At 31.8% G+C, this 58,330-nt stretch overlaps 2 protein-coding genes across 2 annotated transcripts; one reads left to right on the plus strand and one right to left on the minus strand.

Moving 5' to 3' along the window:
* Positions 1–14,743: 14,743 nt before the first annotated feature.
* On the plus strand, positions 14,744–33,796 carry LOC127703835 (epidermal differentiation-specific protein-like). The gene is made up of 9 exons (XM_052207927.1): positions 14,744–14,839; positions 18,189–18,211; positions 19,802–19,923; positions 22,136–22,262; positions 23,231–23,370; positions 26,113–26,251; positions 30,333–30,540; positions 32,320–32,479; positions 33,183–33,796. Exons 2-9 carry the CDS (start codon positions 18,200–18,202, stop codon positions 33,346–33,348), a joined length of 1,074 nt encoding a protein of 357 aa, XP_052063887.1. The 5' UTR covers positions 14,744–14,839; positions 18,189–18,199; the 3' UTR covers positions 33,349–33,796.
* A 10,449-nt stretch (positions 33,797–44,245) lies between these two features.
* Positions 44,246–54,190, minus strand: LOC127703833 (epidermal differentiation-specific protein-like). The gene is made up of 9 exons (XM_052207925.1): positions 54,114–54,190; positions 53,343–53,364; positions 52,243–52,361; positions 51,760–51,892; positions 50,998–51,140; positions 49,111–49,249; positions 46,797–47,004; positions 46,277–46,436; positions 44,246–44,733 (listed from the first exon to the last, which is right to left on the minus strand). The coding sequence occupies exons 2-9, from the start codon at positions 53,352–53,354 to the stop codon at positions 44,553–44,555; spliced, it is 1,095 nt and encodes a 364-aa protein (XP_052063885.1). The 5' UTR covers positions 53,355–53,364; positions 54,114–54,190; the 3' UTR covers positions 44,246–44,552.
* Positions 54,191–58,330: the final 4,140 nt, after the last annotated feature.

The following is a 58,330-nucleotide window of genomic DNA, read 5'->3' on the forward strand; positions in this document are numbered from 1 at the left end:
TTGACTTTATCTAAATTATTTTTAGTGTGTTTTAAAGCTTTTAAGGTTGACCTTGACCTTCGACCTTACAACATTTTATTGATTAGCTCAAAAACGATTATACTTACAGAAATAGTAAATAGTGAAAAATGTTTAGGTGACTAAGGCACATCTTTTTTACATTATGACCAAAGAGATTTGACATATCATTAAGGGGCATAACCCCCGTTAACGCTTTCTGAAAAAAACTAAATTAGTTTTAACTCTTGAACTAAAGGTCCTAGACCCATGGGGTCTTTTATAATGTTGTGGATCAATGACCTTCACAAAGGTCACAAGGTCAAAAGTCAAGGTTATGTCCTAAATGGCGAATTTGTTGTTTTTTTGTCATATTTTAACGGTTTTATGTGTGTTTGAGAGCTTTTAAATGCATTTTACGTCTATTGGGACATGTATTTTACATTACGAAAAGGAAAGACCTCTCAATTGTTCAAGAACAATTGACATTTTAATTATTATTATTATTATTATTATTATTATTATTATTATTATTATTATTATTTGGTCTTTCCACTTTTCCGTGGAAAGACCTATTGGTTTTCTTCTGATTATTAGGTCTTTCCACTTTTCCGTGGAAAGACCTATTGATTTTCTTCTGATTATTTTTTTTTTTTTTCTTCCGCCTAATTGTTTTCCTTCGCTGTTTTTTTTTTGTTTTGCAAGATGTCGCTTAGACATTTGGAATATGATATCAAACAGTTTATACGCTTTTGAAACTGACACCGCTTAACCGAATACTTTCCCATACAAGGGTTATCTCCCCGATCACTGTTTTTCTTGTTATTTCTAAGGCTTCGCAACCGTATAAGAAACCGACAAATTTATTTTTCCAAATTGCTCGTGATATCCTCAGGATGTTCTGTTTTATTTTGACCGAAGCCGTATAGTGATTCCATATGAGAGTTATTTCCCCTTTTGTATTTGATATAAGTGGAATGTATTTTTAACTGGAAAACCATAAGTGATAAAGGCCTAGGGTCTTTTGATATGAGGTCCTTGGTCCAAAAAAATGAAAATGAGGTCAAGGTTAAAGGTTAAGGTCATGTTCAAAATTTAGATTTTGGCTTGTTATCTCTTATTTTTAGAAATCATATAAGATATCGACAAAATATTTTCACACTATTGTAAGTTGCGACATGTCGTAACACGTAAATTTTAGTTGAAAGGGTACGTAGACATTTGATGCAAGTTTTCCCCCCTTTTATATCTAATATTAGTCGTATGGTAATATAACTCATTAACAATTTAAAGTAGAGGCCTAGAGTCTTTTGATTTGAGGTCCTTGGTTTATGACCTTGAAATTGAGCTCAAGGTCATAGGTAAAATTAACGTTCTACATTTTGATCTTTGCTTTTACCTCATATGTATACATGATAAAGTCATGGGATTTTTTGCATAAGGTTGCAAGCAATGTGACCTTGAAAAAACAACCGTAAGTGACCTTTTGTAAACCGGAAGTAGCTATTTTTTGTACTAAATTACTGTAAAAGTATATAGAACCATATCTTTTTGGAATCAGTTTCAAGTAAACTATCATACAATACCGGAGGAAACATTTTATTGAACCGGAAGTAAAAAATTATCTCCCTTATTTATTTATTTTTGTATAGAAACCATATATTTTTGAAATCAGCGTACAATAAGCTGTCATTTGACGCTGAAATTGACATTTAAAACCAAATTTTAATATTTTCATATCAAAATAGATCCTTACTGGTGGAAAGACCTTATATTGTTCTCTGAACAATTGGCTTTTAATTATTATTTTTTGTTTTCTTTTTCTCTTCGCTGTTTTTATTGTTTGCAAGATGTCGCTTAGATATTTGAAATATGATATCGAACAGTTTATACGCTTTTGAAACTGACACCGCTTAACCGAATACTTTCCCAAATAAGAGTTATCTCCCCGATCACTGTTTTTCTTGTTATTTCTAAGGCTTCGCAACCGTATAAGAAACCGACAAATTTATTTTCCCAAATTGCTCGTGATATCCTCAGGATGTTCTGTTTTATTTTGACCGAAGCCGTATAGAGATTCCATATGAGAGTTATTTCCCCTTTTGTATTTGATATAAGTGAAATGTATTTTTAACTGGAAAACCATAAGTGATAGAGGCTTAGGGTCTTTTGATATGAGGTCCTTGGTCCAAAAAAATGAAAATGAGGTCAAGGTTAAAGGTCAAGGTCATGTTCAAAATTTTCACACTTTGTATCGGTGTCATGAATATCTATCCGGAACTGACCCTGTGAGTCGAAAAATTTTGTCGGTTCGGAGTAATCCCTCCGAAACCTAAAAAACCTTGTTATCATTTAAACACCGTAACAGTAATAGGTAGAAAAAAACCGAAGGGTGAAATTTGTTCAGGACCAGACCCCGGTTCTTCGTTACATTTGGATCGAAAAGATTCAACGACTCATTGGTAGGGTTATGCCCTATGAAAACTAACCGGTGTCGGTTGACCATCAAAACTCAAAAACCGTGAGTCGTAGACATCTAGGATCTTCACCAATGATCATCAATTCATGTAACTTAAAAAATGCCTCAAGGTCAAATTTGTATGTTGACCTTGACCTTTGACCTTACACCTTGTTATGGGATAATCTCAGAAACCATTATACTTACAGAAATTTTGGATAGTGGAAAATGTTTGGGTCATTAATGCGCAACTTTGTTACAGTTTGACCGAAGAGATTTGACCTTTCTGTAAGGGGCATAACCACTGTTTTAGGTTTCTGAAAAGACAAAATCAGCTTATGGGGTCTTCAGCAATGACATTTGAGACCAACGACCTTGACAAAGGTGACAAGGTCAAAGGTCAAGGTCATGTCCCAGATAACGAATTATGTGTTTTTGACCTTATTTAATGGATTTTCAGTGTGTTTTAAAGGTTTTTAAGGTTGACCTTGACCTTTGACCTTACAACTTTTTATTGGATATCTTAGAAACGGTTAATCTTACAGAAATAGTAAATAGTGAAAAATGTTTAAGTGACTGAGGCGCAACTTTTTTACATTTTGACCGAAGAGATTTGACATATTCTTAAGGGGCATAACCCCCGTTAACTGTTTCTGAAAAGACAAAATTAGCTTTAACTTTTTAACCAAAGGTCCTAGACCAATGGGGTCTTTTGGTATGACATCGTGGACCAATGACCTTGATAAAGGTCAAAAGTCAAGGTCATTGTGCATATAGCGGATTATGTGTTTTTTGTCATATTTTAAGGTTTTTATTGTGTTTTTGAGATTTTCAATGCATTCTACGTCTATTGAAACATATATTTTACATTACGAAAAAGAAAGACCTCTCAATTGTTCAAGAACAATTGATATTATATTTATTAGGTCTTTCCTTTTCCAAAAATACATAGATTTGACACATACTTAAGGGGCATAACCCCCGTTAACGGTTTCTGAAAAGGCAAAATTAGCTTTAACTCTTGAACCAAAGGTCCAAGAGCCATGGGGTCTTTTAAAATGACATCGTGGACCAATGACCTTCACAAAGGTCACAAGGTCAAAAGTCAAGGTCATGTCCTAAATAGCGAATTTTATTGTTTTTTGTCATATTTTAACGATTTTATGTGTGTTTGAGAGGTTTTCAATGCATTCTACGCCTATTGGAACATGTATTTTACGTTTCGAAAAGGAAAGACCTCTCAATTGTTCAAGAACAATTGACATTTTAATTATTATTATTAAGCTCTTTCCTTTTTCAAAAGGGAAAGACCTTACTGTATTTCTTCTGTTTATTATTATTATTATTATTATTATTATTATTATTCTTTTTCGGCCAAACTTTGACGAAGTTAGCAGCCTTAACCGTAAGACGTGTCGCTTTAATGTTCACACTTTGTATCGGTGTCATGAATACCTATCCGGAACTCACCCTTTGAGTCGAAAAATTTGTCGGTTCGGAGTAATCCCTCTGAAACCAAAAAACCTTGTTATCGTTCCAACACCGTAACCGTAATAGGTAGAAAAAAACCAATGGTGAAATTTGTTCAGGACCAGACCCCGGTTCTTCGTTACATTTGGATCAAAAAGATTCAACGACTCATTGGTAGGGTTATGCCCCTATGAAAATTAACCGGTGTCGGTTGGCCACCAAAATTCAGAAACCGTAAGTCGTAGATACCTAGGATCTTCACCAATCATCATAAATTCATGTGACTTTGAAAAATTCCTCAAGGTCAAATTGGTATGTTGACCTTGACCTATGACCTAACACCTTGTTATGGGATAATCTCAGAAACCTTAATACTTACAGTAGTGATGAATAGTGGAAAACGTTTGGGTCATGAATGCGCAACTTCGTTTCTTTTGACCAAAGACATTTGACCTTTCTGTAAGGGGCATAACCCCTGTTTGAGGTTTCTGAAAAGACAAAATCAGCTTTTACTATATAACCAAAGGTCCTAGACCCATGGGGTCTTCAGCAATGACATTGGTGAATAATGACCTTGACAAATGTCACAAGGTAAAAGGTCAAGGTCATGTCCAAGATTGCGAATTATATGTTTTTGACCTTATTTAAAGGATTTTTAGTGTGTTTTAAAGGTTTTAAGGTTGACCTTGACCTTTGACCTTTCAACTCTTTAGTCGATATCTCAACAACGATTAATCTTACAGAAATAGTAAATAGTGAAAAATGTTAAGGTGACAGAGGCACATCTTTTTTACATTTTGACCGAAGATATTTGACATATTCTTAAGGGGCATAACCCCCGTTAAAGGTTTCTAAAAAGGTAAAATTAACTTTAACTCTTGAACAAAAGTTCCTAGACCCATGGGGTCTTTTACAATGACATTGTGGACAGATGACCTTCACAAAGGTCACAAGGTCAAAAGTCAAGGTCATCTCCTAAAAAGCAAATTTGTTGATTTTTATCATATCTTAACAGTTTTTTGTGTGTTTTAGAACTTTTCAATACATTCCACGTCTATTGTAACATTTTATTTACATTACAAAAGGAAAGACCTCTCAATTGTTCAAGAACAATTGACATTTTAATTATTACTTGTATTCTTTTTCCGCCAAACTTTGACGAGTTAGCAGCCTTAACCGTAAGACGTGTCGCTTTCATGTTCACACTTTGTATTGGTGTCATGAATACCTATCCGGAACTCACCCTGTGAGTCAAAAAATTTTGTCGGTTCGGAGTAATCCCTCCGAAACCAAAAAACCTTGTTATCATTCAAACACCGTAACCATAATAGGTAGAAAAAAAAGCGAAGGGTGAAATTTATTCAGAACTAGACCCCTGTTCTTCGTTACATTTGGATCGAAAAGATTCAACGACTCATTGGTAGGGTTATGCCCATTTAAAAATTAACCGCAGTCGGTTGGCCCCCAAAACTCAGAAACCGTAAGTCGCAGCCACTTAGGATCTTCACCAATGATCATCAATTAATGTGACTTTGAAAATGCCTCAAGGTCAAATTTGTATGTTGACTTTGACCTTTGACCTTACACCTTGTTATGGGATCATCTCAGAAACCATTATACTCACAGAAGGTTTGAATAGTGGAAAATGTTTGGGTCAAAAAGGCGCAACTTTATTACATTTGACGGAAGAAATTTGACCTTTCTGTAAGGGGCATAACCACTGTTTTAGGTTTCTGAAAAGACAAAATCAGCTTTTACTATATAACCAAAGGTCCTAGACCCATGGGGTCTTCAGCAATGACATTTGAGACCAATGACCTTGACAAAGGTGACAAGGTCAAAGGTCAAGGTCATGTCCCAGATAACGAATTATGTGTTTTTGACCTTATTTAATGGATTTTCAGTGTGTTTTAAAGGTTTTTAAGGTTGACCTTGACCTTTGACCTTACAACTTTATATTGGATATCTCAAAAACGGTTAATCTTACAGAAATAGTTAATAGTGAAACAAATTTAAGTGACTGAGGCGCAACTTTTTTACATTTTGACCGAAGAGATTTGACATATTCTTTAGGGCATAACTCCCGTTAACTGTTTCTGAAAAGACAAAATTAGCTTTAACTTTTTAACCAAAGGTCCTAGACCAATGGGGTCTTTTGGTTTGACATCGTGGACCAATGACCTTGACAAAGATCAAAAGTCAAGGTCATTTTGCATATAGCGGATTATGTGCTTTTTGTCATATTTTAAGGGTTTTATTGTGTTTTTGAGCTTTTCAATGCATTCTACGTCTATTGAAAGGTATATTTTACATTACGAAAAGGAAAGACCTCTCAATTGTTCAAGAACAATTGATATTTTAATTATTAAGGTCTTTCCTTTTCCAAAAATACATAGATTTTACATATACTTAAGGGGCATAACCCCCGTTAACGGTTTCTGAAAAGACAAAATTAGCTTTAACTCTTGAACCAAAGGTCCAAGACCCATGGGATCTTTTAAAATGACATCGTGGACCAATGACCTTCACAAAGGTTACAAGGTCAAAAGTCAAGGTCATGTCCTAAATAGCGAATTTTGTTGTTTTTTGTCATATTTTAACGGTTTTATGTGTGTTTGAGAGGTTTTCAATGCATTCTACGCCTATTGGAACATGTATTTTACATTTCGAAAAGGAAAGACCTCTCAATTGTTCAAGAACAATTGACATTTTAATTATTATTATTATTATTATTATTATTATTCTTTTTCCGCCAAACTCTGACGAAGTTAGCAGCCTTAACCGTAAGACGTGTCGCTTTCATGTTCACACTTTGTATCGGTGTCATGAATACCTATCCGGAACTCACCCTGTGAGTCAAAAAATTTTGTCGGTTCGGAGTAATCCCTCCGAAACCAAAAAACCTTGTTATCATTCAAACACCGTAACCATAATAGGTAGAAAAAAAACCGAAGGGGGAAATTTGTTCAGAACCAGACCCCGGTTCTTCGTTACATTTGGATCAAAAAGATTCAACGACTCATTAATAGGGTTATGCCCCTATGAAAATTAACCGGTGTCGGTTGGCCACCAAAACTCAGAAACCGTAGGTCTTAGACACCTAGGATCTTCACCAATAATCATCAATTCATGTAACTTTGAAAAATGCCTCAAGGTCAAATTTGTATGTTGACCTTGACCTATGACCTAACACCTTGTTATGGGATCATCTCAGAAACCATTATAATTACAGAAGTTTTAAATAGTGGAAAATGTTTGGGTCATTACGGCGCAACTTTGTTACATTTTGACCAAAGATTTTGACCTTTTTGTAAAGGCATAACTCCTGTTTTAGGTTTCTGAAGATAAAATCAGCTTTTACTGTGAATCCAAAGGTCCTAGACCCATGGGGTCTTCAGCAATGACATTGGGGACTAATGACCTTGACAAAGGTCAAAAGGTCAAAGGTCAAAGTCATGTCCCAGATAGCGAATTATGCGTTTTTGAACCTATTTAAAGGATTTTTAGTGTGTTTTAAAGCTTTTTGAGGTTGACCTTGACCTTTCACCTTAAAACTTATTTATTGGATATCTCAAAAACGATAATACTTACAGAAATAGTAAACGGTTAAAAATGCTTGGGACATAAAGGCGCCACTTTTTTACATTTGACCGAAGAGATTTGACCTATCCATAAGGGGCATAACCTCTATTTATTGTTTTAGAAAAGACAAAATAAGCTTTAACTCATGAACCAATCCTAGACCCATGGGATCTTTTGCTATGACATCGTGGACCAATGACCTTGACAAAAGTCATTAGGTCATAAATCAAAGTCATGTCCCAAATTCCGAATTATGTGTTTTGAGTGTGTTTTAGAGCTTTTCAATGCATTACACGCTTATTTAAACTTATATTTTACATAATGAAAAGGAAAGACCTCTCAATTGTTCAAGAACAATTGACATTTTAATTATTATTCTTTCCGCCAAAGTTTAACGACATTTACCAAGCAGGCTGAACTATTTCTGTGGTATCCTTTATTTCAAGTCCGGTAGGGTGGACGCTTTCAACATAGTCACCAAACTTTGGATTCTGTAATGAGAGGACATCATCTACATATGACATATGGAATTTGAAGTTTAACGATAATGCGAGCTTCTTTTCATTCATTTCGAGATATCCCTGTATGAAGGCTGTCTCATATGAATAACGGAAAAAGTCAGCACATTTAGGTCCCATTTGAATGCTAATTGTTTGTGGAAATACACGTCCACCAAACTTTACACATATGTTGTCAATTAAAAAATCAAGTATCTTGATATTGTCAATTTCAGATGATTTGCTGTTTGTTTGAATCGGAGAGGTTTTACTACAAAGTATGATGTATTCCTTCCCAAAACAACATATCTGTATCTACATTTACCATTCATTTCTATAAAACAAAGCTATTTCTTTAAATCTGTTTTTTTTTTAAGTTTTAAACGAGGTTTACTAGTGTAAAGGGTAGAGAAGTGAAAGCTTTTAATACTATTGCAAGAGGATACACCCTTGGATTATATTTCCTCTAACAAATCTTCCGAATTTTTCGATGTCTCGTCTTATTCACCCCGCTCCTAGAGTAGAAAGTTTCACAGTAACTTTTAAGCCCGACTATAGTGATGTTAAATGTAATAACTAGTTTGGGAAGATGTTTCGTGGAGCACTTAGCGAACCCAGCTTGAATACGTTGTTTGTAGGGATATATGTCGTTTTTTAGGTGAATTGTTAATGCACTATGTCGTTATCAAACAGTTTAATTATGTTATATGATTTGCACAAAAACACGATGTTATTTTCAGCTTTGTTCGTGGGGACAATAACGTACATTTCATGGAGATAAATCTTGTGTTTAGCAATATAAGAAGGTAGATGAAGCATGTATCAATTTTCTTGTTTTAATCTTTTGCCGTAAAAAAATCACAGATCTCAATTCAGAAGAAAACAATTTTTAGTGGTGCGTAATGTATAAACAAAAATATTACGTCTAGTAGTAAAACAATTGAGGTTCATACATGTCCTGTTAAACAAAATCCGCAGTGGTATTTACGAATAAGCACAGTATTGTAAAGATAAAAATAAAAGTCGGACGAAAATAATATACTTTAATAAGAAACAATAATCATCAATTATAACAGTTTTTTTTCAGCAAAGTCAGTTTATGAGTCCCCTACCGACGAAGCCGAGGAGAACTTTAGGTTTGCACTGCGTCCGTCTGTCTGTCTGCCTGTCTGTCCATCCGCCAGTCCGGCAAATCAGTTGTCCACACTTTTTTGCGTCATGCTTGAAGATATTGATTTGATAATTGGTATATTGTTTTATCTTGACAAGTTACAGATCAAGTACGAATTGTGTTCCGATCTGATGATTTGTGCAGAGTTATGGTCCTTTGACTTAGAAAATTAACTCAAATAATCAGTTTTCCTCACTTTTTTTCGTCATGCTTTAAGATATTGATTTGATAATTGGTATATTGTTTTATCATGACAATTTACATATCAGGTTCGAATTTTGTTCTGGTTTCATTATTTTCTGCAGAGTTATGGTCCTTGGACTTAGAAAATTCACTTAAATAATCAGTCTTCCACACTTTTTTTCGTCATGCTTAAAGATATTGACTTGATATTTGTTATATAGTTTACATCATGACAAGTTATAGATCAAGTTAGCATTTTGTTCCGGTACAATGAATTTTTAACCGGTAGAGGATTATGTATTGCGATGCAATACTCTCAGAATGCTTGTTATCATAAACACACAGTTTAGGTTTTCATTTGAGGTATGACGAAAATACTGTTCCTCACTTTATGATGTCTTTAAAGTAAACAAAAAAAAATGTCATTGTAAATACAATTAGTAACTTACACTGTGGGGAAATTTTCTGTCTTATATAAAATAACCTTACAAAGAGGAAGAAAGACAAGAATCGCCGTGCTGTTTTCCCGTCTTGTTGCAATTACACTTAGGTTTTTAATGTTTAGACATACATTTCTTTTATCTTGCAATGATATACATTCACGCTGAAATTTTCAATTGTGTTACTTCCGTCCGTTGTGCATTGTTATGCCACCCTTCTCCGTTTTAGCTATATTAACCCTATCAATAAATAATTTGAATGAATAGTTTTGTAATTCCGTAATTGGGTGAAATTTCTTGATTGTTGGTAGTGTTACTGTTATCTAAGACACAATACAGCTTACAGAATAAGTTTACCAATATATTCCAAATAATTTTGTCCTGAAATAGTGAAATCCATGGTGTACGGGAGACAGTTCTTGATATTCACCTCATTATAGACATACGAAAAACGTCTATAGGTTTGAAAGAATAACACTTTTGTACAAGAATGCACAAAAACAAACTTAATTATCAAACATTGATAAAGCAACTAGTTCTGATAACGCATACCAATCCGGATTTTTTCCGTCACAGCTGATATCCAAAAAGTTCTTAAATATAAGTATTTCCCTTTTGCCGCCAAACAAAAGCCGTAAAAGCTAGGCCTATGCATTTGTTCATTTTTGAGATTATTGATAACAAAGAGCAGATGTTAATGAGATGGATGTAATGATAAGAATTTCGAGAACTGTAATTTGTTGTTTGAACTGTTGTTTGAAAATGGTTTTACTAGAGATTTTAGATTTGTGTATGTCATGATGTTTAGTTAATCGACCAAGTTTGTCTTTTTCTATTTATTATCACGGCAGAATCTAGCCATATATGATCAACGGAGGAAGTGATGGCAGATGCTTGGGCAATAATGAAGCTCCTGCACGTACACACGTTTTAAATAACTTTCGAACTTAAGTATAGGATGGCGAATTCCAAATCTAGCAAAAAGTCTGGAACACTTTATCAGAAATGGCTGGAAAGATGTAAAAACCAGTCCTTTTCTGTATACTCGACAGCCATAATCTTAAGTTTCTTGTAAATAAAACCACAAATACATGACCAGGATGACGTCTCGGTTGATTTTTTCCGAAGAAAATGGTGGATTAGACCTGGTTTGATACATTGTGGAGCTAGTTAAATCTCCATTTGTATGACAGTTGTTTATAGTTTCGTTATATTGATAAATTTGGGTGAGCAACTTAAACAAGCCTAATTGGTTAATGTGATAATAATTGGGATCGGGCAGCCAAAAATGTGAAAGCATGCATCACATACATACAAAACAACCGAATCAAAAATTCAAACAAACAGTAATTGATTGATCTTTGACATGACTCAACCAGTTGTTTTATGAAATTATACTATGCTAACATTTGGAATAACATAGGTTTAGCCGTTCTTATAAGTGTTGTAGATAGGGGCATGTAAATAAACTCATCATAAATACAAGTATTAAGATTTTGTACGCCAGACGCGCGTTTCGTAAACCACCATAGTTTTTGTTTAATTGTTTAGATAAAATAACGTATCAAAATATTGCACACGATGTTCTTAGGTATAATAACTGTATGCAATGCATATTGTGCTTATATTCATCGATATCGTCAGTTGATTTATTGATTCATCTTACTGATCTGGTGACAACAGCAACATATATATATATATATATGTATTATCAGACCATTATGCAAGGTCTTGGTCTTATGTTTAAGAGTTACACTGGGAGTACTCGACATTAACATTTACTTGTCCTTCGTGAAATTTATAAGGGTTTGATAAGTTGTACTAGTATTGTAGTACACATAGTGTAATGTATTAGTTTTTATCCACAAACAGATGGAAAGTATAGGTTTGGCATGATACTTGAAATCAGTTATTACCGATAAAAGCATTGAATTATTTTCATGTTTAATTTTCATTTGCTATATGTTAATGGTAACTAGCTATTTTAGGTATGACCAAAGAAAGACAAAAAAGAAAATATATCTTCTACCTAATACATATATTCAGAAATATATAACCTTACATTAAGTTAAGTTTTAGATAGTGGTATGTTGCACTTACAGGTAAAAGGTATTTACTTCAAATCACACATCACGAACTATTCCAAACACAATCAGGTGTCGGAAAATTCAGCTTCACTAACAACGCCTATAGTGTTACTCATGATACAGTCTGTCGATAAAATAATAGGGCATTAATGATAATTGTTTGGCAAATTAGAAAATTAAAATTAATTTGCAACTTAATATCAAATTGATAAAAAATTCAAAGAAAAACTTTTAGCAGAATAACCAAAAACTTAAGTAAATTTGTACTTTTCACACAATAGTTAAAGCTTTTCTTGCAATATTTTTTTATTTTCTTATTTAATCGAATGAAAGCTGCATATGTTATATCAAAATCGATAAGTTATCAATGGTTAGCATTGAAAATAATACCAAGCGTCTCACTAATTTAGCAATTGTCTGTGAGAGTCACTTAGAAAAAAAACTTGGAATTGAATGACAGTCATTGTTAAATGTTTCATTAATGACCAGGTGCTTATCAGTTGCAGATGACAGTGACTTGAATTAATCTGCACTTCTCACAAATATCAATCTGGATAATACATTCTTTTGAAAAGAGATTCTCCGATTCTGGCCAGAACATTTGTAACGAAAAAGGTAAGACAAAGCATAAACGATTTTAGTACCTCACCTTGACTTTGTGACAAGTAAACATCATAAAATATATTTTTCTCTCATTTCCATAGGATTTTTGAATAAATAAAAAATTGTTAAATATTTTAATTGAAACTTTGTTGCGTAATAGTTGCATATTCAAATTAATTTTTCCGCAAATCATCCGACACAAGAATACTTAATGAGAAGTACAACATGTATATATGACTGCCATTGAAACAACTATCCACCAAAGTTCAAATGAAGTTGATCTAAGTTGTTATAGGCAACTGTACGGCCTTCAACAATGAGAAAAAAAACCATACCGCATAGTCGGACATGAAAAATATAAAACAATTCAATTGAGAAAACTAGCGGCCCTATTTATAACAAAACAATGCCTCCATTTCTTTGATGTTCACAGTTTTTAAGGTTGATTGCTTTATTGTCGTTTACTTCACATCTTTTTTATGGAACGTTGCATGTCATTTCAAGTTAATGCGGTCTGTATATCTTATCAAATATTTTATTAAAATAAAGAATTTGGGAAAAAAAAAAGAAATGAACTGATAAAGGTGGAACAAAAACATGGATCAATTATAGACTTTTACTTTTATAAATTGTTACTTGAATGGAGAGTTGTCTCATTGGCACTCATACCACATCTTCCTATATCTTTTTACAGAAGTAAGGAAACAAAAACAAATGTACAATGTCTTCAAAGGTAAGCAAATCCTTCGGTTGCTTAGCCTTTATAAATGAATGAACTCAAAAATAATCCCACATTTTTATGCACCTGTCCTAAGTCATGAACCTGTTGTTTAGTGGTAGTCGTTTGTTGGTGTGGTTCATAGGTGTTTCTCGTTTCTCGTTTTTTATTAAGATAAGACAGTTGGTTTTTCTGTTTTAACTGTTTTACACTAGTCATTTCGGGCCCCTTTATAGCTTGCTGTTCGGTGTGAGTCAAAGTTCCGTGTTGAAGGCCGTACTTTGAACTATAATTGTTAACTATTTATACATTGTGACTTGGATGGAGAGTTAGTTGTCTCATTGGCACTCATACCACATCTTATAATTATAAAATCTTCACTAACATATTCCTAAACAAGAGGCAAAACAGCCAAAGGTCAAATTGTCCGAATAAAAGGTTACCTCAATCAATTAGATATTCTAATTATGAGTTGAATTTTGCATCCATTTAATAAAGTAGTGATTACTACTAGATTACTGAAGACGCAATATGTTTTCTTCTCTTACCTAAGTAGGAATACTATTTTGTTTTTACCAATGCCCTATTTGATGTTGATGTGAGTTCATGTTTTGCGCAAGTATGCTCCTTTTTGTCGTATGACACTTGATATGACTCGGTATTTGCGATCCAGCTGACGGTTTGTAAAATATGGGCGTACCTACTGAGTCCTGTAGTAGCTGTTAACAGTATTGCGTATGTCGTGTTTACTCTTGTATTTTTTTTATTTTGCTGTATTTGTACTTTATCAAGAAAAATGTATACTAGTAATGCACTACATTTTGATTTACTATTCTACTATCAACTGCAAAAACATTTGTTTGCGTTTTTGTCATATTTATGTTTATGTATTTTTTGTTTTTCTGTTGTTTTTTTTTTTTTTTTTTCTTTTTTTTTTTTTAGTCAGTTGTGTAGTATTTCTGTGATGTATCGTAACCTTGTTTTGCTGCTAGGTTCTAGTTGTTGTTACATAAACCAATTATGTCTTTTGGAGTTGCTCATCGAATTTTGTCAACAAGACGGAACTATGACCACATGTCATATAAGTGGAAGGTTAACTGGCTTCATGCATAAAACCAGGTTTTACCTGCCTTCGAAAAATGCCTTTACCAAATCGGGAATATGACAGTTGTTTTCCATTCGTTTCGATGACTTTTTTGATTTTCCATTTATTTTTGTCAGGTTTTATTGACTTACTTGTTTTTGAATTTACCTTTGAGTTTTCTTAATATTTTTCATGGTTAATATCTTTAATGTACCACAAGCCAAAGTTGAATTTTACCAAAATCACTTCTTATATAATCGCATAATATGTATCACTTATTATTAGTGTCTAAGTATAACAACAGAATTCCTATTATACATATGCAAAATAAGGTATATGAATGTTGCTGCTGAAAAAGGAATAATTATATTGACGTCTGAGGTACAAAGAAGATTTTAAAAAATAAGAACATTTAAAGATATCGTTATCATGGTAATGCTAAATAGGATTTAACATTTTTATAAAGAAAAACAGACAAAACAAAAAAGCAAGCAAAGAGAAGATACAGTCTACCTATTTAGCAGAGAAACGCTGTATAGTTTTAAGACTGTAAGTTGCTTTATAGATGCACTTAGTTTTTTTGTTCGACTTTTGTTCGGTATCATATCGGTAAGTTACTCATCTCCTGTTATCTATAATAATTTACGATGCATGTTTACCTTAATGGAACTTCAATAGTGTATGACCCTTTACAAATTTGCTATATATGATTAATTTTGGTAAAGAATGAACACTATGTCGGAATTAATTTAGATTAGGTTTCAATGTATACAGATTTATTTACACGTGTAATTTTAATTAAACATTCCGAACGTAAGATAAAAATAAGGCGCTGTGGTCTGATTTCCAATGAGACATTTATCACGCAGAGTCAAAATGACGTAGTTGTTAGCAACTATACGTCAACATGATCAAGTACAGCATTCAACTATTAGCCAAACATATAGCTTATCGTCAGCTGCGTTCGTAACAACTTTCAAAATCAGTTATTCAAAATTAAACATCTGTGCTGATGGCAAATAAATTGTAGGATTTTCTGTTTCCTAATTGGGAAGAATGTAGCGAAATTATTACCTTAGTTTGATTGTACTTAAGAGTTCGAAACGAAGAATGTTAATCAATACGTTATTACTGTCCGAACGTACATTTAGCAGCTTGACAAGATTTTTGATTGAAATCGTTTAACTGTTGAGCTTAACAGGAAATTATCTAAATATATATTGAAGTTATAGTGATTGTAATTAGCTCCAAGACTCGGCTAATTTGATAATGACTCAACATAACAAAGAAAAACAAATATATCATTAATAAAATATGACCTAAACAAATATAAGACTTAAAATACTGGCGCAACAAATGTTATGACTGGTAGCCTTGGGGACTTTTTTCCTCAAAACAATGACAATAGACATTTTTTTTAATTCTTTATGAAAGGCAATTTATTCCTTTTATTCGAACTCTAATATTTCTGTTTTAATTGGTTACCTTACACAAAACAGTGGTATTTAATGTTAAAATTAGGCATTTGGTTGGAATTCAATCAAGATTTAACTTGTTTCCAAATTTATCTATTTAAACTTAAAATAAACAACACAATATATTCAATTAGATCATTGCATGATTAAAATTCATATTGATAATAAGGAAATATACAAGTCCTACCTTTTTAGTATTATTGTGTCATTTAACGTCTAAAACGTTAAGTACTTCATTATTTAATTCATTATTTTCATTTTTGTAATCAAGCACGAAATCAGTGAATGATAAAAAGCAACCAGGATGTTATTTGCACCTGCCTTTTTCACTATTCTCAGTTTGTTAAAGAATGATGGTTTCTGTCTTCCTGACAAGTACTCGTTAACGCTTATATTTATCATGACGAGAGGTATTATCATAAAAGAGCCTTATAAAATCTATTATTATTGCACTATCATATATAATTTGATCGAAGAAGTGCCCTCAATCCAAAGGTCGTTAAATAACGATCGTTGCTTCGTTTTCGGTGGGTATAATTAGTATGTCATTTGCATATGTAACTGCCTCCGGGTTAAGTTATACAACATGGAAATCAATAATAAATGTTTGTATATAAAACTAGGAAAACAAAAACATAAAAATATATAGATGTACGAACATGATATAGAAGATCTAAACTGTTTTTCGTAAGTAGCACATTGAACATTTGAATGTTTGATTTTAAACTATGAATAGAGTGTTTAGACATCATGCACAATTTTATTTGAATCCTTAAAACATACATTTTGGCTAATATATATTGAGCTGCGATGCATATGTTTTGATATAGTTCAAATGCAACAATTTTTTGTTGTTTTTTTTTTTTGCGATATGCATCATATTTTATGTAGCGCTCAGTTTGCAAAAGTTTTCATCGTAAAACAAAGGAAATGTTAATTATTTGCCCGTAAGGATCCTGAGAGCTTTTGTAACCACTGTGTGTCTGACGTCGTTAACCTGGAAACTATTATAAACCTGATATTTAATTCTTTATTTGGCCTTTTATTTCTTTTTATTCGAGCGTCACTGATGAGTCATTTGTAGACGAAACGCGCGTCTGGCGTACAAAATTTTAATCCTGGTATATATGATGAGTCTATAGATAAGAAAAACTGTGAAGAATAAATGAACATTACACTTTGTAAATTTCGTGAGTCCAAAACGTTTTTCTAAATTGCACTTCATCAGGCTTATGAAACAGTAACAAATTACACGATGATAAGAATTTTTTATCGACTCTTCACACATTTAAAATGAATAATTGCCCTTTAACGAATATTTTCACCATTATTTGCTGTTGTTTGTTGCTGTTGCTATTTTATTTACAAATTTATTGAATAAAGATATTGCTAACAAAAATATGATTTGCACATCAATATCTACAAAATGCCAGGTTGACAGAAATTGATTATTGACTGTTTGTAGGAATAACTGACGATTTTTACCATCATTTGCTTTTCTTTTTTCAAATACAGATCTGTTTGATCTGTATCAAACCTGGCCACAAATATTTTCAAACATATTCAAGACTAATCATTATTAAGATTTGCAGGTACAAAATTTTGGAAATTATTTTAAATTCAGAAAAATATCTCCATCATGCAATGCTCTGATTACTTTTGTTATATTTATTGTCCTTTTCGGTATATACACTCTTTTCAAATAAGTTATTGATTTTCAAATATTTTGTCTTAAGCATCACTGAAGAGACATTCATTGTCCTCTGCTGCAGATGATATGGTACATTTGTTATATTGCTAATGATAATCATTGTATATCTAGATAATGACAGATGAATATATGAAAAAAAACAAGGCTGTCGCTGGTTCTGATTGACAATAAATCTTTATATAATCGTAAAAATTCATAAAAGATAATATCAATTCATAATGTATACCAAGTAATGCTACAAATCTCTAATTAAAAACAATAACTAATTTAATTTCGTGAACAGGAAAGCATTAGCACTGTTTAACTTATATAAATAGCAACAATAAAGTTAACGCATTGCGTAACCAAAAACTACTGTTAATGTATCGTCAATGTATTAAGTAAAGCCATGGATCTTTTATTCTCCTTGGTTATTTGATTTTGATTGACAGAATATTTTTCTTTTAATGCATTATAAATCAATTTTGTACATTTAAGTTGTGCATCCGTGGCTTCGGCGTTAAATGTTTGCGTGATCAAACTATCTAAGCTGTCACTTTAAAGTTCAATCGATGATATCATACTAATTTGTAGACTTTGACACTCATGTTACAAAGACCATTTATATTAGTGTTTGACAAATTTGTTTATATATATTTTGTCAGCACATGAATATCAGTTCTCACTTTTCGTATTGCCCCATTACGTCAATGGTTTGTTATTTTTATTTCAGGAGCTGTAAGAATGGAACCTAAGGTAAACATTTCTTTTCTAAGTGTGAAATGCAGATTTCCCCTTATGTAGGGTATGTTTTACACAACTGGGCTGATATGCATAAAACCACTTAAGTTAAGATATCCAATCGTAGTACTTATCTATCATAGGACATGTTGAAAAATTCGTCCGTTCGGAACAAATCTTAACTAACGTAGTTGTATGCATATCAGCCCAGGTGTTCTCAATTTTAAAGAGCATAGCATGAATAAATGAGTATTAAATTCTGCATGATGTTAATCGATATTTGATAGTTTATAATCATAATTATATTCATTTTGAAGACAGACTTCTGGAAGATATTCGATATCAAAAGTGTATTAATATTAAAAGTTCATGTGTTGTCGGCCTGACTAAAAGACATAATGTTTATAAATGGTCATCAGTCTTATCTTACTTAATTGCAAGAGTATATCAAGAAATCTGTAATAGAAAGAGATTTTCTGTATATGAATATAGGAAGATGAATGTATGTCTATACAACTGCAGGCTAACAAAACAGTAAAACAAAACAATATTTTATTGGCAAAAGTAATATCATGGTCAATGAAAAAACTAGCACAGCAGACGTTAAGCTGTACATAAATATCAGCTCTTGGCTAGTACATAAATATCATTATTTTTTAACAAACAATATAACCTTGAATGTCAATTATGCTTTTGTTTTTTCCCCATTTTTCTTAGACTTTGTCGGGTAATAACTGGTAGTCTTTGTCAGATTTCCGTGTACGACATAGTGTATAATTTGTTGAAATCATCTACAGTGGGGTTAGTGAATGCTTTATTGTAGCAAAAGAGCAAAGAGTCCCACTCCATTCGGTGCTAGAGGCCGTCCTGAATTTGCAATAAGATGTGAACTGTTGCTCTATATTGAAAGCCTCACTGTTACGTTGAGATGTAGAACAACACAGAAAGCACTTTTACTTTGCTAACGGCTTGTCAAGCGCATCCATTAAATGGGTTTTGAATTGATACACGATATCTTTTCATCTCAATTTTAAGATAGTGTAATGGATACAACTTGTTAATTAAACAATGGCGCTAATTCTTATTTGATCGATTACTATGCACTCCAACTTTGGTATTTTATAATGAGGATTGATTCTTTTCTTAATTGATTAAGTTTTCGTGTACTAAATGTTCGGAAATGTTGACAACTTTATTACTTAAATTTCATAATAAAATGTTCAGCCAAAGTGCTTTAGCACATACAATATCAAAATGTCTTAAGTTAGCGCTACATTCAAATACTTACACTTGTAAAAAGATATAAAAGTTGTTTATCGTAATTTGCACCACCTTGTAATGATCAATGAAATCCAGAGAAATTTAATTCGTTTAGACGATTATCAAATATATGTTTATTTTTTTCATTTACATAAAATATCAAAATATCATCGATGACTTAATGCTAAATCAGGTTTTGATAAGGTCACTTGTTATGCTTACTCAACAAACTGTTTCTCCATATTGCATATATGGAAAAAATAACACGTTTATACTATTCAGAGATCCAAGATGACTGTACCCTGTTTGCGCTGAATTTGTTTAATTGTTTTGTCGTCGTTGTAGATAACATTGTACGAAAACAAGAATTTCAGAGGAAGAAGCCAAGAAATAACAGATTCATGTCCAAATTTACTTGATTTTGGCTTCAACAACATAACATCGAGTGTAAAATGCGACAGAGGAGTGTATGTATAGTCCTGTCATTTTTATTTTTAATATTTTTGGTCCCTTTTATGTTATTAATACCACTAGATCGATACCTCTGCTGATGGACTGTTAGTGACCGAGTGTAACACCAGGCCAGTAACCAGTACTTTGGCATGAAAATATGGATATTGTTTGACAAAAATTTGCTGTTATAACATTTTTGAAATTATTTTAAATTAAGGAATATATCTCCCTCATACAAACCTCTGATTCCTTGTCCTGATGTGGCTATACTTTGGGTCATTTTTTGGTTTGATCCGCTCTTTAACAGTTGTAGTCGATTTTCGATATACAAATATTTTGGCCTTAAGCATCACTGAAGAGTCTCATCTGGTGCATTCAAATTGATCCGGTTTATGTTATTTCAAGTTGTCAGTTAAAGAAAAGATGTTAATAAAGAAAATACTTCTATTGAATATTATTTGAAGAATATAAATGTAGGGAAGATGAAAATTCACGTTTACATTCCATTATTATGCTCTTGAAATATATAACAATGAAAACACGATCTGTTTCTTTGAATGTGAAGAAAGTAAGATATTAGCAAAACAGAAAAACACTAAGTCGTGTAAACTTGGTCATGGTAAAATATCATATTTGTCCATGTGCATTTACAGATTTTAACAGGACAGGCTGAAGTATAAATTGTATCATATGATAATGTCTTTATGCTATTTAATAGATTTACACGCACTTTCGAAAAAAGAATGATTCCTCCCAAAAGGTCTTCAGTTTTGTAAAATGGCGGAAAACATATCACAAAGAGTTGGTAATGTATTAAAAAAATGCATAAGCATACGACTTATTGAATTGAACTAATGCCTTAACGTAGGTAAATATCAAAATAAAATTAAAATGTATGATTGAGAATTTTGAATTTAAAAAAATTTTGTGACGGTTGTCTTTATTTTAAAGATGATATAATATCCGATGTCAATCATGTCATATTGGTGACATAAAAGATCAATCTTGTTTCATATTTTCCCTTAAACACTAATTTAACGGACTTTTGACATTCATGTTGATAATCTGCGTATATAATAACGAGATACTAAAGGCACATTTAAAACACACGTGGTATCCGTCGTTTTGCGCATTATAAATAAAACATGTAAAGATTCTGTGATAAGTTTAATACGGTGAAGTCACTATTTTTGAAAAGAAGATGAAATTCCAGTTACGGCAATAGGAACAAATACATGGTCCTTTGTGACACTTATATTTCATAACGGTCGACCTAATCGTGATAACGTCCAACAAATCTCGAAAAGATGACTTCAATTTTCCACTTGAAATCCTTGGTTTAACAGCTCCATTGAAACCAATAACCCTCCATAGGGAACTCTTGGTAGGAAAGTCAAGTTCATGAATATAGTTTCAACTGGGAGATATATCATAAATATGCAGGCACTGTTGGAATGTTGCTGAAAAATAAATTGAACATTCACAATTGAAACGCTTAAATCATATCTTTTGTCTTTGAGTTGTGTAATCAATCGACCCTCTGTATCTATTTCAAGATCTTAATTAAGAATTATTAATGTATCTGTTGTATTGTAAAAGATGCAACTTACTAAGAAAATAATAATTTTTTGTAAAGATTTATGAATAACGGCTTTATTCAGTTCAAAATGTGTATTGTTATTGCCATATTCTTCATTATTAAGACATTCTTATTATTTTTGAACAAATAATATCTCGTGTATGGTACGTTTGGTACCATTAGAACGTTTAAACCCGCTGCATTTGTTTGCACCTGTCCTAAGTCAGGAATCTGATGTTCAGTAGTTGTCGTTTGTTGATGTGGTTCATAAGTGTTTCTCGTTTCTCGTTTTTTATATAGATTAGACCGTTGGTTTTCCCGTTTGAATGGTTTTACACTAGTAATTTTTTGGAGCCCTTTATCGCTTACTGTTCGGTGTGAGCCAAGGCTCCGTGTTGAAGACCGTACTGTGACCTATAATGGTTTACTTTTATAAATTTTGACTTGGATGGAGAGTTGTCTCATTGGCACTCATACCACATCTTCTTATATCTATTTACAGTTGACTAGGGAAATGCAAACATTATCCCACAATTTAATAATTAAGGGTTTTCAAATATAGACCTCTAAATTTGTGCATTTGGTAAACCGTAATAATACTTTATTTCAGTTTACCGTAATTTTTCTGCTTTATGTTTCTGTTTCAGGTGGATACTTTATAAGAACAAGAACTATGAGGGGAAAATATTTGTCATACAGGAAGGTGACGTTTATAGCAAATTCTCAAAGTATTTCAACAATAGAGCGTCATCTTTAAAATTGATATGCGACTACGTATGTACATATTAAATTTTAACCAATCTTCAAATATGTCATGATTTGTGTCAATACTAGTATTTGCTGTTACATTCTATATGAAGTGACAATCGTAAAAAAGGTTTCACTTAGAATGTCTACGATCTTTGACATCAAATTTAATAATAATATGAATCTAAACAATTAAAATTGAGAATGGAAATGGGGAATGTGTCAAAGAGACAACAACCCGACCATAGAGCAGACAACAAAACATGTATGTGTAAATGCTTGTAACTTCATTCTTCATTAAAGAGAGGCGAAATATACTTTAGGAATATTCAAACACATAAGTCAAAAACAAACTGAAAATGCCATGGCAAAACACAAACAAAATAACAATCAAATGACAAACAACAGTACAAAATACACAGCGTAGAAATCTGAGCAACACCAAACCACCAAATAGCCGAGGACGATCTCATTTTACCTATTATGTCTGTTTGTTTAGTTCAAACATTGTTGTCAATTTAATGTAATTGTATGCGACTGTCATACAAGTGAGAGGTTTAGCTAGCTATAAAACCAGGTTTAATCCACCATTTTCTACATAAGAAAATGCCTGTACCAATTCAGGAATATGACAGTTGTTATCCATTCGTATGATGTGTTTGAGTTTTTGATTTTGCCTTTTGTTTAGGGACTTTCCGTTTTTAATTATCCTCGGAGTTCGGTATATTTGTTATTTTACTTTTTGTTAATAAAAGGTAAATAGACCCTGCTTCACTTGTGGCACCCGTTGTGTTGCTCATGTAAGTATAAATCCAGTGCAGCCGAAACGCTTAGTTGATGTGGAAGGAAGTCATGATTACTACGTGATTTAAATCAACTGATTGAAGCTACTTTTATTTCTACCTTTTAACTCCCTCGAGCAATGAGGGATAAAAGTGAATCCAGAAAAGCGTCCGGGACTCTCAAGATTAAAAAAAAAATATTTTATATATTAGGATTTCACAGAAGAACCAGAATGTATAGTGTATGAAAACAATTTTTCTGGACGGTCTCTAACATTCATCGATGATGTGGAGAACCTTAAATGGTACAAATTTGATAACAGAATGTCATCGATTGTGGTGAAAAGCGGCGCGTAAGTCTTTATATTTATTTTACTCGATCTCCTGTTGACAAGTTTAATTTCACAAACATGTATTGTTTGAAATATAATATATAATTTCTCTACACTTATCAACATTTCAAATTATATACAGATAACTTACTGATGATTTTATCGGAAAAAGTTTACGCATGCCATGGTCTTCTTTTCCAGTTAAAATTCAAATAAATCAGAAATAGGTTTTTTTTCCACTACAGATAATGTGATCCGCCGTATGATCACACCAATCATCGATGATGATAACTAAAGTATGTTAGCTATTTCCTGTTTCGTATCTTAGTTAGAAAAAAGAGAGGCAAAGGATACCAAAGGACCTAATAAGTCGTAAATAAACTGACAACGCCATTGCAAAAAAAAAAACAAAAGACGAACAGACAAACGACAGTACATAAACCACAATATAGAAAACAAAAGATTGATCAACACGAATCCCACCAAAAACTGGGTGTGATCTCATGTGCTCTGGAAGGGTAAGCAGATCCTGCTCCACATATGACACTTCAAATGTTGAATTTCATTCTTTAGAACGTTGTTAGACAATCAGAAATTTTAGTAAGCGCTTTTGAAAATATTACCGAAATATATTTGGATTTAAGAATATGACATAAATTCTATTTTTTTTTTTTGTATTTGATTACACCCTGATACAAATTTGCAGAATGTCGATTTTTACAATTTCCTGAAATTATAAATTGTATTGCTCATGAATTACCATTGAGCAACTAAACAACATCAATTGGCTGTTGGTTATAATGTTATACGAATTTATGAGGTGATACAATGCAAATGTGACTAAAATTATTTGAATTCAAATTTATATGTTTATGTAACATACCCACAATCTTATATCAGATAAGAAATGAGGATTTAGAATGCTTACACAAAATACTTAAAATCTCAATGTTAAAGTGAATAACACCTTCAAATTTGTGCAACCTTCTCAAGCCTCAAAATCCAGAAAAAAAAATTATTCTTTATTTAGTCCATCTCAAATATTTGGCGTACCCTCGGTTGGTTAGATGTGCATCTGCACCGAATTACTCTATGTCATACTATTAAGGAAGGTAATGACTGACTCATTTTAATTCATTTATTTATAATGTTTTGAATAGACTACTGTAATCTCAGAAATTATTGCAATGTGTTTTATTAATGCGAATAATGCGATTGGGTTGATGAGTATCACAATAATAAGAACTTTCATTCTGATATTTGATACATATATCTTTAGGCAGATTTTCCTAAAATCGCAATAATTGATTTTGCATTTTTTATCCTTTTTTCAAAAATTGAAATATTAAATGCGCGTAATATTTTTTGAATTATCAGTATCTTATCGTTTTTTCAAAGATATTCTTAAGAAATCCCGATTCTTCTTTTCGTCGTTCAGGCATATTATAAACGACTAAAAATATAGGATAACCATAATTTCATCGGACTCGCAATTTTTACGAAGTGCAGCGGACAAGTTCAGAAGCAAGACGGAATAATTATGAAAATAATAAAATAAAAATAATTACCATAATAACTACGCCAAAGAAAGGCGGTCGTTCTGTAGACATAATAAGAGTAATTATAGGAAAATCTGTATACGCATTTTGTAATTATAGAACAGTGGCCTTCGGATAAAAATCCAACAAATAAACATATTTTCTCGGTTGACAGAAAACTGTTGTGATCCTTGAAATATAATAATGTAGCACTGGATAAGACACGTTATTATCCGATAAATGTAGTTTTGAGTCTTTAAATGATAAATGTAGTCTTGAATCAATAGAACAGTTGATTTAAATAACAAATCAAGAGAAAAGAAACAAAGAAAGTGTCGCAAATTCTTTGATACCGATATCTGTTATTAAGCTCACCTGGCACAAGTGGTCAAGCTAGCTTTTCCCGTCATATGGCGTTCGTCGGTCGTCGTCGTCGTCCGTTAATTTTTACGAAATAATTTCCTCTCTGAAATCCTGAGGCTATATTCAACCAAACTTGGCCACAATCGTCATTGGTGTATCAAGTTAAAAATTGTATCTGACCACCCCACCTGCCAGCCAACTTTACCGACATTGCTGAAAATAGAACATAGAGGGTAAAAGGCAAGTTTGTGTCTATTATCTTGAAAAGCGCACTAAATAGAGAAAATCTGAAAGTTTATAAATGTTCAGAATTGTGGGATTTACATACTGTCTATTTACGTCAAAACTGTCAGACGACTTTTTTTAGGACTTATTGCCCTTAAATGACGAATTTTGCCATTTTTTTCAGTTTTTGCCTATCATCTTCAAAATTATAAACAGTATAGAGAAACTTTAGTATACAAAAAACAGCAAGACAAGAGTGTCCGTTGGTGAAGATGCACATATACCTTGGAGAACCACTAGTTTCAGAAAAATAACAAAAGTTTTACTGATGAATCATGTGAATAAGAAAATTAAATAACAACTTGCACACTTACTTAAATGACATATAATTTTGACATATTAGGACAGGAACAAAACTATTTAGGCAAACAACTCATGCTAATGCTCTTAAAAGGTCATGACAAAATTATATTAATTTTTAATGAAATTCATATTTCAATATTGTTGGCATAACTGTATGTTCTAACCTTTCACAATCATCCAAATCAGAAACTTTTAATTTATCATGATTAGAAAAAATTATACAGTAAAATTATTGCCAGATTATGATCTATAAATCAATTGTTATTTCATGTAGATGGGTTGGATATAGATATCCTAATTATGATGGAGAGCAAAGTCTGTTTTTAAAAGGGAAGTATACAGCTTCTGTTAAAGCAAATGATGAAGGTGGATTTAAAAATGACCGAATTTCCTCGTTTAGCAAGATAATGGTGGTAAATATCAATTAGATTCGTTCTGTTTCATTAAAAACTTAACACGAGCAGGTATTTTTTATGTACATAAATCCTTTACGAAAAGTAAAAATAAAAAAATATCCGACGGTTATAACTGTGAACACTTTGACCAAAAGGAAAAAACGAAAAAAATGAAAGTTTCAAAAACACTGCAATAAACACCAAAGATTAAGAAACACATCGAATGGCGGATGACAGTTAATGTTGGCGCTTTCGGCAAAATGGAAGTATTTATGTGCAACTTCTTATCAAAATAAATGGATTCGTAGTAAAAGAGAGTTTGAAAATTACAAAATATATTCAAACTCACAAGTCTCACACAAACTGACAACGCATTGGCGAACAGTGAAAACGACTAAAAGATAGGCAATGGTCTACAAAATACAGCATACAAACCTAAAGACTGAGCAACACGAATCCTACCAAAAACAGGGAGTGATCTCAGGTTCTTCGGAAGGCTTCAACATGTTCATTGTTAAATTATAAGATATAACTTAAAGATAAAAAGAATATTAATCTTTTTATCAGAGAGTACAAGTTTATTCTGGCGATGACCATTGATAAAACAAACTTATTCTCCACGTACTTTAAACTCTAGTAGCTAGCTGTCTCATTGACAATCATCCTTATTTCCTTATTCTAATATTTTTTATAAACATTCAACTGAAATAGATATTATTTATAATAAATTCAATAATTGTTGCAGTATTCTTCAGGCGAAAAATACGACAGAATCATTTTCGCAATAAGAAAAAAATACATAATTTCAGAAGTGATTTTCCTTTACAGAATGTTTGCATTCGATTAAATTATATCTAGCATGGTTACCAGCAAGCAGTGATTTGCAATGAATATTGCATCCTTTAACTTGAAAAGTGCTCAAGATTTAACAAGAAATTATTAAGATTTTTTCAAAATAAGTTAACGTAACAGTAAGAGGAGGTGCATTCATGTGTTACATGTTTAACTGTTCATAGGTACGAGACGGGTCTAAAAGCTGTGCGTACAAGCTTAAATTCGTTTTATTGTATATGTATCATAAGAAGTTAGGAACATTTTCCCAACTTTTCATTTGATACAAACACCCCTTTTTGGAGTCGGAGATAATTTTAATGACTCTCGCCATCAACTTCACAATTTAGAGTTTAAACAAACTATCTGCACGATATTATATCAATCTCAGTTGAAACGCTATGTAAGATATCGTTCTCCTTATGAAATTCAATTAAAAGCTTTAAACTACTCCTGTAGGTTTAAAATCATTATTATCGTTTTACAAGTTTTCCGGTACACATGACAATTTTATGTACTGTGTACACATTTACTCAGTCATGGACTCTAAGGTAGCAGTTGGGGTTTATTTTACTGTCTTTTTACAGTTTTAAGATAACACCATTCTCATTCTATTCTATATATTTAGTGTTTAAATTTTCACCTATAAACATCTGATAACCTTATTATTCTACCGTCATATCTAACCCTTTAATGGTTTTGTAGCTTAACGTACGTCATATATTAAAATCAAAAATACAAAAAGACGGAAAGTGCTACACAACAAAACATCAGTAAACGCGCCAATCCCATATTGTTTGTCATATGAATCTTTAAAGTTGGGTTTACTATTAAAACTAATTCTTTCTCTTATATCAGTACACTATATCATTGTGGCCTGAGGAAACGGTGAATATTCAAAATTGTTCCCAGCACGAAGTTAAATACTTTTGTAGGGTTTTCAATATTGGATATTCATCGCTTTTAAGGGCCACAATTGTTTAATTATGCCGAACAAACAGTAAAGCGCCGATTAAGCCATTGAAGAAGAATTGCTTTACTGTAGTCACTGATTTTCAAACTACATGAACTACTCACGTTAGAAAATTTGTTTGTGTCTTAGATTCTAAATTAGAATTTTTCGTATGTACAACAAAGATAAACTCTTACTGTAAAATATTGATGACCGTGAAAAGGACCGTTTTTGAGGGCTATCCTAGGCACTTGATTTATTCCCAAGCCTTGTTTACTCGTCACTTAATGTGCTTTGAACTTGGCCGTTTTCATTTAAATACGTCTGTGACGTCATTCTGATGGGAGATAACTCGTGTACAAATCAAGAAGCTCAAAAGGTTATAAGATTATTCATCGCTGGGTGTTGATTTGAAGGTTATTCTTACCTCTTTGCATTTAAATGTAAATTAACTGAATCATTCCATGTCACATGATAATGTGTTACCAAATAGAATTGTTAGTCACATGATAATGTGTTACCAAATAGAATTGTTTGTCACATGATAATGTGTTACCTAATAGAATTGTTTGTCACATGATAATGTGTTACCAAATAGAATTGTTTGTCAAATGATAATGTGTTACCAAATAGTATTGTTTGTCACATATATAAGGTAAAATAAAAATATTTATGATTATAACTATTGTGTATACCTATGTGCAGTTATTTCCTTTAAGAACGATAGGTCATTCTTTCGAAGAATCAACCCGGCCGATACCATGTTTCAATGAAATATGCTTCAAGGCATAAAATAATGACCTGTGTAAGGTCATTATTTTCCTTGATAAAAATGCAAACTATAATTTACATCAAAATTTAATTCGTCTTTGATAGGTTCTACAAAAATCGTCATTGACCCGCATTTTAACTTTAGAAACAAATAAGATGAAGTTTTGTTAATATATCGCTACAATACAGGGACATAATTATATATGGGAGATGAATTTTAATGTTAAACTATCCATAACACTTTTTTAAAAAAGCCAGATTTAACACATTCGTGTGTAAGATTTTGAAAATCTTATTCATTTATTGTATAGATATTCGTTTTCGTTCTCGTGTTACATGTACATGTATCACGATTTCGTGCTCTCATCGTGTCAGTTCTTAACTTTTTTACATTTATGTATACCTTTCACTCTGTCAAATGATCAACTAATAAAATACATGTGTATTCTTATATTCTATTGATTAACATCCACGTACCTCACAATGGGGTCGGGTTGGAGGGGGGATAATCCTGATTATCTAAAAATGTATTACCATTCAAAAGAAAATTATTCGAAATATTTCATTTGATTCGATTAAATTGTTGAAAAAATAATCACTTTTCCGCGATAAAAATTTCATAACAAATAAAACATAGCACCCCCTTCCATAAACTAAGTTAGTACAATAAATTACTTACAAAGTGACTTGTATTTTTCATACACCGTCATCGGGTGGTAACAATTCATTTGTGTCTTACCTCATGCAGTTACAGTAATATTGTCATTGTGTCTGGATAATGATTTCTAAGGTTTATATATAGATTAATTAGTGAGTTTTATTTCACATTCTCAATGAGCCGTAGGGCGTATTAAAACCTGAACGCATTAGAAAATAATATCCCACTTTCGTATAGTCGGTAAAATAGGATGCTTATTCTGCAAATCTTTGTAGAAATAATATTTTGTTGACGGTATATAAGTCAGATAATGCATATTTCAAGGTTTTTCTTGTCGTAGAACACACCGAGGGGTGTCAGGATTGGTCAAATGAAAGACCGACCGTAGGGAGGTCTTTCTTTGGGCAATTCTGACACCCCGAGGTGTGTTCTACGACAAGAAAAACCTTGAAATATGCATTATCTATAACATAATTATACATACTATTGTTTTGTATGACTTTGACCTCGTACCATAGAATGACATTCAGTTGAACCTATATACACAGCTTTGTCAATATGTGGTACATGAGTCTTCTTGTGAATTGATTATTTACCATTATAAGCATACACTTACATTCGACGCAATAAGAATTGATACAGGTGGGTTGTTTAATACGATTATTTTTTTGGTGCTTCCATTTGAAACTAGTAATTACATTTAAAGTATATTTAATATATATATAATGAACCTTTTTGTTTACCTACAACATGTTAAAAGGGATTACGAAGAAGATTTATTATCTCTTAGTATTGACACGAAATATTTTCATTTTGCTAAAAATGTTTTATTCGTTGTCATCGTTAACTTCATCTGTGCTATTAAAGTTCTTTTTTTAATATTCAAGAAACCCTCACCTGAAGATAATATGAAGCTGCTCCAGATTGATTATGACTTGGATAGAGCAAATATCGTCAGGACCCCAACATCTGTCTTCAGCTGGACTCAAGTGAATAATACCTCAGTAGAACAGACGGTTACAAAAACCGATGAAGTGACAATACAAAGGGAAGATACGTATGAGTTTAGATGGGATAGAGCAGCTAAAGTATCATGTAAATATGCTGAAATAAGAATATTTATCAGAATCAGGAAGTAATTTAATGATGAATATTGGCTCTGTCATTCAATGGAGGAAATACATCGTAGTTGTCGAATGTCAAGACGTATATATATTATTAAAATCGTTTATCTATATTATTGAAAATCATGTCCATCATTAAATTTTTTCCACGAATTGTTATTAATTTTTTAACTGCATATTTGATTCAATACAGTTGTTTGATGTCAAATTGTTCAGGGTTATTTTGATTAAATTTCACGAATTAACAGCAATAACTTGTAGTTGCTTATTTTTCGATTAATGAAACGCAAAGATACATAACCTTAACCAGCATAGTGTATCATTGTCGGTTCTACATTTTTACATTATATCTGTTTATTTGATTGAGAACAGAACTCTAGGTCTTGATATAAACAAAACTGTTTGTTTCTGTGTGTCCATGATGAACCCGTCTTTCCTTTTGACTCTTTAATGCATACAATTTCAAACTGGAGTAAAGCTACACCATAATAAAACAGACGAAACAAGATATAGTGTAAAAAACATACAAAATTTACTGAAAGCAATTTATAATGTAATGTAATCATGGTAATATGACTCCTTATACGAATAAATCGGCATGTGTAATAATTATGTCTGGTTTTTTTTAAAACTACAGTCACTTTCTCGAGTCGTATAAATATAAAGAGATGTGATATGTTTGCGTATAAGAAAACTTATTATCTGAAAATACAACGATGTAAACATCCACATGTCAAAGTATTTTTTTCGACTTTAATCAAGACATATCCCTTGAAGTAAGCATTAAAAAGACCCAGTAATCATCGATGTATAACAATGTTAAGGAAACACAAATTACTTGCTAAAAGGTATAACCGAAACACTCATGAGGGATATAAAAAAAAAACGATAACCAGTGGATTACAAGATCCAGGCTTTAAACAGGCACGCAAAGAATGAGGCAGGCTTGCATATGTTTTGTGACGCTAAATCTACACACAAGCACTGGACAAACAGGTTTACATTTGTCAATTTTTTGCGGCAGACAGAAGCCAATAAACAAATGTAATTTACAGATAATATATAAGTCTGATACGCAAATAAGATACTGACAAATGTAAATCGACCGACAAATGTACCAGTATTTGTATATTCAAACCTAAAATCTGTCTACATTTTTGATGAATATACCCTTTTGAGAATTAAGTGAAAATGTGGCGTATGTTATATTACAAGATGATTGCTTCTGTGTGTAACGACGAGAATGTCAAATAAGTCTCTTATGATGCTTACACACTTGCAAAGAAGAAAAGTCGTGTAAATCATTGGCTTTACAGCCTTTAAAAACTCATAAATACAAACAAGACTAGTATGTCATCTAAATAACACTCATAATACTCGAATCAAAATATTTAGAGGTCAAAATCAAATACAAAGTTGAAAAGCAAAAAAAAAAAAAAAAAATTCCGAAAGCACTTTCAAATACGACTAAGGCAATAGTTTCATTAAGAACATAACTGTCCCTAATGTCTCCTTGATAATAACTGATAATGCCAACAGATGTTATTGAAAAAAAAATCGATAAATTGTTTATAATACTGTAAAAGTTTGGTAAAAAATATGCCGAAATTATTTCAGAACCTCAAATACCGCATGTTGAATTGCCCATCCAATTTACTCCTACTACATGTACTATAATGATGTTATCTGCTGATATATATATACAATTTTGTTCAAATACTGAAAAATGTCAAATAATATGTAATTATAGCAACAATGGCAGCATATGTTGGAATTCCATTAGTTGGTGAAACAGAAGTCAGTATTAGCGCTGAGATGTCTGTTAGTATGGGGATAAATGCAGGAACAAAAAGGTCAAAAACAGAGACATGGATTGCAGAGTATCCATCGAAAATTCCTCGGTATTCAACGTATGTATAATATAATAAAATTATGAGTCCTGAATCTGTTTGTCTTATACCCAATGACATATATATTCTGTTATAACAAAACGGTTCACTATAATAATGGCATCGTCTTGATTGTTCCACATTTGTGATAACTGCACGAAAAAACGATGAAGTTAATTTGGACGATCAGGAATGTTTATAAAAAATCAGAAAATGTGGAATGCTGCAAAACATAGACTTTGGCTACGTAAACATAAATATGAACAAAGAGCAGTTCAATGCATACAAGTAAAATAGGTAAATCGCACGCGTGAAAAAGTCCTAAATCAAACACAGTACAAATTTAAATAGCTGTATAAAGATAAAAAATATTTTTTCAACTCATTGAATTATTTTATATTTTTACAATATAACAATAAGGAAATTCAAAATGATTGCCAAATTATTGCAAATAAGAGACTGATGATAAGTCGTAATCGATATGATTACATTATATAGCTAGATTGTAATAGCTATGTGTTCACATCATGTGTTATCATGAAACGTAATTACTTTCTAACAATAACTAATTGTCGAGTTATTCACTGTTTTAATGCAGACATTTATCCATTCTGATACTTTCTATAGCCAGTTAGACACTTTTTTAAGAATTCGATCATTAAAATGATATCCTGACATCTGCTTCAGAATATCTTATGTGAGAATTTCTTTTGTACAATTTTAGAGTAACGATGACATCAAAACTTACTCAAGGAAATATCAGCATTCCATTTACTGCCATATTGAGTTACGAAAACGACACAGAACGAACAATTACAGAAAAGGGCGTGTTTTATGGATGTCAGTTCTTTGACTTCCATACCGATTTCAACGAAACAAAACTGCCGTAGACAACATAAACAGTTCATGATCATATGGTGTGTAGTTTATTTATTCGTAACCAACCGTGCAAGACCCTCATGGGCAGTAAAGGTTGTTAAATAAAGCCCTGGTAGTAGTGTTTTGTATGTCCAAAGTTATGTATATCAAACAATTTTCCCTCTTCGTTTTATATATTATAAAATAATTATTATAGTTGATCATATAGTTATTGTGCTTTTGTCGATGTACGGACATTTTATATAAGTAATCGTTACCAGAACACAACATGCGCTCCTTGAAATAACACTACTTGAGAAATCTGCGTTGTGAATATCTGTTTTAAGTGTAATTTGGTCAGATGTTTTCAAACTAAAAACTTACCCTTAAATGTAAAGTTGTTCATATATGACGTCAGATTCCAAAATCAGTCTATTGAGCTGTTAAATCTTATTACAAATAAACAAATGCAAACACGTTTTTTTTTATTATTTTCATTGGAGTTCTTAGTCAATACCTGTATAGAAATAAAGAGATGTCGTTTGAATGCCAATCAATCAATTATCCACCACAATCGAAAGAATAAGGATGAAAACAAATGCAAGTCACCGTATGGCTTTTATAAATTAACAAAACCATTACCTTTAATGGAATATAAAAGACCGTCCCGTGATAGAAAAATCTGAAACAATTTAAAGGAGAAAAAAATGGCTCTAATTAACGCCAACAAGAATAACAAAAATCAATTATGGCCGATAGCAACCAATGAAAATCTCAGAACTACTTGCTCATAGTTTGGGCCAATCACATAAGGAATGTGCCACGGTTTAACATGTTTTGAAGCACTCAACACTCCCTCTAAACATGGGACGATAGAGTAATAGTACATTATATCAACAAATAAACATTGGTTTAAAAGCTTGACTAATCATACCAGTGCTAGCCACAAAAGTTAGATGCTACATCAAAAAAGACAGAAACTACCGATTTAATAGTATTCGAAGTTGCCAAAAGCAAGTTTAAAGTCCATTTGTAACTTTTTTTTATAACCATTTTTCCAATATCAAAATATCAATCAGTACACCTCCAACAAATTTGTTTTAGACGTCATACACATTATTAGCAAGGGATGATCTGGTGCAATGTCAAAATATAAGTACGCGTTAATGTTTGGTTAATGTAGAAACCGTATGCCAGAAGAACACTGGATCAATTTGTTACGCTGCATTAAAGTAGTGGACTTCCACATATATTTAATATAAATCATGTGAAATTGTCTAATGTTTCCGCTAAATAATAAAAATATTTGAAACGTATATCTTAATAAAAAAAAGTTAATAAAAAAACTTCCAAAATTTAAATCTTTTCAGTCAAGTTAATTAAACGTTATTGTCGGAGAAAAATTGCAACTAATGATGTATATAAAATTGAAACTGGAAACAAGGAATGTGTCAAAGATACAATAACGCGACCATAGAGCAGAAAACAGCACAATGCCACCAATGGGTCTTCAATAAAGTATGTTTATATATATAGAAACAATCAAAAGTATTTGTTACTTAACGTTTTTTAATCATTATAACATGTATAAATAATTTAATTTTGGATGTAAGGCGTCTTCTGATAAGCTGACGTTGTTTTGTTTATCAGCTCATAGACATAATTTTGTCATGTGACCGTGGCGTCATCAACGTTTTTTCATGGTTTACTCCGGTTTAAAATGGAATTTAGAATTAAATTATAAGAAATGACTGTATTATTTTTTCTGTTTATTCGAAATAACATAAAAAATGTGGTGCACACTTTCAAATACGCGGGTTACTCAGTGTGCACCACATTTTTTATGTTATTTCTTCATAGACAGAACAAATATTACAGTCATTCCTTAAATGTGAGTTAAATATTGACTAAATTTGAAGGTTTTTTATAACTATCCGTTGCATAATTTAGAAATTAATAAAAGAATAAGGTTCCAACTCCCTTTTGATCTTTATTGGATTTCGCTTTTCTTTCCGTCCCATATGGTTATGTAGCTAATCATGTATTCAAATATTTAGACTTCCCGGGTTTTAAAAATATCGAGTTTGAGTTATTCAAGAAGGAAAATCCAGAAAAAAATAAAAACGTTTTTTTCACTCTCTCATATTATCTTCTAAAAGTTAGTTATATAACGAAACGAAAATAAACAAAATTAACACAAAAAAAAACAAGAAACGAAAGAAGAATCAACGGAACAAAAAGAAATAAAGCGAAACGAAATACAAATTCAATAACCAAATTTATTATAATAACGAAGTAGAAATTTATGACTATTTTCTCCAATGAATGGTTGATAAATATCATTTTGATGATAGTGATGAATAAGTGTTTAATGTCCAGTGACAAATGTGTCATGCATATCATTGGAACGAGAACACGTTATGGTGTTTGGATATGAACCCTAACAGAACGAGAACACGTTATGGTGTTTGGATATGAACCCTGACATACAAACTAAGCCGATTTTTATAAGTGCTATCTGCACCAGGAAACAGTCCACTAGACAACATGTCAACCTGCTGGGACACATTATTCCGACTCCGTGCAGACCAGTTGTTGCTCTTTTTCCTTAATACCGCTTAATAGTTGAGAAGAAAAAAAATCACAATTTTCAATTTCTAGTTTGACTATGACATGACCGGGTACAGAAACGGCGACCTCCTGCAATTGAGACGAATATCCCACCACAAAACCACTCATGCGGTTAGAACAACTCTGTTTGATTACAAATAAGTATCTTCTTAAGTGAGACGGAAGATACCAAAGGGATACTAAAAGTCATGGAAGACAAACTGACAACGCCATAGCAACGTATGAAAGATGAAGAAAAGACAAACAATAGTCTACAAAATAAATGGAAAACTCACGACAGAGCAAAACGATCTTGGTTTGAACTAATACACGAAACAAAGGGGCATTTTCCGGGACTCCGGGAGGGTACGTAGATCTTGTTCCACATGATTGCTCTCTTATCAACATATGCCGTAGAACTATGCCGTGTAATAAGTGCTTTATTTATTTCTACAAAATTTGGTTCAAATCGGCTGTGTAGTTTCAGATGGTGGATTTGTCGATTATAAGTCAAAGAATGCATGTGTCTGCCATGCAATGTTTTATGTCGATCTTATCTAAATGAAAACTGCTTGTTAAGGGCATTCCATGGACGATCAGGAATTCTTGCGAGTTTATGGTAATAGCTGAAATGACCTTTTTGGCCAGTTAAGTTAATCCTATTCGGAATGGTGACATTGATCCCTTATTATTAAAATATGAATCAGATTAATTTTATTTCGTTTCGTTTTGATTCTTTTCGTTTCGTTCAATATTTTCATAGAACATGCTGATAATACAGTAAACGTACACAACAAACCCTCCTGGAAATATTCCGTTTTTTTTTATTTCCGTCATATCATGTAAACCGATTTTGGCTACTTTATGTTCCTTTTACCTTGTTGACTTGTATTCAAAATGTACAAAAATAAATTTGAAAAAAATTAATAATTTATTAACTTGGGCATGACATTAACAAATGGGAAATTGAGAATATGAAAAAAAACGTTTCAGAATATAATACATCCTGGGTAATGTTTTAACATTGGAACAACAATTCAATTTAATTGGCTAACAACGTCATAAAAAAAAGAAATTCAGCCTTTGACGTGACAGTATTTTCAATTTTGGGTTCGCACAATGAAACTAATCATAGATTTAGAAACGGCGAATCGACACAACTAACCCCGAAGTTTCTTCATTCATACCTTACAATATTTTAAAATCTTATGTATAGTGAAGACGTAATAAGTACACGTAAATTGAGATCAAAACTTTACGATAAAAGAGATTACTTTAACTTCCCAATAGTAAATTTTCCATTTCTATATAGCAACATTTCAGCAGCGCCTGCTTATCGAGTATATATCTCGCTGTGGATATTCTACATGTGTTCCAGGGCTTGCATTATATATCATTATTTCCTTCATAGAGGGTTATCGCTCAAAAGAAAGCTATTAAACCAAGCGTTCAAAATGGTGAAGTTGAAATCATCCCTTCGAAAATTTTACGGACGCCATTACGAGTTGTTTGACCTTTATTTAAACCATTGTGGTGACGTCAGCCTATTCATTTACCGTGGATTCTTTTTCTAGAATCAACGCTTCCTAAATCTGCCACTGAAATTGACTCACCAAATTATATTCAATTGTTTCCTTTGTGTGCCTAATTTCATTAAGTTTGAATTGGCTAATTTACTGATTTCTGTTCACTAATGGAATTAATTTAAAAACTTACCTTTAATTTTTGTAATTTTTATATGCCTTCAGTGGGAATCGAACCCTTCCTTGAAATCTGTTATGTGTGACTGACATCAACACATCGGCGAAACCTCTCGGCTACCAATGGGTTACACTATAGATGTCTATTTTATATATTTAAATGGACATCTGATATACATCGGTTCATCGGACACACAGGGCTTGTACCTTTATATAGACACAATAGGCAGTCGTATAGTATGAGTTGGTAGCCGTGAGGTTAGCATGCTTAAAATCAATGAGTTAAAGATAGGGATGTGTCGGTTTAGGTTCGAATCCCTGTATTCTCTCTGTTGTTCCAATACTTAAGTTATCCTGGTTTTATTCTAATTTTGCATGTTATAGTGGATATTTTTGTAATAATAGCGAGTTTTACCGTTTTTTTTTTAATTATTATTGGCTATATCACATGTTTGAAACAAAAATGATTACATTCTATTTGTCAATTTTTGTTTTATAAATATAGTATGATTTCATCTGTTTTACTACATAATTTTACAAAGGTTTGTTCGCAAATTCCTATGCGAGAAAATCGTGATGTGGCTAGAGTGCTAGAAAAATTTCGATAACTTACTAATTATATATACTTTATATATGATTTTTGGTCGGGTTGTTGTCTCTTTGACACGTTCCCCATTTCCATTTTCAATTTTATTAGAAATAATTTCGAATATGTCTTATTTTGTATAAACAGATAATATTCATATGCCTGGTAATATAAAGATCTTTAAAGGTAAAAGTGTTATTTTGGTATTTCATTCTCAATTTTATTTTGTTAACCAATTAATTGTGATCTGAGATTAATCAATGCATCGTTGGACACGATAACATGGTTATTTAAACTCACTTACAATACCTTCTAATTAAGAAAAGGCTTTAATTTTGAAAAGAAATTAACACAATAGTTTAAGTTATAGATACAATGGATAAGCGTCGATTCATGAAAAACAAACCATTCGCCCTCCGGGCTCATGGTTTCTTTTTCAAGAATCCACGCTTATCCATTGTATCTATATAACGGAATATCTGTTTCACAGATGACGACAGATATGTTCCAATTTTCGTAACCACAATACCGTCCTCTTTTTCCCGATTGTGACCTACCGAATTTGATTTCTTACCGGATCTTTTCTTACATGAGTAGCACGAAGGGTGCCACAAGTGGAGGAGAATCTGTTTACCCCTCCTAGAACCTGCGATCACTGCCTGTAACCGAGTACGGCAGAAAGTGATTTTCCACCGATTACAGTACTGATTTTCCCCGATTGATTACTGATTTTTCCCGATTTTCCTATGTAGAGAACATCAAAAGAGTAATTATATATGAATTAAAGAAAATCTGTGTCAATAATTATCCAACCTTCCTTTTCATTCATACATTTTTATCATTGACCTCGCATGGGCAATAAGGATTTTGATGACCAATCCTTAAAATAGAAACTTTTCCAGAGCAAGGAAGTCATGGAAAGTGATTTTCTTATATTATTCAAATATCTAAATGTTATTTCTCTAATTATAGAATACTTATTAAAATGTGCAAATTAAGTAAACTTAGAGCTGGAAGTACTTTTTTAAGGAGATTAGGAAAATATTATGATTTCAATTTCTGATGCAGTGTACTGATTGTCCACTATCAGTGTACAGATTGTCCCAGAGAAGATGAAGTTAATTACAGATTTTCCCCGATTTTCTAGTATCATAAGGAAAAAAGGTTCATTTTAAGTTTTTTTTTTAACTGTTACTTGCAAGAAAATATCAACATAGCTTTAATAGCTTTCTAAAAATGTCATCTTTGAAGAAATAGTAGCTCACCATCAGAAGACACATCCATCTGAAAAACTTGTCATTTGGAGAAGACTTGAAGAGGGTGGTGAAAGATAACATACCATGCATTCATTCCAGAACTTCTTGACAGAGAAGGAAAAACTTTTATTAAAATACAAGATGAATAAATTATAATTTGTAACTTATCAACAAATACACCAGAAAAGATTTTCAAAAAAGGCAAATCATCACAATCTCCAACCATTTCAGACAATTTATCAAATTCACCAAACTATGAATCCAGAAATATACAAACAGTAAGTTATGAACCCCAAGCAAGAAGAAACCTGTTTAAAGTTTCTGAACCAACCAATGAAATATCAATGAACAAAAAAATCTCTAATTCAATTTTATATATAAAATTGTAGAATTACAGGTTTGCAGGAAAATTTTTCATATATTCCACTATTTTTATTAGCACATGCTTTAGTGTAAAGAAGATCCACATATTAGCTTTATTTTTGAAGGATAAGCTTTTTTCAAAATCTGGGACAATCTGTATAGGTATCAGGGAAAATCTGTAATCAACACAAGCTGATCGGGGACAATCTGTACACCAAAGCTCAAGTTTAATTGCTATTTTTTTCCCATTTAAATGCTTATTTTGTCCAAAAATCTACTTGCATTTTTCAGATTATTATATTTGAAAAAAATTTCATGAAAAAAAATCTAATTTATACTCCCAGTTTTCTAAAAGCAGACTAAAACAGATTTTGTTTGACTCAAATCAGCTGCAACAGCATCAAAACAAAGAATAAGGAAGGTCATGATGTAACTTCAAAGCAATCCCACCTCAGGATATCACTTACTAATGACTGCTGACCAGACAGAATAAATGATCTTTAAGCAATTGATTAGTTCAAGCTACTTAAATTAAATAACAGAACTATAGTGTAAAATTTATCATGAAAAATCAGTACAAAATCGAGGAAAATCAGTACTATAATCGGGGGAAAATCACTTTCTGCCGTACTCGGTTATAGGTAGTGGCGATCATCCCAAGATTTTGATGGGGTTCGTGTTCTCAGTCTTTAGTTTCTGCTTTGTATACGTCAGTTGTTTATCTTTTGGTCCTTTTCATTTTTAGCTATGACGATGTCAGTATATTTTCGACTTAGGAGTTTGAATGTTCCTTTTGGTATATATCGCCTCACCTTTGTGTGAAAAGTTTAATTTATATTCAATTCATTCGGCAGATACAACATTTCTTTCTATTCTAACTTTAAGTGCTAGGCTGGATTCATCCATGCTAACTATATCCTAAAGTTGAAAATTGGTATCTTATATTGAAAGTATCACATACAAAAAGCATTGGTAAGGGCTTTTTAAACAGAATTTATAATAAAAATTGTTAACATGATTGCATATTTTACCTCTTTATATTTCGATCATGTACATCAACATGATCAACACGACCGTTTGATTATTTATTAATAGATTATGTACTGAAACCCAATACATTATTAAATATTTTCTGATCGACAATGCAATCATATAGATTTTTTTTGCGTGAAATTTTGAATAGTAAGACACCAGAGTATTTAGGAGACTTAATGCCTGATTCAATGGGAAGTAGACATGACACTCAACAAATAAACGAAATGTTGTTATAAAAAACAACGAAATATTGTTATACAAATCAATGAGATATTGTTATACAAATATACACACGAACCCTTTAATTATCTGAATATTCTTGACAGCAGGACTAAGATTATGGAATACACTTTATTAAACATCAGAAAATGTGAGTCTTTATCCGTGTTCAAAAACAAATACGCACTCAAAATAGTAATGTCCGAATTTGTTATTACGTAGGTAATCATCGCCTTGGGCAAGTTCTTCATGACCGCTTAAGAATTAACTCGAGGTCATTCAAATCTTACTTTTTCCTTAATTTTGTAGATTTCCCAAACTTTCATTGTTGTGATTTAGAAACAAATTCTTATTTCATGTTGTCCTGGTTAATATACATCGACTTAAGACATAAACCATTAACTTCCTTTTTAGATCGTTCTGTCCACACCAAAATTTTGCTCTTTGGCTCAAATATGCTCTCAGTGGAACAGAATAGACTCATATTTAGTTGAGGCAAAAACACATTACCAAAAGCAAAAGTTTTAATCCATGATATTAACCCTTTCCCTTTCACACCGGTACAGCTTACCGGTGAAGCAAATTTTAAGATATTTTTGGGGCATTTAGTCTTGTTCCATCGTCATTTGCTGACGTACAGATATGGTTAAGGACTCAAATTAATCCTCAGAATACCAGCTATATGATTGAATGTGCATCAAACTTCTATCATTATCAGTATATAGTCAATTCGCCTCTTACTGACATGTATTTATTCTGTAAAAACCTTTTTTTTTTTCTTCGAATTTAAAATAATATTTTCAAAAAGAAGTGCATAGAAAACTGTTCTTTTTGGGGGAATTATGACTTTTTTCAATAACTGTGCAGTGAGTTTTTGAAGAATGGTATTAAAATAATAGTTCTAACTTGTACACTAGTTAAAAATGTAATTTTTAGTGTACCAGCGCAATCACAAACTTGAAATGCGCTAAAAATCCGTAATCATTTCTTAAAGATTTTATCGTAAAAGAGACAAAAACCACTGAAATGTCCTGAATTTTTTTAGCAAAGTTGAAATAGATGTAACAAAACATGGTTTCGTAAGTGTTTGGGCATGATAAAGTTGAAAACACTTTTGTTTAAATGAGGGAAAATGTATATGTCAATGGAAACAAGACAGACTAAGAACTGGATTCCTGCTTTATTTGCGCAAAAACCATGCATTTGGCCATTTGGCATCAAAATATATTATCTGAACACATAATTTCTAAACGAAAACAAGCTGGGTGAGGATCTTCATATGTTTTTTTTGTTTTTTTTCACGTCTTGAGTAGTAGACTTAAGTACTTAAATTTCAATATATTCCTAACGATGCCAGTGGTGCAGGGGTATGCTGAACAAACCCAAGGCGGAAATATCGCGTGTTCGATTCTCACTGCCGGAAGTGGAAAAATTATTTCCTATATTAAATGTAACTTAACTTAACTTTACTTTCAATTTCAAAAAGAAAAACCAACGAAATACTTATGTTTGTTTTTAAAAGAATGTGTGTGCCAAATTGCCCCCCCCCCCCTTTTTTCCCCCATTTACTTCCTCGGGTTCGGTTCAGGGTGCGCCACATCAAGTTATCATTAGTAACTCAATGAATTTTCCCTTAGAAAACTAAATTTAGGTTACTGCTTGACTGAAATCGATTTAGACAAAAAACTAGTGTCCGAGTTTGAAATTTGACGAAAAGAGCGTCTGAAATCAGTTAATTTGAATGTTACGGACATCGAGATTTTAAGGCATATAGCATGTATTTCCTCTTTTAATACCAATATGATAACTTGTATGTCTTCAACAGACTTGGGGCATTGTGTTTCCACCAAAAACCTTACCCTATTAGCGCAACAATACGTCTCTACACGACTTTTGTCCAAAGGATTTCGTATTTTTCCACATTTTCTCCAAAAGTCACGTGAATTTTCTAAACATCCCACGTGACCAAAAAAGGACGAATTATCTTTAAACGTAATTTTCTGAAATATTTGATCAATTATCTTTCATATGAGCCCAACATGGCATGTGCATGACCATTGGTGCGAATGCAGTATTCAATTGAACTTTGATAGTGTCTTTTCGATAAGTAAAGGTCTAAAATGCCTGAAAGGGAAAGGGTTAATGCTTTATCAAAAACAAAACCAAAGCATTTCACACTGTAGTGTCTTTTTCTTTCTTATTTTGCCATAGCATTGTCAGTTTACTTTTGACTATGTGAGTTTGAATGTTCCTTTGGTACCTTTTGCCTCTCATGTACACATCACAAAATTATTTCTTTATTCAATATTATAGTTATGACACTTTTTATATTGATATATTTATTGCAGGGTATGCGAAAATTTAAGTGTTGACCAATATGTACATTATTTGTATACTATTAGAGACTATATTATAGTTATGACACTTTTCATATTGATATATTTATTACAGGGTATGCTAAAATTTAAGTGTTGACCAACATGTACATTAATTGTATACTAGTAGAGACTATATTATAGTTATGACACTTTTTATGTTGATATATTTATTGCAGGGTTTGCGAAAATTTAAGTGATAACCAACATGTACATTAATTGTATACTATTAGAGACACTTTGCAAAAGTAACTTTGCTTGCTTCTGAATCAAGTATTTCAAGTGCATTATATTGATATGTGATGGTCTGTACTAAGATTGTTTCATTATTGTGAACTGCTTTTACTGCAATTTTACAAATACAGAAACAAAATTTTTCGCTATTACTCAAAATATAAACATGATATGATACGATAGAGGCTTTAATGTCCAGTCAGTTTAATTCTCTTACTTTATTCTCATTGATAATTGTGTTTTGTTCAAAACATGTATAGACAGTCGTTACATTTAGAATGATACCTTGTTGCTGTTATCAAATAATATTACACGTTAGGGGACGTAGTGTCTAAGTGATTTAAGCAGTTCATCTACAGTGATCACTGTCAATTTTAGTATTTTCAGTTCGAACCCCTCTCATGGTGAGATGTGATCGACCGCAATCTTAAATAACGAGAATTGCTAGATTGCTTCCCGGAATGAATTGGTGTACTCTACTAATTAAAATTAGCTGGGTATATCAAAGGGCATTGAAAGTGGCGTTGAAACAAACACACAAAACAAACATCTACAATCAAAAAGCTGATTTCTTTTAATGTCCTACATAGATAGAAAAAAACACGAATAGTACACAAACAAAACAAACATCTATATTTAAAACATAGATTACTTTGAATGTCCTACACAGGTAGAAAAGCATAGTAAGTACACAAACAAAACAAACATCTACATTAACATATCTGATTACTTTCATATGACCTACATAGATAGTAAAAACACATAAGTAGTACACAATCAGAGAAAATCTTTAAAACAAACAGACACGATTGTTTGATATACAAATACCACTGCCAAATCACAGAAGAGACAAAACGTTTATTTTGGCTTTAGTGTAGGTTCTTTTGTTTCCTTGGATTCACTGTGAAAACCAAAGTACTGGGTTCCATAAAACACGCCCTTTTCTATTATTGTGCGTTCTGTGTCGGCTTCGTAACACAATAGGGCGGTAAATGGAATGCTGATATTCACTTGGGTCAATGTCGATGTTACTGTAGCTCTACAATTATAAACAAGATGTGTAAAATATAAACTTCCGATTGTTCAACTTCCAAAAAAATAACCAAATTTTCTGCTGATTATTACAATAAAATTATCTTTTAATGTGTTGTCCTCCGTAGAGAATATTCTATATTGAATTTCTTTGAAATATTCTCCAGGACAATAATTTATTTTATATTATTTTTTTTACATTTCTCTTTACATGTGTTGTGAGAAAGGTCAGTTTTAACGTTTGATTAATTAAGAGAGAGATTAGGTGAAAACATGATAGTTGTAGATTTAAAAATAACAAATTGTTTACAAAACATATAGAGTGCATCATTCCCTCAGAAAATTTTTAAGAACTTAAATCTTCTAATAGTTGTTTATATACCTTGACATCCATGATGTACAAAACCACTTTTATGATTATAACTATATTTAAGAAAATTTGTTATGTGTTATGAACAAAATACACTGTAATGGTATCGTTCTCGAAAACAAATAGTTTCTATAATCGCTCTATAATGTCTTTAATGAGACAAAAATTCACGAAATTCAATTCATGTAATATTGTCTTGATATAGACAAAATATAACGTTGGATAACCCATTAAACGAGACTAAATGTACTACCATCTATTTATCAACATATTGTCTATATGTAGACAAAATTTTATATGGAAAATTGTCCTTCTCTGTACATTGAGGGGGGTTAAGATAATGAAAGAAATTATAAAGATATGTACTAAAGGATACTTCCTATAGGACAATGCATTGCTTTGCATATATATATATGTGTTGATAAGTACATCTAAACAAGTGACAACTCTACGACAGATCCATCCATCGGATCACCAGTGAAGGTGATACACGGCTGAAAACACATACTAGTATTATATTCACAATTACTCTAAATATCAGCACAACAATGTTAAATCTGCAAATTTACGGAAGCAAATGTTTGTTCTTCCCTCGCCGGGATTTGAACTCATACTATTGGGATATCGAGGCAACACCGCCTGCACTGTGTCCAGCGCTCTAGACCACACGGCCACCTAGACTGAACTAATAATTTAGCTTTCGGTGGCCTAGTGTTACCTTTCCTCGTCAGTAGAATCTAGAATTGTAACACAGTACATGATATATAAAACATGAAGATTGAATTGATTGCAGATTAGCTAAATATCTATCGTAAACTAAAGGATCGTAAGATACTGTAACAGAAATAATTATATTACGTACGTCTAAACAAGTGACAACTCTACGACAGATCCGTCCATTGGATCACCAGTGAAGGTGATACACGGCTGAAAACACATGCATAAGTCCGAATCCCGGCGAGGGAAGAACAAAAATTTGCTTCCGCAAATTTGCAGATTTAACATTGTTGTGCTGATATTTAGAGTAATCATACATATGTATGCTTACATATCTAAAATTAAACCAAAACAAATAACTCTTCTAACTACTGTGTCCAGTCTGCCTTTGAAAATAAAAGTGAACATGAGACTCTTTATAAACGAATCAGATTAGTTAGAATATACACAATAATAATATTACCTAGTATATGGTTTGATTTTTGACGGATATTCTGGAGCCCATTCTTCAGCTTTTGACTTATTAGTTCCTGCAGTACTGCCCATACTAACGGACATATCAGCACTCATACTGATTCCTGTTTTACCAACTAACGGAATTTGAGTTTTTGCTGTCAATGTTGCTGTAATGAAATATTTTGCACTTTCAAAACAAATCTCAAATGTATTACTGTGACTGTTTATCTAATACGATAGACGACAGACAAAGAGCTATTTATCATAAAGATTTATTCTTATCAATAGGTAATTAACTTCCATAAATTGTGTTCTTTTAACTTAATATACAATATGAAATGTCACAACAAATCGCCAAATTTTAACTTTCTGGTTTCTATTTACCGTAATACTTCTATCTATGTTTCATTGTGTTCATTACTTGTGAAAACTCTACGAAATGTCCTCGATGAATAGCTGAGCCAATAGTATCTTGAAATTACTGTCTGAATAATTCTTTGAGATTCTCTTAATAATGCTAATTTTACCAGATACTTTAGCTGCTCTGTCCCATTTGAACTCGTAAGTTGCTTCTCTTTTAATGGTTACTTCTTCTTGTTTTGGTACAGTCTGAACAACCGAACCACTGTTCACCTGCATCCATCTAAAGACGGATGTGGGAGTCTTGCTGATACATGCTTCCTCCTGGTCATAATCAATCTTTAGCAGCTTCATCTTACCCGGAGCTGATGGTTTCTTGAAAAATTAGAATTAGAAATAATGTGGCACCATTGAAGATTTGATTTTAAAAGCAGCGAATATAATAATGTAGCGAAAAGGGGAATTATTAAATCTTTGTGATGAAATTTAGACATGGAATATTAATATATTTACCCACCTGTTTCTTGTACGATATCATTGTAACACCTTGTGATGAAATTTAGACATGGAATATTAATATATTTACCCACCTGTTTCTTGTACGATATCATTGTAACACCTTGCAGGCAAAACAAGATGTCAATAACCACATAACCAATGTATAGTCTATCACTATATTCAATATTAATGGATTCAAATTGTCAAATTGTCTTAAAAATACAATAAATTTTTATATCAAGTTCGTTAAAATTATAACCATTTCGTATCATATTGTATAACCATATGTTCACAAGAAGCCTCGTGTGTCCGATAGGTACAAAGATGTAAATTATTGTCGAAATTTTTTTTCATTTTGTTGTCAGAAGACAAGGGCATATAAAACATATTATAATAAGAATTTAAAAAATTCTGATATTGAAAATATATAACTATACATTTTTATGCATGCTACCATATTTTTTGACATTAACATATATTGATGGACATCCATGTATTATATAACTCAACTATTTATGAGGGTATACTGGATTGGAAAATTTTTAATCACGAATTCTAAACCCAAATCCAAATTCTAGCCACAGTATGTGATCACCGCCATTTTTACTAGACACAACCAAACAAAGTTAATTAAATTAATGTAGTTACTTCTTTCATGTTAAACGAAATAAATCATCATAGATACCAGGATTTAATTTTGAACGAGCATTTTGTCTTTAAAAGACTCATCTGTGACGCTCAAATAAAAAAAGTTAAAAAGACCATATGAAGAACGAAGTTGTAACGGTCAAAATATTAAAGGGTTAGTCATTATTCGTGCATATCTAACATAAAATAGATGGTTTACCTTCACGAATACGAGGATAATTTCATTGATGAAAAATACATGCTGGAATAAGTTATTTACCAGAGTTGGTTATCGTTCCTAGGAGAACATTTTTGCTAAATAATGTCAATATTCTTCCAATTGTTAAGAAGCTGGTTGTTATCCAACACCCTCTTTTTTTCAAATAAGACAAAAGAATATTAAATAAATGTATTGCTCAAGTTTTTTGCTGTGTCTCAATATTCAGGGTTCTTAGTAGTGTCTTTTTGTCTTTTTTAGTATGACCATAGTGTGGTCTTAGCCCTGTTTGTATCTTTTTCCGTTTTAATGATATCTCTGCATATAAGAAATTGGTTATTTGTTATGTCATAGGTTAATAGGACAAGTAAATGTGCATTTCCTCCATGGCAACGGAGATTTTTATTTCTCTTTAACAATTTACTAACATTCACACTCTGCTAAACTTATTTTTTGTCAAACTTTATTAAATTCTTAAGTGAACAAACAGTTTTAAAATGCCTGATGATTGACACATTAACAGGACACATGACGTCATACAAGTATGTGCAAATTACTAGATGAACGAATTATTACTTAATAGAATAATCTTTTTCTGTATTTCTGTCACGCAATGTTGTCATCTTAGCGGTATTTTTAACATTGCCATATAAGCGGGAGTTTTTGCTAGCTATAAAACCAGGTTCAACCCAAAATTTGTTTTTGAATGTCCTGTACCAAGTCAGGAATATGGCAGTTGTTATCAAATAGTCCGTTTCTATGTATGTTGGCGTTTGTTTTTGTTGCAGTATAGTGTTTCTGTTGTTCCGTTGTTTTCCTCTTATAGTTGATGTGCTTCCCTCCGTTTTGGTTTGTGACTCAGATTTGTTTTAACTTAATCGATTTATGACTATTGAACAGCGGTATACTACTGTTACCTTTATTGATAGAATATTACCATACGATACTTAGATTTAACAACTATTGAGAATTGGAAATCGCTTGATATCAGCCTCGTTATTAAATCTCAATAGTAATGATCAATTTTACAAATTCTAATTCATTACTAATTTGAAATTATATAACCCGAACTGATATCAGAAAATATTCAATTCATTATGAAATATATAAATATAAAATAGATCGAAACTTATATTTACCAGCATGATTTTGCTGAAAGAAGACAGGACGTCATTCTTAAATCCACCTTTATCATTTGGTGCATCCGAAAAGTTATAACTCCCTTTCAGAAACAGACTTTGATATCCATCATAATTCGGTTGAGTAAATCCAACCCACCTAGGAAAATAAGAAATTATTCACCTATTTATTAGATACTGAGTTTGTATGCTAGAAATCGTCATAAGGCAGACAAGTATTGAATCCACCAGAACGATTAACTGGTGTACGACATATGTTTCTTAAAACTACGGTAGTGAATATTCCTAAAGAAAGCATTAAAGAAACGAAAAGCTTACAGCCATTAAATGGAAAGATCAATTTTGAGGGTTGATGCTAACAAAGAAGCTATTAAATCGAGTATCTAGGTGGCAATATTGAAGTCGTCCCTTGAAAATTTAAAATTGTTGTGCTGATATTTAGAGTAATCATACATATGTATGTTTACATATCTAAAATTAAACCAAAACAAATAACTCTTCTAACTACTGTGTCCAGTCTGCCTTTGAAAAAAAAAGTGAACATGAGACTCTTTATAAACGAATCAGATTAAACCAGTTGTTTTATCAATTTGGAATATCTTTGTCACAGGTGACGACAGATGTCCCAATCTTCGTGGCATCGCCAAATGAGCCTTATCATCGAATTTGTACTTGCATAATTAACACGACAGGAGTGACATATGAAGCAGAGTATGCCTATATTCCGGAGCACACGAGATCACCACCTGTATTATCTAAATTTCGTGTAGCTCAGTCTTTAGTATTTAAGGTTGTGTTAAGTAACTTAAGACTGTGTTTTTTTCTGCTCTTTTCGCAATTTTTCGTTTGGTTTTTTTTGTACATAGTTGTAAGTATATGGAAGACATGTGAGTTTGAATGTCCCTTTGTTTTCTTACAGGTCCCTTTGTGGTCGAACTAGTATCTTCATAAAATGATTGTTGGAAATTTTAATAACAAGTTTAGATATTTTGGAATTTCGACTTGCAGTTTTCCTTTTTTAAATTATATTTAGATCCATAACGTGAAATGATAAAAGATATTCCATAACATTCCGAGTACCTGTTACATTAATAGCAAGGTTAACTCACTGAGGAATAAAAGAACTGATCACGTGTCAAGCTAATGTTTATGATCATTATGAAATCATTGTGATCGGGACTGACAACATATCAAAACCAGCAGATGACTTGAGAATATTTATATAAACCATGTTAACGTTCTTCATGTGAACCGTTCTAGAGTGTCCCCGATAAAAAAAGAGTTTAGAATGAATGATCTTTTTCATATAAAGATGAACAGAGGCTTCATTCAAAGTATCAATTCCATTCTACACATTGATAAAATGTTAGTTTCATATCATATATATATAAATATATATGCATATTAACAAAAGAAAAACCGTCTCATTAAATAATTTTATAAGAAATGTTAAACAGTGCAACATCTGGTTTGTTTATAGCAAACATCAAAACACTCCTTATGTACTCAATTTAAAAAACTACATTTAGATTTGAACTTTATTGAACACTCATTTAATCTAGAAAAAAAAACACTTAATAAATTTAGTGTGACCGAAAACACTTTTCTGGATTTACTATATCAGGGACGATTAAACCATAAAAGTTTGAAAGTCAAGAATAAAATAGAGAGGAAGGGGTCTAAAAAGAATAGAAAAAATCAATTTGCGGCCATCTTTAATTGAGGAAGTTTAGATTCTTTTTCGGAATAATTTCTATGTTTATGTAAGCCTGGTTATCAACAAATATTTAAACCACACCTTACGTTAGTGCAGTACATAGGAGGTTAATATTTCAAATACCTTTTCAAGTCAAAGGCCTACATAATGAATATTCAAACGATACTTACGCACCACTTTTCACCACAACTGATGACGTCATTTTATCAAAATTGTAGCATTTAAGGCTTTTTACATCATCAGCGAAAGTTAGAGTTGGTGCAGTATAATTCCCATGTTTGTACAATGTACACTCCGGCTCTCCATTGAAATCCTAAAAATACAGCTTCAATCAGATATTTCATTGACGTTAAATCTGGTCTTCTTTCATTATAATATTCAACTAATCTTTTTGAATGCATCAATTACGAATGATGAAATTCCAAGACTTTACCTGTTTAGATTCAATTATTTTTCACAGATGATTGATAAGGAAATGAATAATTCGCCGTTTTAGAATCAAATTAAATCTGGATAATATTTTCAAAAGTGTACACCAAAACGTCGTGATTGGTTAAAACGTCATGATTGGTTTGAAACGTCCTTAACAATGGAAATGCAACCAATAACGTGCCGTTAGTTTCATTTTTGGGTACGAACAATATTATGAACCATAGCCCTTTAGATTCTGACACGGCCAGTTTAATTCCAAGTAGAGCCAGGAGCATTTCAAGGTAATACAACGTAATTAGCTGAAAAATCATAAATTCAGGATTTAACAAACAAACGAAGGAGTAAAATCCAACCAAAACCACAGTACACATGTAACAATATACTATGCTTGTACATGCATCGTACAAGATCAAGTATAATCCCATAACAGATACCAACGCCAGGGACATTGAAAACATTTCAAATTCATTCGTGTTAGTATAAAGTAACTCAATACTTACATTTTCGTCTAACAATCTCAAAGATAATGCTTTGTCATTGAAATAGCCTTTGAACTTATCATAACCATATTTTTCACCATCTTTAATGACAAATATTTGTCCTTTGTAGTTTTTTTCCTGGTATAAAATCCACCTTAAAATGAATCACTTCAATAAAAGTTAATCGGAAAAGTCCTATGATAATTGACTACTAACATGAATTCATACACGTATTTGTAATCCACGATTCTAGAATCATATATGAAAAGTTTCTTCGCCACTGTATTTTTGCGTCCTGCGAGAAAACATTTTGTATCGATGGATTTATTCCATATTCAGTTACAGTTGTTATAAAATGATACTTAAATTCGATATATCATTTATATGTTTAAGTAACTTTCGACTTTTCCTTTCCTCATTCAAATTTATTAAATTTTTTATTTACAAATTTTCTTAAATTACAATTTGAAAAAATAACTACAATATTTTAATAGCAATACTTACACCCCTTTTTCGCATTTAACACTTGAAGTGATGTTGTTGAAGCCATCCACTGTTAAATCTGGACATGATTTTGTAAAACCTTTGCTCTTTCCTTTAAAATCGTGTTCGTACAACGTTACCTTCAAAAACAAAAAAATACCAATAGTGAAAAGATCATTTATACAAAAAGGGCATCATGTATAATCATAAACCATATATTCATTGGAAAGTATCCACTCCTTATAGTTAAACAATCGACAACAAAGTACAAGTCTAAATTGTGCCCTTTTCACTTTCAACAATAAAAATGGCTAAGAACTTACATGTAAATCTCAATTTGTTTTAAATTTCCGTGATTCGGAAATATAAAAAAAAAAGAAAACTCAATTCCCTTGTTTTTTTCCTCCCTTTCCCTATCCGACCTTCTCAAAAGGTATTTCAATCGACAATATTTCACAACTGTCATTGGATACTACACCGTGAATCTTTTAGGGGTTTTGTTTTGTTTTGTTTTTTGTTTTTTTTTTTTTGTAAACGAATATTATTCTTTTTCTACATGACACCATTATGGTTTGGTACCTGAAGATAAAACAATTAAAGAAACAGCTTCAAAAATGAATTAACTGGTTCGCTGGTCTAGAGGTAACGTGCTCGCCTCTAGTGCACCAGATCGCTGGTTTGATTCTCAGCTGTATCAAATAAAAAGACTTAATGATTTGAATTTGCAGCTTTTTTTCTAAGCAAGCGGCACTTAGGACAATGAGCAAATACTGATCTGTTGGTAGTCAAAATAGTGTGTCCGGGAGGTTGACATGTCTTTTTGGTGACTGTTTCTCTGTGATCTAGTACGTCGTTGGTCACATTCAAATGATTTCGTTTTGATATGTATGTGATATTTGCATACATGTTATCAACGTTATCTAATGTGAATTCCTTAATTTCTCCGGGTACCAAATGTTGTTGACCAAGAAAAGTGTATTTCGTGAATATGTCAAAGTCTACATATAAGATATATAATGGGAAGCTTATTTGTTGTTCTTAACATGATTCTTTTTACATTTTTTTTCGATCCCTTACATCATTCAAAATTAACTTCTAATTATATGATAAGTAGCATTTACCTTTGAATCCATTGTAAAGTTTCTGCAATAAAATAGCATACAATATAAGTGACTGAACTATATGGTAAGTAAGAATGTAATTGCTTTGCTAATTTTGTTTATTCAAAATCGGTCTAAAACGACCTTGTTCTGGTACTTTTAAAGAATAAATCTTTTTATAGCAATCATTATTGTTGAAAGAAGCAGATATGTTAGTATGGCAATCCAATCTTTAAATATTACATGTATTAATAATATGTATAGTTCATTAGAAATTTAATTTTCTCTAAAGTCTAGCTAATCCTTTTAATTATCAAGAAGAATTTACAAATACAAGTAAATAGTGAAATTATCAATTTGATGTCGCTAATGATTTAAAGTATTTCACCTTTATACTGCCTTAAAACATTATTGATACGTCATTTTGGTAAATTTACTCTTCAAAACACTTCAAAATAATTCGAAGTTCTCTAACTTCCGTATTGATATAGCCTTCCATTTGTCTGAAATCGGCCGCCACTGATAAGTCTTGTGTATGCAAAACGGGCGACAGGCGTACCCAGTTATCAGCCTGAAATTTGTGATAAAACTGTTTCTTCTTTTCTGTTGCATATTCGCAATTAAATTAGAGATTCGGTAATCTGCCATCTGCCAAGGCAAATGATATGCTACTGTTATATTTAGTTAAAAGATACATGATAAAAACTACAATCAGATAAATAGATATTTTCATTTAAAAAACGTTTTGGTAGTAACTCAGTGAATGCAGAGAACCATTTGTTATGTACTTACATCCTTTTAAGACAGCCCAGTGTACTGTTTTAAATGCTTTACCACTGAGAGTATTTATACAAAATTTTAGTTCCGAAGGAAGGGTCATAATAAAACGGATTAACAAACCAAAAAATATATTCACAAAAGCACTTCCTTGTATTTAAATAATGTGTTTTCCTGATAGTAATTCACAAATGATAATCGGACCTTTGTTGCTTTGTTGAGCAAATACATACTACCATTGTTCCATGTCACTAATTTATTAGTAATAAAAGGATATACTTACTAGGAGACAAATAACAGATATAAATCATTTGAAAATTAGTTTTAAAGAGGTCTGGTTTAGACAAATATATAGAAAAGCGCTTCCTTGTATTTAAATACTAGTAATGTGTTTCCTGAGAATCATTCAGAAATGATACCCGGACCGTTGTTGGGCAAATAAGTACTACCATTGTTCCATGTCACTAAGTTATTAGCAATATAAAGAAATACTGTCTGGGAGACTATCAACGGCTATAAATCGTTTACAAAAACAGTTTTATAGAGATCTAGTGAATACTAGAAAAATATACAATAAAAGTCGCATTATCTAGTGGTGGGAATCATTCTTATCCTTTATCTGTAATCTGTTTAGCGTATTTCGAACATCGTGTACTTTGTAAATCTATTTACGAGCATAAAGATCATTCTACGACAACCTCCGGTGATTTCTGATAGTACCCCGCACGGCAGTATGATTCTTCTTGCGGAATTTTTATCTTTTTTTCTAAATTACCATTATCAACAACAGCTTAAATATAAAATAAAGACAGAATAGTTTAACACCATTGTACTGTACAAAGAACAGAAGTGATGTTCATGAATATGCTGTGAATTACATTTGTTGTGAAAGGCAATGTCGATTTCAAATATTTCTTGTCGCCCATAAATACTTTACTATACATAGTACTGATCAACAGGGTTAAAATAATTATGAATTTTAAGTTAAGACAATTTGAAAGAGTAGCTATTTTTCCTATCAGCACTAAACTAGTAGTCTAGTCCTATTTTGCGATTTACAATAAAAACACTTGTTTTTTTTTTTTTTTGGAAAAAGGGGGGGGGGAGGATCCTCATTTAAATTTTTAGTGATCCTACAATTGAACACCAGAGTTCGAGGAAAGGGTGCTTCATTGTCAATAATAATAAAAAAAAAATGAAAAAGACAAAGTAAATCGTTGCGATTGTCATTATAATTTGTAATGAAAAACGCAAACTAATATAATATTGAAATTTTTGTGACGACAGATCACTTGTTATGTCACCATAATGTAATGAACATGTCAAAATTGACATGTTTGACCTCCAGTAGCAAGGCATCACTTTTTGACACAACATATGTAAGTCAAACGATTGGTTAGACACAAATAGTTTTCTGTGTACAATATATCTTGTAGCAACATATTGTCTTGACTAAAACCTTAACTCAAATATAATTATTGATTAAGAGATCTCAAAATAGGAATATTGCAGTTATCCACAACATTCAAGAATTTCGAAGCCCTCATGCAATCATGTCAAATCAAATTAAACACATATGAATGCTGATGTCCGACAGACTAATGTCTTACAAGCATTTGAAGGATGTAATTTGGTAGAATTATATTTCATTTTGATCTCCCCATACAATTTTACATAAGAACTAGTACTTTAATAGTAGACAGCATGAATGACTTGACCGGACAAAACATTTAATCTCCTTAATACCCAATAATCTTCACTTCTTCGGGTAAGTTTATATATGTTTTAATGTGAAAAAAAAATATAAACTCCAACCTCTCTAAATTCGAATAGTGGAGAATGTCTTCAGAACAGAATGTGCAAAATACACAGATTTGTACCTCTTAACATCCATCATATGACAGTAAACCTGTTTGTGTATTATCATAATAATTTGATCAATCGTAAACGTATTACGTGTCAAAATAGATCAAATGAATAAGTATCTAAATGAAGGGCGCATCGAGATCAGTACCGATTAGTATATAGTGTTTCAAAATTTGCTTTTGAAAACATATCATTTAACATTGTAAGACGTTTAAATAGTAAATTAAAATAAGGAAGTTATTCATTCGTGATCAATAAGCTTGTGTCGAATTCACTATATATATTTTTATTTGCAATTTATGTTTTGTATTATGTAAACTTATTGTAAATACTTTAAAATATCAAAACAAACTAGTTAACGATGTCGCCGTTTGGAGCTGCCACTTCAAAATAAAGATAAACTTAATCAAAACAATGAATCTGTACAAAATAATTTAAGTTTAAATGATGAAGTAGTATTTTCGGCCTCTTTAATTCGAAAATAAAACTGTGATATTGTTCAACTAATAACATACTTCAAATGGTTGTAGTACATCAGTATTCATGTCTGTTTTAGTAAGTCTGACAGGTTTGCATTAGGCATTAAAACGTCTCAAAAATAGTGCATAAATGCAAAAATGTTAAAAAAACTTATTTGGAGATCTTTGCATCAATAATTAGATTTGAGTCAAGGCTGTACCCGAAAATTTTATTGCTACAAGATATACTGTACAAAGATGTTATTATTAAAATGGGTTTCTATTTTGCAATAGCGCGGGCAAAGTTATAGCTTTTGTAAAGCATCCTTCAGTTGACGTTTAACCCTGGTACCTAGTATTACAAAAAGACAAACACAGAATAGTTTGCAAGCTATAAAAACATTGAAAAAATTCAGACGTTTAGATTTTCTTAATAACTTATCATTATTGGGTTAATACCATGAACACGAGGTCAGAATAAAACGATAGTCACCACGAACTGAAGAGAAGCACCAACAGTAAAATCTCAGGAATACCCGAACGAAGGCAAGACACAAAAGAAGAACATAAATTATACATCATGGTTTATTTTCGAAAAATAAGCAGAATTATACGATCATAAATCATAGAAGGTCGACGTAAATGATCCCTAATAATCTGCAAGTTTAAAAATGAATTTTATAGAGTTTGTGTTTCCATTAACTGTTTGATATATTGTCTACTGCGTTCGAGTTCTCCATGCGTTATAAAAAGTATGTTAATCAATCACCAACAATAGAAAACGGTATCGTGATAATCCACTTAAGATATTCATATGTCAATGTCATTCATCTTCCCCATTAAAAGTGATCTTAATATTTCTAATATAACGGACAACTTAAATGTCAATTTCACTTAAAGGTCCCTTTCAGTTCTATACATATCGGGAAAATACATTTTAAATGTAGATGTGATGTTTCTGATTATATAAGTATCAATAAAATGAAAGTTTCTCACTCGTTCGTATAAAGGCATGATAAATATTCAACGTTCTTAATAAAATTCCAACATAAATTAACAGATTGAGTGTAATAATTCATTTAGAAAACTTCTTATGTGTATAACCGTCAATTATTCTAATTCGATCTGTTTGTGTAATTACAATTATTGTATATTATGCACGCAGTTCATCTGACTAATTTGTCCTAATCATGCATTATTTTCTGTTTTATGAAGTTTGCAGTGGAGTTGCTATCTCTAAGACGTATAGCAAGCACCTCTTTCTATCAATTTCTACAAAATTCGTATACATTTATATATAGAAAAGATGATTTGGTAGGATTGACAATGAGTCAATTCTACACCAGGGACCAGTTGATGTAGAAATTAGCAACTTCAGTTCACCGTTTTCACGGCTTTCAGAAATGGTCAAAAACCCATATCGCATAACAAGCTATAAAAGATCCCGACAAATGTAAAACAATACAAACGATAAAATCAATGGCCTAATTTAAGTACAAAACAATAAACGAAAAAACAAACTTGAACAAACAGCAACAAACGACAACTACTGAATTACACGCTCTTGACGAGACAGACAGAATCTGGCGGGGTTCAACATGGTTGTGGCCACCAATCCAATCACTACCCTAACCTGAGACAGTAGTGGAACAGCATAACATAATATCAAACTGTAAAAGCAATAAATGAAAAACAAATCTCTTCTTATCATTTGCATAGTATCAACATTTGTTCATGTTTTTTTTTTTACTAAGTAAAAAGTCATCTTTTAGATATCATAATACCGTTGTATTATGTTTGTCTTGTTGATAATATCCCGTTTCTCAGTAAGTCATTAAAGTAGTGTATAAACGTATCGCCTTCAAGCAATTAAATTTATTACAACCGGCAATAGAATCAAAAAATAAA

This window comes from Mytilus californianus, unplaced genomic scaffold (genome assembly GCF_021869535.1).
Source record: "Mytilus californianus isolate M0D057914Y unplaced genomic scaffold, xbMytCali1.0.p SCAF_52, whole genome shotgun sequence".
Lineage (NCBI taxonomy): Eukaryota > Metazoa > Mollusca > Bivalvia > Mytilida > Mytilidae > Mytilus > Mytilus californianus.

Excerpts from the sequence above, each read along its gene's own strand:
- LOC127703835 (XM_052207927.1), top strand. Across the intron at positions 23,371-26,112 it reads ATTGTGGTGAAAAGCGGCGC|ATGGGTTGGATATAGATATC; the intron begins GTAAGTCTTTAT and ends TATTTCATGTAG. Across the intron at positions 26,252-30,332 it reads CGTTTAGCAAGATAATGGTG|AAACCCTCACCTGAAGATAA; the intron begins GTAAATATCAAT and ends TTAATATTCAAG.
- LOC127703833 (XM_052207925.1), bottom strand. Across the intron at positions 49,250-50,997 it reads GTTGTGGTGAAAAGTGGTGC|GTGGGTTGGATTTACTCAAC; the intron begins GTAAGTATCGTT and ends TTATTTTCCTAG. Across the intron at positions 47,005-49,110 it reads CTTTCAGCAAAATCATGCTG|AAACCATCAGCTCCGGGTAA; the intron begins GTAAATATAAGT and ends TAATTTTTCAAG.